The sequence below is a fragment of the Hordeum vulgare genome, chromosome 1H (genome assembly GCF_904849725.1).
Source record: "Hordeum vulgare subsp. vulgare chromosome 1H, MorexV3_pseudomolecules_assembly, whole genome shotgun sequence".
NCBI classification, from domain to species: Eukaryota; Viridiplantae; Streptophyta; class Magnoliopsida; order Poales; family Poaceae; genus Hordeum; species Hordeum vulgare.
This window is the reverse complement of record NC_058518.1, coordinates 479,203,077-479,275,165: the sequence shown is the minus strand read 5'-3', so window position 1 is coordinate 479,275,165 and position 72,089 is coordinate 479,203,077. Positions and strand designations below refer to the sequence as shown.

Here is a 72,089-nt window from a genome sequence, read left to right as displayed (position 1 = left end):
GGGAGACAGGCTCATGTGCCGGCTCAAGAACTGAGGATGATCCCCATTACTTGGCCTTTCGCGGTCTGGGGGCTGGACATGGTCGGTCCCTTTAAGATGTCCTCCAACAAGAAAACTCACTTATTGGTGGCGGTTGATAAATTCACTAAATGGATTGAGGCGGAACCTGTTGGGGCTTGCGATGCAGAGACTGCGGTCAAATTTCTGAAGAAGCTGATTTTCCGTTTTGGATATCCACACAGTATCATCACGGACAATGGTACTAACTTGTCCCAAGGAGCGATGCTGGATTTCTGTCGCCGTGAACATATCCGGCTTGATATATCTACAGTTGCTCACCCGCAGTCAAACGGGCAGGCCGAGCGGGCGAATCAGGAAGTCTTGCGAGGGATCAAACCTCGGCTCATAATTCCCCTGGAAAGAACTCCAGGATGTTGGGTGGAGGAGTTACCTTCGGTATTATGGAGCATCCGGACCACCCCGAATCGGTCCACGGGGTTCACCCCTTTCTTTTTGGTCTATGGAGCAGAAGCCGTCCTCCCTACCGACATAAGGCATGATTCTCTTAGAGTCGCCGCATATGTGGAGCAAGACAACGAGCTGGCGCGTCAGGATTCCTTGGATGCCTTGGAAGAGGCGCGTGACTTAGCGGCGGCTCGTTCAGCTATCTATCAGTAAGATCTGCGGCGTTATCATAGTCGCCGGGTTAAGAGTCGGGCTTTTCAGGAGGGCGACTTGGTACTTCGTCTGATACAAGATCGGGCAGGCATGCACAAGCTCTCGCCCCCTTGGGAAGGGCCTTTCGTCGTCAGCAAGAACCTCCGCAATGGCTCTTACTACCTGATGGATCTTCGGCCTGATCGACCGACTACGGAGGCTGAGTCAACTCGCCCTTGGAATATTGCCCATCTGCGGCCTTACTACAGTTGAGTTCTTAAAACTCCATGCTTTGTAAGTTTTTCAGTTTCATTATGAAATAATATAATGTTTTCCCTGACTTGGGGGCTTCTTCTTCAAAAAAAAGTGCAATTTCATGTCATCCTGTTGCGACCTTATGAGCCGACAGAACATGCATTAAGGGTGGGTGCACGAGCTTTCTGACTCGCCTCCCCCTGTCGCGGCCGTATGAGCCGACGAAACCTGCATTAAGGGTGGGTGCACGAGCTTTCTGACTCGCCTCCTCCTGTCGCGACCGTATGAGCCGACGAAACCTGCATTAAGGGTGGGTGCACGAGCTTTCTGACACGCCTCCTCCTGTCGCGACCGTATGAGCCGACGAAACCTGCATTAAGGGTGGGTGCACGAGCTTTCTGACTCGCCTCCTCCTGTCGCGACCGTATGAGCCGACGAAACCTGCATTAAGGGTGGGTGCACGAGCTTTCTGACTCGCCTCCTCCTGTCGCGACCTTATGAGCCGACGAAACCTGCATTAAGGGTGGGTGCACGAGCTTTCTGACTCGCCTCCTCCTGTCGCGACCGTATGAGCCGACGAAACCTGCATTAAGGGTGGGTGCACGAGCTTTCTGACTCGCCTCCTCCTGTCGCGACCGTATGAGCCGACGAAACCTGCATTAAGGGTGGGTGCACGAGCTTTCTGACTCGCCTCCTCCTGCCGCGACCGTATGAGCCAACGAAACCTGCATTAAGGGTGGGTGCACGAGCTTTCTGACTCGCCTCCTCCTGTCGCGACCTTATGAGCCGACGAAACCTGCATTAAGGGTGGGTGCACGAGCTTTCTGACTCGCCTCCTCCTGTCGCGACCTTATGAGCCGACGAAACCTGCATTAAGGGTGGGTGCACGAGCTTTCTGACTCGCCTCCTCCTGTCGCGACCGTATGAGCCGACGAAACCTGCATTAAGGGTGGGTGCACGAGCTTTCTGACTCGCCTCCCCCTGTCGCGACCGTATGAGCCGACGAAACCTGCATTAAGGGTGGGTGCACGAGCTTTCTGAGTCGCCTCCCCCTGTCGCGACCGTATGAGCCGATGAAACCTGCATTAAGGGTGGGTGCACGAGCTTTCTGACTCGCCTCCCCCTGTCACGGCCGTATGAGCCGACGAAACCTGCATTAAGGGTGGGTGCACGAGCTTTCTGACTCGCCTCCCCCTGTCGCAACCGTATGAGCCGACAAAATTACTCGTGTTATGATTTGACCTTGGAGATTTTTATCCTCACGGCATATTCGTTGAAACTATTTGTAGTTCTTTTGTTTTCACAGATAATGTGTTCAAGGTTTCGTCCTTGGCGGATTGAGCATTACAGGCGATTCTGATAAGGATTAACAAAATATTTTAAACCGCCTCAAAAGCGGTATAAGGGTTTTCTTTTGCAGAAGATGTTATCAAAAGATAGTACTGACTATTACATGGCTCTTGGGCCAAAATCAAGGAAAATCTACTCCGCTAAGTCCTGGCGTGAGCTCTGACCAGCTTCGATTTGTAAATCGCCCAAAACCCAATTGCATCTGGACAAAGAAGCAAAATCGTCTTCGTCGGTCAAGATTGATGCCAGGTCTATTTCCCAGTCGAAGGGATTCTTGGGTCTCCGAGGGATTAGGTTGGTCACCACGAAGGTTGGCGGGCTGATTTTCTTATTCTTATCATCGTAAGCCGCCTGGTATTTTGTCAAGTCAAGGCTGGCGGCGAGTTGAGTTGCGGCCAGCCGAGAATCTTTGACAACCTTCTGGTAGTCTTCTTCCACGAACTCCGAGCCGTCATCTTTAAGCTGAGGGAAGCCGGCAGCTACTTCTTCCAAATTGATTTCCGGAGCATACGCCAAGCAGCGACTCAGAGCCGTCAGGACACCCTTCCGGGCGGCTGACCGGGTTAACTCGCCGATCTGGGGAGGAAGTGTGGATAGGTATCCAAGCACCTTCTTGATGGAAGTTATGGGCTCTTTTGCACCTATCACGGCTTTGACGGTCAGCACACTGCCTGTGTACAGTTGTTCCGTCAGTGTGTAGATCGCCTTCAACATCAACACGCAGTCGTCTTGCAGATTGGCGACTCTCGAGCCTGGGATTGAATAACCGGTAAGTTAACATTAAGGATTTTGCCCAAGGAAGAGGATAAGATTGGAGAGTTAGGTAAAGCTTACCAAAGATGGCTCGTGTCATGTTGGAGATATGGCGCTTTAAGCCGGATAGCTCCTGCTGCACAGTTGCCAGCTTTGCTTCTGCTTTTTCGGCTCTCATCAAAGCCGCGCTGTGGTCAGCCTGAGTTCTTTCTAACTCGGCTTTGAGCTTTTCCAGTTCAACCAGAGCCAACTTATATTTGTCTTCCGACTGAGTTCGGGCATCTTGTTGGTCTGCCAAGTTTTTCCTTAAGTCGCCCAGGGCCAGTTCGGTCTGGGCAAGGCTTTCCTGTTCAAAATTTAAAAACGAAGACAAGTCTCAGAATTATTGCAAGGCAATACCCCTGACACTTGGGGGCTAATGTATAATTTCTCAAGGGAAATTATACAGAAATCGAGACCCGGCTCATCATTTTACTGATGACCCGGCCCTTGGGGGTTACTGGTCGCGAAGCTTTTTAAAAGACCCGGCTCATCATTTTACTGATGACCCGGCCCTTGGGGGTTACTGGTCGCGAAGCTTTTTAAAAGACCCGGCTCATCATTTTACTGATGACCCGGCCCTTGGGGGTTACTGGGAATAATAGAGTATAAAGTTTACCTCATGCTTGTTATTTAACATCTTTAGCAGATTCTTTTCCATCTCATAACTCGCTTCCAGGCGACTTGCGAAGCCAGAACAGAGTTCTTTAAACTCCAGACTTGCATAGTCAGAAAGTTTCGCCTTGGAAGGCCCAGACTCGGGAATTGATGGAGAAGGGGATGCTATATGTTTGGAGAGGATTGTCGCTGTCGGCTTGGAGAAACCAAAACCGGTAATGACTACAGCATCTGGGTCATCAGCTGTCGCCATTACGACCGGTGATCTAGGGACATCTGTTGATCCTTTGGGCGACTCAGGAGGGTTTGCTTGAATTGTCGGTTCGTCTTGACTCGGATCTTCTTGAGTCGGAGTAGCTTTCCTTGGAAGCTCAGAAGTGGCGTCAGGGATTGATCCACTGGTCTTCCTCTTTTTGGCTTGCGCCCTAATGGAAGAGATAGGTGTGTTAAAACATTGAAAAAAGTGCTATTCTCAAGGATCAGGGCAAGAAACTTACCCCGGGACGCGGATCATTGGTGGAAGGGTCGACATCACTGAGTCGCCAGAAGTAGGGGGAGAATCCTGCAGAATTTGTACATCGATAATACAAGCGGGTTATGACTGTGATCCAAAGCAGCACGAACAATGGTTGCTCAAATAAAAAAAGGGAGGTACCTCGCTTGGTTTTCTTTTGTTCGTTGTTGGCAGGCCAGGTGTTAGGTCGCCAGAATGACTTCGCGTTTTCCGTTTCGAGGCGTGCTGCGTTTTCTTCAGTAAGAAATTTGGGTCCAAATGGGCATTTGGATGTAAGAGAGGAACTTTCCCACATATTCGCTGGGCCGGCTTAGGTGGAGAAGGAGATGAATCGGAGGCGACGGAAATTACCTCGACAGAGTCTTCTTGTCTTTCGTTATCTTCATTCTATTATAAGAGGAGTGAGAGATAAATAAAAGTTAAAAGGTGATAGGTGGCGAGTGAAAATGAGGACGGATTGGTACCTCTGAGAGTGCGTCGCCAGCTTGAGATTCGTCGACTTCAGATGGCTCGCGCGCAACCGATTTACTTTTGCCCTTGTTTTTCTTGGAAGGCGGCTTAGCACTCTTCATGGCTTGTTTCTTAGGTCTCCTAGACCAGAACTTGTCGCCTTTCTGGAAAGATATATGGCATGAAGTCATGATGGCAATAAAACAGATGGAATAAAAATTGAGGGCGAGTTAGCCTTGGTTACCTTGGGCGCCGGGTTAATCTTGCAGAAGGGCTTAAGGCCGATTTGGCCGCACTTTGCTGTAGGCTCGCCGGTCAGCTTCTTGATGATAGCGACGATGTCTTTTTCTGTTAATGCTGTGTGAAAGTAGCATTGGGGATGATCCAGAGTACCGTCAAATTCGCACATCAAGCCTTCTCGGCGGCTCAGAGGAAGGATCCGCCATTCGACCCAGCAGCGGATCAGGTCAACCCCGGTGAGACCGTTGTTAGTCAAGGATCTCAGTTCGGACAGAATTGGGACGAATTCCGACTCTTCTTCCTCGGTGAGCTTGTCAGGGAGCTTGAAGTTGACCGGAAGGCGGCTTGGCCTGTAGCCCTGAAGTTTGTTCTCGCCGGCAGGGGATGTTTCTTTGCAGTAAAACCAAGATTCACCCCAGCCTTTGGGATGGCTAGGCATAGTGAGTGAAGGGAACGGACTGTCCCTGCGACGCTGGACGTTGACCCCGCCGAGTTCCAAACTGGGGCCATTGTGGAATTCCGTCTGGCGATTCAAGTGGAAAAAGTACCAAAACAGAGGGACGGAAGGCTCGATCCGCAAATAAGCTTCGCAAAGGACTTGGAATTGACTTAGGTTGCTTATGGAATTGGGTCCCAAATCCTGGAGTCGGACGTTCATAAAATTCAGGGCGTCTCTAAGGAATTTAGATCCGGGCGGCTTAAAACCCCGTTCTAAGTGTTCCACAAAAACTACTATCTCCCCTTCCTTGGGGTTGGGGAGGTCTTCTCCTAACCCGGTGCGCCATCCAATGACGTCTTGAGGATCCAAGCAGCCCGCTTTCACGTAATTCGCCAAAATAGCATCATCGACTTTGGTAGGAAGCCAATCGCTCTTGAAAACGGCACCCATGCTACAAATAGGCAAGAAAATGGTATTACATGTCTCGAACATTTACTATGTGAGTCGGGACTAGCTCCTGCTTAACCCGCCGGACTGGGAGGCCGGGTTGGGCTGATGCGGCGACCTATCGGAGCAGGGCTATTCTCAGAAGCGACGCTACTGTGGGTGGTAAAATTTATTCTTTCCGAAACACTAAGGGAAGGACGAGGTTTCTAAACAGCTTTTTACAAACAGTGAAAGAGGAATGGATCTGTTCAACAGATATAAAAGCTTACGGACGTGGCTAAAACATGAACGATGTGTGATCAGGGTAGTGCCTCATGTTTGAAAAGACTAGTCTATTTAGAAAATTCGCAAGGGCACAGATGGATAGGATTATTCGAAGCACTGGGTGCCCTAATGGCGCTCGGACTAATCAGGTCGACAGTTAAGGTGGTGACGAGCATAGGGCTTCGAAACTATGGCAATGGCGGCAGCATGAACAAGAAATAAATCTACCCTTAAAGAAGGGGAAACAGTGGCCTAACCTGAAGATCTTGGTCGAAGAAGATCGGCGATGATGGAGGCTGTTGGAGAATGAAGGGACCCTCGGCGGCGGCGGAGCCTGGCGACGGTGACGACTTGCGGGCGGCGCCGGAGCTCCTCGAACGGCGCCGGAGCTCTTCGAACGGCAACGGCTTGCGGGCGGCGCCGGAGCTCCTCGGGCAGCGACGGCTTGCGAGCGGCGCCGGAGTTCTTCGAACGGCGACGGCTTGCGGGCAGCACTGGAGTTTTTCGAACGAGGGCAGAGTTTGCAGCCGGCGGCGAAACCCTCGGGAAGCGGTGCGGTTCTCTGTTGCGATAATGGGGGGGCTGACGAGACTGGTAGGTGGCCAGCGTCAGCCCTGTCCCTTCCGCCTATTTATCAGGACAGACGCTGGAATCGAGGCGCCGTGAGCGGGAACCGGCGAGGAAGAAAAGATTCGCTATGATGACGTCCGAAAATTTCGGGATAATGATGCACTAAAAGATCCGTTGGGATTATGTTGGAGTTCCCGAAAATCGAGGGCTAAGGAAAGTGCTGACGGGAAATGCATTGGCGGCTCAAAAACTTTTTCCAGTACCAGTTGGCGAGTTAAAATTTTTGGCGTGTGGAGGAACACAAAGGAGTGAATCGCCTTCAACTAAAACGGAGGCATTGGCATGAAGATTCAAGTCAATTTGGGACCTAATGTTGGGGATATTGCTTATTAAGTGACCCGCCGAATATGGGTCGGGTTACTTGTAAGGCGATTCATCCTTTAGGGCTAGTTGGGCCTCAGCCTGGGCGGTTCAAAATCGCAGGATGGTTATGATTTGTGGAAGGTCTCCGGGTTTTGCAGGACGGCGACTTAGAGACCGCGGTGGTCATGATTTGTAAAGGGGAAGGGACTCTTGTAAACCCTAGGGCTTCGACCTATATATAAAGGCGAGTCTGGAGGGGGAGAGGTAGGTTAGAAATCATCGAGTGCTAGGTTTAGGCGAGTTACGCCTTCCTTGTAATCGAATCCATATCAATACACACAAAAGCAGGACGTAGGCTATTACCTCCTCTCGAGGGGCCGAACCTGGGTAAATCGCCGTGTCTCTCCCGCTTAACCCCTTTGAGTCGCCACCAAGGTGCGATGGCTCCAGTATCAAGTCCTTTCACGAGGACATCTGCCGTGACAAAACCACGACAATATGTGTACTGATTATTGGTACCGGCACTGCTCGTATTTATTGTCATCTGTTCCAGGTTAGTCATCTAGGGAAAGTAACACTTGATCATAGGATAATAAGTTAGTAGATGTATGTAAAGTTATGTAGCTTCATCAAAGATATGTCAGTTTTTAGATGTTCCTGCTCCCTGTAAGTTTCTCCTACTTGCCTATTTGTACAAGGAAATTACTTTAAAGGTATTTGTGTGCCTGTTCAACACACTGAATTTTTTATTGAGTGCGGCTAGGAGATTCCGACAACAGCTGCGGGTTTTGTGTCAGCACGCTGCGAGGAGCTGCTGACAGTGACCCATGGTGGTGGATCAGAGTTGGAATTCAAGAAGGTTGGTGTGGTTGGAGTTAACTCATGATTGAGCTAGAACGGAGCAACAAAGGAGGCCGGCCAAGGACATGGCCGCGGATAACACATCTTGCTCGGTTTCCCTGGCGACCCAAGGTTGGTTGCATCCTGCATGACCTCATATTTTTCAAGAGAAGTTCTGTGATGTTAATTCGTGAGACATTTGACATGATACTATGCGAATGTAAATGTAATCCGCGGTGTAGAGCAAACAGAGTGAACAAGCCAAGAATGGGTTGGTCAGTCTATCGGCGTCATACTTTTCTTTTTGTAATTCTACCATACTATATAGTTAGTACAAGATCATCAAATATTCAGGGTATGTTTTGGAAATATAATTTTGTAAAATCGAATGCACAATTTGTTGAGATGAGAGGAGACAAAGGCTTGCTGTCAATAACTTGAGTCGATTTGATGATCGCCCAGGCGGTCGTGTAGCCATCTCAGATGGAGTCGGATGAGAAGGACCAAAAGGAGGTGCCGGCAGGTACGATAAGATTCAGCTTAACGAATTTTTGAAGAGGCCCTTGGCGCACTGCAAAACTTTTATTTGTAAATGTTGCATGCTACTACCTCCTAATTAATATCGCATTGAAATGAAGTAGATGCAACTCTTAATAGATATTGTAACATGTTTTGGTTTGCAGGTTAAATATTTGACATCCTATGTTTGATAATGAGAGCAATGCAATATTTTGAAGGGGCACACATGTAAGGGAAACTGGTATATGTCTACCTGTCAGGCTGGAAACAACAATTTGCGTTATGAGCTACGAGCTCCGAATAAATTGCTTTTATGTTTCCTTCAGTTGTCATCTTATTTCAGGATTGGCATCACCGATAAAGTGGAGGTTTTTTTCATTCAATCAAATTATAAATTCCAAATTTGTTACCCGTGTCTATAAGTATTGTACTTTTTTGTTAGAATGTTGTTTGCCATTTATATTAATTGCAATTCTTATCCACTTCCTCTAATTGCAGCTCTTTGTGTGAATCATTTAGTTCATCATCAGTTAGATTTTTAAAATTAGTTGATGAATTGATAATTTGGTACAATATGAAGATTGACCTCATTGGTATATAATATTCTTTAGTTGGAATAAGGCGACCAAACTAGATCAAGTGATTGATAATTTGTGCGTTGTCTACAATCTCACATTTGCAGTTTTGAGCATTGTTCTCTCCTTCTTTTCTTGATAGAAAATGAATTCTTCAACTTTGTTTTCTCATGATCACATCTTAAATGGTAAGGATATTTTAATAATACATTGATATTTTAGTAATACATTGCCCCAAAAGGCAATTCACTTTTAGTTTATTTCAAAAGTTCACTCTTTCACCTCATTTTCTTTAAAGGTTGAATGTTTCATGTATAAATGATATGCATTATGATATTTCTTAACTTGAATATGGATAGACAGCCTTATACCCTCACAAGTAAGCGATGTGGACCTATGTGTAATGAAGATAGCGCATGCGATTTTTTCTCCCATTACAACGCACGGACACATTTATTAGTCCTAAAAAGAAGTTGAAAATCGCGGGCAAAGACCATCCACAGTTCCCCGGTGTACAGTAGCTGTCCTGGCGCCTCACCGCCGACCGTCTCCCCCAGCCGACCGCCCCCACGTCCGCGCCGACCCAAACCGCCCAACACGCCGAACGAATTGAATTCGCCAGCCGCCGTCACCCTCCCCTGCGTTCGCCGCGACCCGATGGAATAAAACTCCCGCCGACGCGGCGCACGCGCCGCCCAGGAAAGCTCCAGCCCGCCTGGCCGCACCGTAGCGTAGTAGACTTCACTTGGTCGCCACCGCCCTCGCCCGGCGCCACTGGCTGCGCACCACGTCGCCCGTGTCGGTCTCTTTTTCTTCGTTTCGAAGCTCCGCCGTGCCCATCACAGGCAGACAGACAGGCAGGCAGGATCCAGACGAGATTATTCCCGCCTTGTAGGAAATCATGTGCGTCGACGTGCAGCCAATAGCTGCGCCGCATGTTCCCTTTGCCGGCCGCCGGCTGCATGATCCCGACTTGTTGGCCGACACGCCCAACTTCGCGACGTACGAGGCTAAACTTCCCTAGGCGAATGACATTTTCCCGAGAATCAAATGGGTGAATGATTAGAATATATAAATAAATATATATATTGAGATGAGGTGCTCTCGAACTGCCCATGGAAATTGCCTACGCTTTTATGTTGCTTATCATGTCATCGTTTAGAGCAACGACAACACGGCAATCCAAACGGACGCGTGATTTGTCTGTTTTTCGTCCGTTTGGGTCGTTTGTTTGCTTATCATGTCATCGTTTAGAGCAACGACAACACGGCAATCCAAACGGACGCGTGATTTGTCTGTTTTTCGTCCGTTTGTACGTGTACATTTTTTAAGATGGGTCAACACATACGCCCAACGGAAAGCAAGTGACCAGCAGCATTGTAGTATTATAATAATACGAGAGAGTGGATGGAAGTGGGCGAGCGAATTAAATAAACAGACACAGATGGGTGGGTGTCTGTGTGACAAGTAGGCCAGGCCGGCCACATGCAACACACAGAGGGCGCCGCGCGTTCGCTTCCTGTCCGCGCGGACGCATTTCAGTTCCAAATTTAAGCCAGAAATGGATCGGTGCGGACGCAAAGCGGACGCGATTTGAAAATGGGTCCATGCGTTGGGTCATCACTTTTATCCACACGGATCCAAACGGACGGCGACGGACGAAATGGGTCGCCCCGTTGGGGTTGCTCTTACAACCATACGGGCCGACCCAAACAGACGGCGATTTTGTCCTTTTTTTATCAGTATGGGTCGGCCGAGCGGACACGGATGTCCGCTTCGGTGTTTGGGTCGGCGCATGCGCCAACGCTGGTCCGATCCATTTTTTGGCCGGCGTGCGAAAAAATATATAAGAATTTGCGAAAAATACTAAACATGCGCAATTAAACATGAAAAGCCGGTCACGAAGACCGGCGAGAGTCCACGCGTCCGCATTACATTAATTAAACATAGAAAAACGTAAAACTATGCGGCAGCCCTAGGCGTCGTCGGCGTCGTTGGGGCCGGTGAGGTCGATCGGTGTAGGCGCAGGGCCGGCCGAGGGGAATGCCTTCCAGAGCGCAGCTGCCTGCGCCTTCGTCGTGTGTCCCGTCGACGCGGGCTGTGCTGGTGGCGGTGGCACGCAGCAGCACGGGCGCACTCCTCCTTCTCCAGCTCCCGTCGTTCCTCCTCCACCTCCTTCTCCAGCTCCATCAGCCGAAGGCCTTCGGCGCGCTCCACCCGGACGTGCTCCGTCCTCCAGTGCTCGAGGTAGGCTTGCTCCTGCTGCGGTGCCGCGTCCAGCTAGATGGACGGTACAATGACAAACTCGTTGACGACGTTGTCCCACTGGTAGACCTCCCGCGGCCCCGTGGGCTCGGGCTTCGACGGAGGTGGCACGATGCAGTCGCCGGTGGCTGACAGCGCGATGGCCTCCGCGAGCTGCTGCTGGTACGCCGCCTCCTCGTCGGCCATGCGCCGCTCTTCCTCCTCGCTGTCACGGAGGACAACTGCCAGCGCCGCCTGGTAGGAGGCCTCAGCCTCCTGGTCCTCGTCGCTGACGATAGGCGGAGGCGGCGGAGGGCTTCCTGGCTGCACTTCGTGCACGCCACGACGACGCTGCTCCTCGTGCTCCACCGCGAACCACAACTCCCGACTTGGGGGAGTCGACCGCGTATGCAGGGTTCTGCCGCTGCCCCGGCGTCAGCAGGCGCCGACGGCAGCACACCTCCTGTGCGTGCACCCGCACCGACCGCGACACTGTTGAAAATATGCCCTAGAGGCAATAATAAATTAGTTATTATTGTATTTCTTTGTTCGTGATAATCGTTTATTATCCATGCTATAATTGTATTGATTGGAAAGTCAAATACATGTGTGGATACATAGACAAAACACTGTTTCTAGTAAGCCTCTAGTTGACTAGCTCGTTGATCAAAGATGTTTAATGTTTCCTAACCATATACAAGTGTTGTCACTTGATAACGGGATCACATCATTAGGAGAATCATGTGATGGACAGGACCCAAACTATGAACGTAGCATATTGATCGTGTCGTTTTATTGCTATTGTTTTCTGCGTGTCAAGTATTTGTTCCTATGACCATGAGATCATATAACTCATTGGCACCGGAGGAATACCTTGCGTGCATCAAACGTCACAACGTAACTGGGTGACTATAAAGGTGTTCTACAGGTATCTCCGAAGGTGTCCGTTGAGTTAGTATGGACCAAGCCTGGAATTTGTTACTCCGTGTAACGGAGAGGTATCTCGGGGCCCACTCGGTAATACAACATCACGCACGAGCCTTGCAAGCAATGTGACTAAGTGTAAGTCACGGGATCTTGTATTACGTAATGAGTAAACATACTTGCCGGTAACGAGATTGAAATAGGTACGCGGATACCGACGATCGAATCTCGGGCAAGTAACATACCGAAGGACAAAGGGAATGGCATACGGGATTATATGAATCCTTGACACGGAGGTTCAACCGATAAGATCTTCGGAGAATATGTAGGATCCAATATGGGCATCCAGGTCCCGCTATTGGATATTGACTGAGGAGTGCCTTGGGGCATGTCTACATAGTTCTCGAACCCGCAGGGTCCGCACACTTAAGGTTCGGCGATGTTTTAGTATAGTTGAGTTATATGTGTGGTTACCTAATGTTGTTCGGAGTCCCTGATGAGATCACGGACGTCACGAGGGTTTCCGGAATAGTCCGGAAACGAAGATTGATATATATGATGGTTTCATTTGGTTACCGGAAAGTTTTCAGGCATTACCGGCATTGTACCAGGAGCGACGAATGGGTTCCGGAAGTTCACCGGGAGGGGGGCAACCCACCCGGAGGAAGCCCAATGGCCCTAGGGCGGCGCACCAGACCTTAGTGGGCTGGTGGGACAGCCCAAGAGGGCCTTGGCGCCAAGAGAAGATAACCAAAAAAAGAAAAAAAACGAAGGTGGGAAGGAAGAAAAGGACTCCACGTTCCAATCCTAATTGGAGTAGGATTCCTCCTCTCCTACCTGGCCGGCGCACCCTTGGCAAGCCTCCTCCACCTCCCTCCTATATATAGTGGTGATTTAGGGCTGATTTGAGACAACTTTTTGCCACGTGCAACTCACATCTAGACACCATAGTTCTTCCTCTAGATCGTATTTTTGCGGAGCTCGGGCGGAGCCTTGCAGGAGTAGATCGTCACCACCACCGGAGCGCCATCACGCCGCCGGAGAACTCAATCTACTTCTCCGTCTTGCTTGCTGGATCAAGAAGGCAGAGATCATCGTCGAGCTGTACGTGTGCTGAATGCGGAGGTGTCGTTTGTTCGACACTAGATCGGAACGGATCGTGGGACGGATCGCGGGACGGTTCATGGGGCGGATCGATGGACGTGACGACGTTCCACTACATCAACCGCGTTTCTTAACGCTTCGTGCTGTGCGATCTACAAGGGTACGTAGATCCAAATCTCCTCTCGTAGATGGACATCACCATGATAGGTCTTCGTGTGCGTAGGAATTTTTTTGTTTCTCATGCAACGTTCCCCAACAGACACGGCCGGCACCGGGATCCTCTCCGGATCCAGATGCCGGTGGTGCGGCAGGGTGACGTCGGGGTAAGGGAGCGACACGCGATACTCCCAGTGTCCCCGTGCGCCGCTGGCGAGGCCGGCGGGGAGATAGCGCGGGGGTAGAGCGGGGCCTTGCCCTTGGACGGGAAGGAGCTGGCCATGGTGCTAGGGTTTTTGGTCGTCCAGGAGGTGGCGAGATGGGGACGGGTGGGTTCTGGAAGCACATGAGGCGGAACCCACCGCACGCTCAGATTAAAAAGATCGACCGCGGTCGCTGACACGTGGGCCCGAGGTGAATGGCCGTCATAAATAATGTTGATCGCGGTGGTTGGGGGCGGACACCAACAGGGCGCGCGCGCCCGCTTTGGTCGGCGCCGACGCATTTCAGTCCCAAGTTCAGACCGAAAATGAATCGGTGCGGACGCGGAGCGGACGTGCTTTAAAAATGAGTCGGCGCGGACGCGGAGCGGACGTGCTTTAAAAATGAGTCGGCTCGGACACGGAGCAGACGTGTTTTAAAAATGAGTCGGCGCGTTGGACCATCCATTTTATCCACGTCAATCCAAACGGACGACGACGGATGAAACGAGTCGTTTCATTGGAGTTGCTCTAGCTCGTTCTTATTTTGGCTACGTTGACATGCTCGAAATGTTGTAATTTGCAAGTTTTATACATACAACGATACAAGAAGATATAACGATGCTGCTTACACGAATGATGTTGTGGTCAAGATTTTTATGTTGTGATAGTCAGACGCTCCACATTTTACATTTGAATGAGACGGGATGCCCAAGGAGGCGACGGCCCGCCCGACCAATGCCGAACATGCACCTGTGAATAGTTGCCAATTCTCTTTCAATCCTTTTGACATTCCACACAAATTCAATTTTCTTTTGACGAAACACGAATATAAATTTTGAATGTGTGGCTCCCGTGATAATAGTTATGCATGTTGCAACCTATTATTGTGTTGCAAATATGTTGTTTTTCTCGTGTTACGAATGTGTTTATGCTGATTTTTTTTAAACGGAATTATGCTGATTTTTGGGAGTTGCTTATAATGATTTTTTGTTTTGGTACGTTTGTTGCGACCATTCTTGAAGTTTTTCTACCTATGAACAGTGATCCGTCTTATACATGATTTTTTTTCTATTTTCCAACATAAGGGCATGCTCATAATGCCTTAATATTTTTGCATATTTTTTTTACAAACTATGAGAGAAGTCTCTACATAAAAAGTTGTTTCTTTTAACAAAAGGCGCCTTTTATTGGTGCCGTCCGCCCCATCCGAGCAACCCCGATCGCGCACTTATGAATAAATGGTCAAATCTCTCATGATCCTTCTGACCTTAGAGGCAAATGTAAATTTTTCAATGACGCCTCCATAGATAATACTTATATTTTTTTCAAAAAAAGAAAGATGGAATACATAATGGCTAGACGACCAGAGTTCTCTTCCCCTACGTCAGCATGCTCCATGGCTGATGCTTAAGAAAAGCATTCTCACCAAGGAGAATCTAAGCACGATCCAGGTCTAGCTAGAAAGGACAAGGCTCATGTCAACCGCGTGACATGGTGGTAGCCAAGCCTACCAGCCAGAGAGTCACGCTCTCTCAGAGAACGACATGGCGGAGACTTCGGACCGCACAGCCGTACGCCGGCCGTGTCCGGTAGCTTAAGGTTTGATGATTTTTGGAACCGATCGAGCGGAATGCGCGCTGCCTTCAGCAGCAAAATACTCTACCTTTTAGATCTCCCTTGGCCACCTGACCTGATGTGGCTGGCGCATCCTCGTATACTAATCGAGTGAGGCAGCTGGTCACTGTGGTTGTTGCATGGGAAATCATTTTACTACACTGCTACTTGGACATGGGAGTAGCAGTCATCAGCTTGGTGAGCTCGCATTGCAACTTGGCCTTTCAAGCCTTTCTTTTTCTCGGCAGGCCTACCTCTGCTCGTCATTATTTGGACACTTGCACCCTAAGAAATAATTTCATTTGGACACTTGATTGGTCCGTGTATATGTATATATTATTATTATAGGAAAAAAAAAGAGTGAGACAGAAGGAGTGTGGTATTACGTGTGGGTGTGGGCCTACTAAAATAGCGCGACAAGTTGCGGCTCAACTGCCCACCGCTGCAACGAAGAAGGCGCGGCATGCAACGGTGGTGGCCGGAAGGATCTAGAATGTAGATTCGGGGAAAGAGACTCTGCAAATATAATGGCTGCAACTTGGGAGTGGTTGTTCTTCCGCAAAAAAAAAAAAAAAAAAAAACTTGGGAGTGGTTGTTTGCACTTGCACAACACTACAGCTCGGCTGTTGTTCTCATGGGCCAGATGCAGCAGTACCGTACGGTGCTGCCCTCGTGGCCTTGTTGCATGTCGTTGTACCGCCATATCGTACATTTCTCTATGATTGATTGTTTCCCCAAGTAGAAATTGGCACTTCACGTAAACGGGGAGATTGTCTCAAAAAAGAAAAAAACATAAACTGGAAGAGGGGAAAAGCAGGAGAGGAGTGCTGAAATTTCTTAGTATTAGCATTTGAACCAAAACAAAAACAACCATTCTCGTCCACCTTATATGTAGTAATTCCCAAAAAAGTGTTAAACCTTTAATTGATTCTTTGCAAAAGTATGTGAGCAATGCACCAAAAGAAGAGGTCACGCTCGTTAAATCATTATAATTGAGATGCGTCGACAAAATTGATTTTCTCTAAGTCAGAAAGGACTAACTTTTAAACTCGATAGAAAATGATGATCAAAGGGACAACCCTTGATTAAAATTTGCCTGTGTCCCCCAATGTGTTTCTAGGCCCGACAAACCTGAAACGACACATTGTTAACATCGACTTTGTCCGTGTATGCATGTCTGGTGCTGACAACATCGAAGCGTGCGTTCGTTCATGACGTGTCCCCGGGCTTGGTAATCCCGGCACGACGCTTCATCAACAACGTCTTCTTTCCGGTGCATCACTACTTCGACACCACTAGTCCCATGACTAACTCGACACCTCCTTGCGCCCGTGGCTCCATGACGACTTCCTTGACACCGGCCACCCCCGAATCGACATCGACCACGACATTCTTCGCACGACTACGTCGACCACAGCTACACCATCCAACGCTCTCGGCTACCTCAACAACAACACAAAGGGCTACCGCCTTGCTTGAGTAACCTTGTCTGTTTCCAATCTAGACACAACTCCCGTGATGCATCGGTCGTTACGGCTTGGGGGGGGGGGGGGTCCGTCGGCTTACCTTCGGATTTTTCTCTAGTCACATCGTCTGCGTCGCTACCGTTTTGATTGCGGGTGGATGTTGAGCATCGTGATTAGTTATGAAACATTAAGATAGATTAGGAATTATTCCGAAGTATTTCAAGTTGATCATGTACTTCTATATATATGCCCACGAGGCTCACGCGATAAACAATCGGTTTCATCGACTCCCTCTATCCCTTCTAACACCGACTGCTTTAGGCTTGACTCAAGACATAAACGAGCCGAGCTCGAGCTTCCGATAGAGCTTTTGTTGAACTTACCTTTTCTCATATGGTGCATACTTACTTGTCGAGTTGAACTTAGGACTTAAATAGTGCTTTTTTGAACTTAATAATTTTTTCATATAGTGCATACTCACTTGACCAAGCCGAGCTCTTGACCTCAATATTTTTTTTCATAAAGTGAGTATTCACTTGATCGAGCCGGGTTCGGGCCCAACCGGGTTCTGTTCACTTTATTATATTTTTTGTTGGATTCGATCTTCCTGTAAAATGTATATCTATACCACTATATAGTGTGATATTAACTACACGTATTAGATGTTGGACTTGCTTCATCCAATGGTTAAGAGATAGCAAATCCGAACATGATCATCCGCTGGATGAAGTTTTTAACTCATAGGATTCTGCCACGCCATCCTCTAGTTGAGCCCCCACTCTTATCATTTCATTTGTTCTAGAAGCATCTTTCATCATGTTTATATGGTTCGTTAAGAAAAAAGAGATAATAAACAAATGGATTCTATAGAGAGGTGAAAACGAAGCCGGGTTAGAGTTGGATCTTGTCCAAGAAGGCGGTGTTTGGCTGCTAGTAAATGTGAGAATGGTTATTGAAAAACCGGGTGTAACGGTTCGGTTCTTACTTTGGGTTTGATTGGTTCAGGTTTTATTGGGCTGATATTTTTTTAGTTTGGTTTTGGTTTGGGTATGTGGACAAACGAGTTTGGATATAGTTGGTTCTGGGTTTAAATGGTTTGGTTATTAGCGGTTATAAACTATGGGTCCAAACCGGTTTCTAGGCATTGGTTATATGCAATAATCAACTACGATCGAGAACGAGTATATATGATCCGCGTGCATGCCGTAATGCATTATGTAATTATGTATTATGGGGAAACAACAGATGAAAATCGGAAGTGTTTTCTTGTGCTTTCGCTAAGCAATTTGGTTTTAATACACTTGTTAGTGAGCTTATCAGCCATGGGCATGTTCTTTTTGCCTCTTACTGTGTGTTGACTGTATCTCAAGGATTACTTTGTTTCTAAATTGTTGTAGATGCACTTATGCCTTTTCTATCTTATTTGTTTCTTAACATGTCAATTTGTGCAATCATATGTACATTAAAGCAAACCCATGGTTATGTATTGGGTTTAAACCCATGATTATGTTTTGGGTTTAAATTGGTTTGGGTGGAAAATATAGTGGGTTTGGTTTTGGTTGGACTAAAAAAGACACTAAATAGGTATGGTTCAAGTATGGTTTTGAAAGATAAATGAATGGGTATGGTTCAAGTATGAAACCATTCTCGGGTTTAGCTGCTAGGGAGCATGTGCTTCCTAGGATGACCAGTAAAATAAAAAATACATAGTTAAATAATATTAGAAAAACTGAAATTTGTTGGCATCAAGGATGAACAAGTTTTCTAGGGGCGTGCAAACTTTCGTGGCGGTCGGCTATCGAAGGAGTTGCAGACAAAAAATATTCGCGTTTCAAAAAAGATGAAAAAAATTCCGATTGTGGACCAATGCCTTTATTTATTCTGTCCCGAGCTCCCCAATTCAAACCGCCATGAAATTTTACACGCCCTTATAAAATTCGCCCGTCTTTGATATGTTAAGAAAACAGTTTTTATTTTATTTTTGTACACCCCTTCCCCTCGTTTTTACAATTCGTTGAGAGCATCTCTGCTCACTATAGGATTGTCACTTGCCAAATGTGAGGAGTTTGATGCACCCGATCTGACGATGGAGAGTTAGAAAATGATACACTTATAATCGTTGGATTGCTCCTCTTTTGCACTATTGTGTCATGTGTACTTTAGCCTCCGCGTAGCCAATGATCACAACAATCCATACATTTATGTCTCGTCACTTTTAAAATCTTCCATCTCCATCCCGATTCCTACATGCTAACCCCTCAATGCCTCTCATCCGCTCAACCATAGCTGGGGCCTCCCCAAAATTGAGAACTTTATAGAGATGACAAAGGAAAGATTATAAGCATGGGAAGTAGCACAATGTGATGATCAATATATAACATTTTGTTGTTTGCAAATCTGTTTCCACTACACCTTGCAGTTTGTAGGCTACATCTAATAAACAAAATGCGAGTGTTTTTTACATGGGAAGCATGTTTCTTTTGCTAACGTGTAAACAATGCTTCTTAGTTATCAAGCTTTGTTAAGCCAAGCTCAAACCGAGCTCGAGCATACAAGCAAGATCAAAGTCTAACTCGAGTTTCTCGCGAGCTCGAGCTGACACTAACATGACTCGCTCTAGCTTGACCCATTTATAAGTTATAACCCTAACCGGCGAATTACATTTTTAGGGGGAGCATCCTACTTACCTTTTTTTTCCAACTTAAGCACATTCCTTTTGTGGCTGCCGTGTCGAAATTGTCATTTTTTGATTCATACGAGATCTGATCGCCCCCAAAACCATAGAAACTTTTGCGACTTCCATTGCTAACCTGATAGAAACACCGCACCTTTCCACTCGAAAGTCACATGATTCAACCAATACCGTCAAATTTATCGAAAATCGGTCTGTGCTGGAATCTGACTCGAATTTACGTGTCATCGAGTTTTCTTTTACCAAAACATAAGACTCCCGGGGAAGGCTTGAAAAATCCAGAAATTTCATGACAATCTGAGCCTGAAACGGAAGGCATTGAGGAGAAACACACTGGCATGTAGCTGTTGCCTCTCTAGAAAAAGAAGAAGTTTTTTTTTTTTTTTGAGAGTGAATGGAAAACGAAGAAGTTGGCATTGAGCTGTGACACACGGCAGAAACCATTTAAAAACCGGAAGAGAAAGGGGAGCCTGCCAGACAGACAGACGGACCCAACCCCAACCCCAACCAGCTAGCGCAACAAATAGAGCGAAACACCAGGAAAACTAAGCCAAGCTGTTCCCGTTCCGTTCCGCTCCTCCCTCTAAACGCCCACCGCCGCGCAATCCGCCTCCCTCCCCGCGCCTCCGCCCGTCCTCTTCCCAGCCGCATGGCGGCCACCCCGCCGTCGTCGCGGGACGCGTCGCCGCAGCCCCGCCGGCCGGCCTCCTCCGCGGGCCGTCCCGCCGCAGCCGCGGGCCGGCCCAGCGGCACCGGCGCCGTTGCCGGCAATGGCAAGCGCGGCGGCCTCCTGCTCGGCCGCTACGAGCTGGGACGCATCCTCGGCCACGGCACCTTCGCCAAGGTCTACCACGCGCGCCACGCCGACACGGGCGAGACGGTCGCCATCAAGGTGCTCGACAAGGAGAAGGCCCTGCGCGCGGGCCTCGTCCCGCACATCAAGCGCGAGATCACCATCCTCCGCCGCGTCCGCCACCCCAACATCGTGCGCCTCTTCGAGGTCATGGCCACCAAGTCCAAGATCTACTTCGTCATGGAGTTCGTCCGCGGCGGCGAGCTCTTTGCGCGAGTCGCCAAGGGCCGCCTCAAGGAGGACACGGCGCGCCGATACTTCCAGCAGCTCATCTCCGCCGTCGGCTTCTGCCACGCGCGCGGCGTCTTCCACCGCGACCTCAAGCCCGAGAACCTCCTCGTCGACGAGCACGGGGACCTCAAGGTCTCCGACTTCGGCCTCTCCGCCGTCGCCGACCAGTTCCACCCCGACGGCCTCCTCCACACCTTCTGCGGCACGCCCTCCTACGTCGCGCCGGAGATGCTCGCGCGACGCGGATACGACGGCGCCAAGGCCGACATATGGTCCTGCGGCGTCATTCTCTTCGTCCTCATGGCCGGCTACCTCCCTTTCCATGACCAGAACCTCATGGCCATGTACCGCAAGATTTACAGAGGGGAATTCCGCTGCCCGAGGTGGTTCTCCAAAGATCTCACCAGCCTATTGAATCGGCTTCTCGACACCAACCCGGAGACGAGGATCACCATGGCCGAAGTCATGCAAAGCAGGTGGTTTCAGAAGGGATTTCGGCCCGTCAGGTTCTATGTTGAAGACGATCAGCTGCACAGCTTAGCAGACGGTGAGAGTGAGGAGCTGGGGCTCGTCGAACCTGCCGAGCCGCCGCCTCCTCCTCCTCTTCCGCCGCCGCTGCCACCACCACCGCAGCAAGAGGATGATGACTCAGGGTGGGAGTCGGATTCCTCCGTCGCATCCTGCCCGGCCACACTGTCGTCCGAGGAGCGGCAGAGGCCTGCCGGGCGTCTCACACGGCCAGCAAGCCTCAACGCTTTCGATATCATATCCTTCTCCAAGGGATTTGATCTATCAGGGCTGTTCGAGGAGCGAGGGAGCGAAGTGAGATTCATCTCAGCAGAGCCCATGGAAACCATTGTTACAAAATTGGAGGAGATTGCCAAGATGAAGAGCTTCTCCATTCGGCGCAAGGACTGGCGTGTAAGCATAGAAGGCACCAGGGAAGGGGAGAAGGGGCCATTGACAATTGGGGCTGAGATATTCGAGCTTACACCAAGCCTCTTGGTGTTGGAGGTGAAGAAGAAGGCAGGGGATAAGGCAGAGTATGATGACTTCTGCAACAAGGAGTTGAAACCTGGGATGGAGCCTCTCGTGCACCACCAACCGGGCTCGGCTCGAAATGTACCTTCTGATACTGAGTAGTTCTAAAGGTAGTAGCTCTCTTGCTTGAAAGGAATATAAAGAAATTTTGGATTGAAAGGATGTGTCTGTTATATGTTTGAACATGGGACCTTGAGCAGGAAAATGGTATTCATATTCCTTATTACCTTTGTGTTGGTACCATCCATTTTCGCAATCCAGAATTTTTTATTCTAGCTTTTACTGTGTTTGTTGTAGCTATTACATAGACTTACAGTCTAAAGGGAGTTGCGGATTTTGCTTTCGCTAAATTATCAATGTTTATCCTAGCTCAAGTGCTCACGTTAAATTATGCTTCATTCATAATAATGTACAAATCTCATCTGTAATTAATTCATCTCTTAAAAAGCAATGTACGTGTACCATTGAACTTTTGTGAGTTCTAGACTTATGAGTATTATAGCTGTTGTGTAACTTGTGGATTATCTTAACTTTCATCAAAACAAGTATCACATTGTAAGCAGAATGGCCATTGGCTCACCTATGTCCAGCTTCAGCAAGATACTAATTGACAGTTTGACACCATTCTGTTTTAGATCAAAACAAAATAAGATTATGCTTACAGTCTAAAGGAGTTGCAGATTATGCTTTCACTACACTATCGATGTTTATCCTAGCTCAAGTGGTCTCGCTAAATTCTGTTATGTTCATAATATGCAGATTTCATCTGCAATTTACTAATTTCTTATAGAGAATTGTACCATTGGAACTTTTTTGAGTGATATAGACTTAAGAGTATAGCTTTTGTGTAACTTGTGGATTATTTTAACTTTCATCAAAACAAGTACTCACATTATAAGCAGAATGGCCATTGGCTCACCTGTGTCCAGCTTTAGCAAGACACTAATTGACACCATTCTTCTGTTAGATCAAAACAAAATAAGATCTGAGGAAGTGATGCTTTACTGAGGGGAAAAAAAGGTTCTTGTGATAGTTTCAATTGAACAAAAGTGTGAACTTGAATCCACTCTGTAAATCAACTCACTCTTTTTATCTTCTGAATTAGCATCAAATCGTGTTATTCTCTCTCTTTTTCTGAGTCAAGTTGGTCTTGACAGAAACCAAGCAGAAGCGAAGGGTTTCAAACAATTCAATTCCTGTTCTTGCGAGGTTAGAGACGTATCAGTATTCAGAAAGAGGTGCGGTAAGTTACTTGTGTATTATAGTAATCGTCTATTAGTTCCAATCTATTGATCCAGATAACGGAAAGACAAATTGAAGCATTTAGTGCTTATCCTTTTTGCTGCAAACATTGCAAATGCAGAGGACCAATGGCTCTGTGATCTTGTGTAGTCGTGTATGTGATTCGGGTAAGAGACACTTCTCATGTACCATGATTCTGGAGTTAGGATGGGCAGGGGAACGATAGAACAGGAGGTGCAGGAAGGATGGCCAGTCTAGGTTGGAGGATGGTCAATGCAAGTGCTGGGGTGTAAAGATTGGTCACTGATATGACGAATAAAGTTAGAGCAGGAGTCACACTGAATAAGGTGAAGTTGGCCAGGCTAGGGGTCAGTTTATAGACATTTAGTAGATGATTTAAGTTCCTAACCTATTCCATGTACGTCAAAGGTTGATATGTTGTTTCAGAGGTGGTGGAATTTAAGTACCTTCCAAGCAACTGGACGCTTGGCAAGTTTCTTATGTAGTCGTATGAAATTTGAGAACATAACTTAACTTATAATCTACTTCCTCTGTACCTAAATAATTGTAGTTGGGGAGAACTAGTCTAGTTCTTTCCAATTACAATTATTTAGGTACAGAGGGCGTAACTAACAAGAACAGCATGGTGTGATAGGTGAAGTGGTAATATCTCAATCAGGCCAGTAACCTCTGATGAAGATCCATTTTTAGCAGAATGCAGTGGAACAAGGATGGCATGCTTCATTTGTGATATCGTTAAAAAAAAGGATGGATGTGTTGTTATTCAGTTTTGAAGATGTAAATGCCGCCCAATTGATTGTGTGAATTCCTGCTATAGTACCGGTTCTTGTTTATAAATTCACTCCTTCGAATAAAAATTGCAAGTAGATTGAATCATTGAATGGAGAATTGCAATGTCGAAAAATACAGAAATGTGTATACAGTTATTCATAGTGACTGCCTTTTCATGTTCAAATAACAGAAACGTTGCCACTACATCGTTGAAGTCACTGCTTTGCTGAATCCTTTGATACACTTGTTTTCGGGGACCTTATTCTGCTTGGTTGTGCTCATAGTTACACCCTAGGCTAATGTTTCCTGTAAATCCTATCCTATTCTACACATATTCAGTTATCCTTTTCGATATATTCTATACGTATTCAGTTATCATTTTCGATGGTGATCGGTTGACGCGGATTGATTTGAAATGTCCGGGAGGCCCTTAATCCTGATCTGGATGCGAGGGGCCGATGTGGCAATAAGGCGTTGATTTGGTGGCCCTCATGCATAATCTGGACTGACATTTTTGTCATTGGTTGCAGGCTGACCGGTTCCAATCACGCAGAGAAGTTTCTCCATCTTGTTAAGCTACCACTGGCGAGATTTCTGGAATTTGGTTGAGCCTAGACTGACACGTACCCGCCAACGCCCAACGCTATTGGTAGGAAGGGATTTTGACTTAGGAGCACCACTGGACTAAACAGTCGGCTTGGACGGCACGTGCATTTTTTCCCCTGTTAGCTTGAGTAGGGTGTAGAACATAGTAGAGATGTCGTTCCGAAGCAAGATGGGGCTCCGATTCAAACGGGAGAAAAAGGGATGAGATTCTTTCTTGTATGTGAAAAATATTACTCATATTTTTTTTTCTGAAACTATGATAACTTAAAGCGCTTGGCAACTGTTGAGCTTGAGTGAGTGGTAGTGCTGCTCACTTTGCACGATGAAGTGAGCACGCAAGCGTGGCTCTGCACTGTTTGTTCGCTGTTGCACGACGATGGCGTTCCGTTTCACGGATTATTCTTCCCTGACTGAAAGCTGGGTTGCGTCGGCCGGTTGCTCTTCAGCCCGCTGTTGATGGGCCTGCCGTTTGCCGGGGCATCTGTCGGCCCGTGCAGCAGCGACCTGGCCCAGCGTTGGCGTCAGGAAGGAACAGGTAAACCACGCCATCGCCCGCCTAACCGAGGTGGCGACCGGCGAGACGATCGCACAGCCTAGAGATGCCTGGGCGGACGGCACTGGAGCACGCAGCACGCTGACGGCGATGTCTACTGCTAGGCCAGGACGCGGGGTGTGGTGCCTGGACCGCACCGGTGGAGGACGGCACGCACGTCCGACTCCAGCCAGTCGTGCGCGCATTCGGGAGCAGTGCGCGATGGATACTCGCCCGCGTGGACCGAGGGCGACATCGCTCGGCGCGGACACGAGGGGAGGGGGGCGTCGCCGTCGGCACGGTGGTTGGTTGGCCGGAGCGGAGGACGCGTCCGCCGGCGACACGGCGTCACGGCCACTCTACTCCACAGGCCGCGCCTTGTCCCTGCCGGGAGGAGTGGGCCGACGCCGACGTCGACGTCGACGTCCAGTCCACTCTCACGCACGGTCGCACCTCATCGCCTTTCTATCCCGCGGCCGACGGCGACGTCCACCCCGGACGGACCCAGCCTCCCGTGATTTTTCATCACCATTTCGGACCACCAACCAACACACGGAAAGAAGAAAGCTTCAAACAAAAACAAACCGTCAAATAGCGAGTGCACGGGCAGCATCGATGCGTGGGACCCACCTGCCATGGCACAGGAAGCGTGTGGTGAAAAGATCCGCGACCCCGCTTATTTATCCGTGACACCCCCCGACTTTCCGCTTTTATTCGCCTTTTTTCCCTGCTCGCTGCGCTGCGCTGCTGGTCGTCTCCCTCCCTCCGATCCCCTTTATCCGCCCCCGTGCCCCCCACCCCTCCCCATCTCTCGCCTCGGAAGCTTCCACGAGCTCTCGGGGAGAGAGATCACAGCCCCGCCCGCCCCTCCATCCACCATGGCCCTGTGGCGGCGCAGCTCGTCCTGGCTCACGTCCTGCTCGCGCGCGCCGGCCGGCATCGTCGGCGGGAACGAGGCCAAGGTCTCGCCCGAGGTCGCCCCGGAGGACGCCCCCGACCGCCGCCAGGAAGAGGAGGGGGAGGCCGACGAGGAGAGGTGGTCCCGCCTGCTGCCGGAGCTGCTCACCGACATCGTCCGCCGCGTCGACGCCGGCGCCGAGCGCTGGCCCCCGCGCCGCGACGTCGTCGCCTGCGCCTGCGCCTGCCGCCGCTGGCGCGACGCCGCCGTCTCCGTCGTCCGCCCGCCGCTCGAGTGCGGCAGGATCACCTTCCCTTCCTCGCTCAAGCAGGTGCGCCCGGATCCTGGCCTTCCCCCCGCTGCTAAGATCTGGTTAATTTGCGCGTTACTTGCTGCGTGGCTTGAGGATTTGGCGCGCGTTTGGTCCTTATGTTGAGTCAACCCGCTTCAGATTTGCAGCTGTTCATTGCGGAAATGGTCCTCTAGTTTCATTCCGTCCATTTCAGGCGATCTCCTCGCCCGTAGTGGTATCTACGCATATGCTAGATGCAACCGCGGGAATGATTTGCAGCAGGTTCGCAGCGTTTTATCAAAAAAAAATATGAAATTTGTCTTCAATACGAGTCCAGATGCGTTGAGCGATGCACGTCTGGTGGGTCAACAACCTTTGTTGCTCCTTTTTGGGATTATGTGTGATATCTTCAGATGCAAGGATTTACTACTAAGAAGCGAGGAGCATGTTGACCTTATCCTCTTTATTTTCTCCATTTGGTTGCACCATGAGTTCATGCCTTACTTTTTGGTGACCAGCTAAGGCAGTGAGATTGCAGGACCAACTTAGTAAAACCATACTAGGGTGTTTGGTATGTTCATATATGGGAGTTGCTTATTGTGACAATTGGAATCGATTCTTGCCTGCTTCTACTGTGGGTATAATGATACATAAAAGCTTTACTTCTATTTAGGGGTTCTACATGATGATTTAGTTGACCTCTATGTGTTCCACGCAGCCTGGACCGAGGGATGCGCCGATGCACTGCTTCATCAGGAGGAACAAAAGCACGTCCACCTTTTATCTTTATCTCAGCTTAACACAGGGTAAGTCACCACCGATAAAGTTTTGCTCCTTCGTGTTCATAACTCAATATTATTATGAAATTGGCGCCGCACCATGGGCTAAAATAGGGTTTCCACATCTTATTTTTTTTAATATCTAGCGCCAAACTGCCTAGTAATAAGCAACTAAAAGGGCACGTATCTGTCTTTTTCAACGTCCACTCCATGTTCTACCCATGATACGTGATGATGCAATCTTATAATCTTATAAAAAATGTTTAGAATATCGAAAATAATGTAGGTGCTGCCAAATAAGAAGTGCACACACGGGTAACAACGTTGCGTACTCTCCTGCTGCCTATGACTTTTGTCGTTTTGATCTTCTTACCGAAGTAGTCTTGTGAAGAAAACAGGGTGGTACTTCTTGTACTCATTCATAATTTTCTTATACATTCATGACGAGGACCCTTGAACCTACTCCGGTGCCCCACTTCCATTATTTAAAGAAGACTTCTTGAAGTCTAAATATAATCCTAGCAAGGGAACATGAGGATTTGTTAGTTGGGTGGTTGGCAAGTTTTTTTTAATTGAATACATTCTTTGTAGCGACGACGTCTTACCTACTTGATATGATCTCAAATTCTTGAGGTCAGTATGCAATTTCAAAGATTTCAAAGTGGCTGACATAACATCTAACTGGTCATATTATTTCTTGTTTGTGTGTGGTGGTTGAAGGGGGGGGGGGGGAGCTTGTCTTGTTTGGAGTTAGGTGGGGTCATCTCCGCATACGTGGTACATCTCCAATTACATTAGAATACATAGTAGGGATTGAAAAGAAAGGATGCTTAGACTGTGTTATTCTTAGTCATGGCAGCTCCCTCTGGTGTTATGTATTAAGGGCACATAATGGCATGACCAACTGGGTATGGACATAACAGCTTAGGAGATTAATCAAAATAGAGACAACCATATCATCGATTTATTTGACTTCCATGTTAGCTCTTATAAATATTAGTCACATAAGAGGATTAGCAAGTAGTCATTGTTACAGCTCACGGTACTGTTAAATTACATGTGTCTTTGATGGATGCCTCTGGGTATTCAAAGCTAAGGTATTCCTATGTTCGATGAAGTTCAAAACGTGGTTGAACCCAGCAAACAATCCAATTTTCCTCCTCCATATTTTGTTTCGCTCGATTGTCAACCTAGTGAAACACTTTATAGACTGTGCTAATGAAAACTGCAATATAATCTAATGTTGTTGCCTCCATGTACACTCATCTTTCCAGTATGCTTAGATAGATATATCACATATCAGAATGCAGATTCCTATGTTCTTCTAATTGTACTTGTACCGTTTTGATAGCCCTAACAGATAAAGGGAAGTTTTTACTGTCTGCTCGACGATTCAGACACGGGGCACACACTGAATATATCATCTCGTATGACTCCGATGATCTATATCCAGGAAGTAATTCAGGCGTTGGAAAGCTGAGGTGAGGTCTAAACATTCTGTAACTTAAATTTTGCTAGCTGATTGGTTGATTATTCATAACTACTGGATTACAGAGTAGACCTTTTACGATTAAGTTTCAAGTGAGGCCACTAGAACCATGATGTGGTCACATCAAGCATTGTAATCAGGCATCATGTTCATTCGTTTTAGCCTTGTTTTCATCGCTGACATGTTCTTCCAAACTATTTTATTACTGTTCTAATAGCATGCAGAATAAATTAATGAATATCCAGTCTTCCTGTTTCTGGTAGTTACCTTTTCTGTATGTACTCCCTCCGTTCCTAAATATAAGTCTTTTAAGGATTCAACTAGAAGACTACATACATAGCAAAATGAGTGAACCTATACTCTAAAGTGTGTCTATATACATCCGTATGCAGTCTTTTAGTGAAACATCTAAAAAGACTTATATTTAGGAACGGAGGGAGTACTATTTTGTGCATAGCTGCATGCCTGCATATACATAGTCATGTCCTTTGCATCATGTAATGAAGAAAGTGCTAGGAGATCCTCTTCATGATTTTTCTGCCTATCATGTTGGATTCAGCAGACAGTTTTCATAATATAGCCAATTTACACTTGACGTGGTTCATGCCATTGAACCTTTGCGTTGTTAGTTTATTCAGTGATACTTTGCCTTAGAACATCTGAGTCAAAATAGATTTCTGTCTTGGGCTCTTGGCGAAGTTGAATGCAGGGGTATGGATAAGCGCAGTCATCCCCATCTTGATCTTTCTTTAGCACCTCTTCCATGCGCTAGTAATTCCCCTCGCCATGCTGCTGCGGCCATGGTTGTTTCATTTTTTTTTCTGTAGCGGCTACCATTACCAACTGCTTGCCACAGTTAGCCACACCATTCACATCTCCATGCATTCTCCATTTAGTAGGATGTACTGCTTCCATAGATTTAATTTACCCAGCAAATTTTTAATCAGTAATGCCTTTCAAGGATATTTAGATGTTGGCTACTTGAGTTTAGACTGTCATCAACAAAAGTATGTTAAATTTTCAAGCCAACCAAAGCCACTCCTGGCCTGAGTATTATTGGCGGACCTCAGCCAAGTTTCGAGTGCATTTGATAGTGACTACTGAGAAGTACCCAAGTATTTTGGTGCTTGCTAAACTCAGTAGTTAGCAACTTTTATGGAAATTCATTTCCTGCATATTTATTTGTTGGCCTGAACGGCATTTGAACTTCACTCTTTTAGATCGGACTTCCTGGGGACAAAGTTCATCATGTACGACAATCAGAAACCATACGACGGTGCCAAGTCCTTGAAGAGCCGATCAAGTCGTCGCTTTGCAACTAAACAAATCAGCCCAAACGATTCAGGCAGTAATCTTGAAGTTGGACAAGTGTCATACAGGTTCAACTTCCTCAAATCAAGAGGGCCGAGAAGAATGCACTGCAGTATCCAGTGCCCTGTAGATCAGGGCAGTGCATCCGACCCATCCAAGGAGACGCCACAGAGCACCTCAAGTTCCTTGTCTTTAAAGAACAAAGCGCCTCGGTGGCATGATCATCTGCAGTGCTGGTGCTTGAATTTCCACGGCCGGGTGACCGTCGCCTCGGTGAAGAACTTCCAGCTCGTCGCCCCAGCTGGCACCAGTGATCCATGGGGCGTCGGTGACGAGGAGACGGTGATCCTCCAGTTTGGTAAGATCGAGGACGACGCGTTCACGATGGACTTCCGGTATCCCCTGTCGGCCTACCAGGCGTTCGCCATTTGCCTCACCAGCTTTGGCACGAAGCTGGCTTGTGAATAAGTGCAACTCTGTTGATGTATCATGCATTGTGTGTGTGGCGGATAGCCTCAACTCTCTTATGCTCTGTTAATCCGGGAGGAAGGGGTGAGCGCACTGATACATGGTCTGTACTCGCAGCAGTCTCTGATGCCCTCTTTCTTGTCTGATGATGGATGTGGATTTGACATTATGGTGATGATTGTTGTTTGTAAATGGCAGTCCATTTCTTTCTTTCACTGTTTGCCCATGGACATGGAGCATGCATGGTGTACCTTCCTCCAATGTCTTTTTATTTTGTGTCAAAATAATGTTTTTTTAGCGCGTTGGAGAAGCGTTTGCTTCAACACACTGCGTGGTCCCACCTGCAGCAGCCCTGGGACGCATCCAGAGTTTGCAGCGAGGGAGCGGACGCATCAAATAGGCCATGCCGTCTGCGCATGATTTTTACGCGGCTGCGCGCGCTAAAAGCAGTTTTTTTACTGCACGTCTATTAGAGTTGCTCTTAAGAGCATCAGCCGCTTCAACGAAGTTGCAAAAATCATGCGTACGACATAAATGGTTCAGCATGCAAGGCGAAAAATTCACGCGCCGCTATTTCGTGCGTCTGTTCCTGTGCGTTGCATATTCGAGCGTCAGTGCTGCATCCTCTTTGATCGCGTCGCTTTCGCCCCGCCTGCGACGAATTTATCAAATGGATAGCCGCTTCGGCATCCCCCTCACCTCTCCTTACACCCGCTACCCCTCGCCGCCGCCGTCGTTGGCGCAAACCCTAGCGCGGTAGCTTTGGCCTCGCCTCCGTCGATGCTCCTTCAACCAACGGTCTCGTGCGCGGCCTTTTCATGGCGCTACAGACGACCTCGACGGCGGGTGGCGTCGTGTCGGCACCCGTCGTGAAGCCACGTGCCCCCCTCTCGAAGCTCCCAAATGCGGCGGTGGCGAAGTCAGACAAGATGTCTGAGAAAAAGAACAAGGCGGCGGACGGCTCCTCTAGACGGCTGAAGCGCCGACGAGCTCGTTTGCTGCGCTGGCGGCCGATGCGCACAAGGTGATCTTGCCAACACCTTGCGAGCTCCTCATGATGATGCGGCGCACGACAATGAAGAGGAGGAAGAAACGTATTCGGATGATGAAGAAGAATCGAAGGAAGAGGAGGACGAAGATAAGGATGTTGCATGATTGTTGATGTGTCATTTGTTTGTGTGAATTTTTATGTCATGAACTTGGTTGGGTGATTTTGAGCTTGGTTGGACGATGATGTGATGTTGCATGATTTTGAACTTTTATATCAGGATGAACTTGGTTGGGTGATTTTAAACTATGTTATGTCTTATTTTAATGTTTAAAATATCATTATATTATAAAAAATGAATATATTGCAAGCGTGCTCGCGCGTGTTGTAGTTAAGCCCGTCTGCTAGAGTGGCTTGCGCTCGCTTTTTTTTATGGCTTCGATGATGGAGCGAGAGCTCTCCGACGTGCTAAAAATCGTTATTTCGATACGCCAAATTGTTTTTAGTGTTCGGGGCGGTTGCGGGACCGTTGGAGATGCTTTTACGGGGACATTTAGTTTCAGAAAAGTAAACGAGGAAACATAATCTAGACATGGTTAGGGGCTGTGATTCTGGGCGACGGCAAATCATAACGAAAGACATCGTTTACTAGTCGTTGCTGTGCCGCCAGAGCATCTTCCCAAACAGATCGATTTGCATGATGGATCGTTGAAGATTACCTACAAACTTGAGAGCTTTACATCTGATATCAGGAACAATGTCGCCTTGCCATTGATTAACAAGGTGAAAGCTCTGGCGCATAGATCAAAACGATCGACATACAGAGGAACACATAGGCAGAGAAGGACAGCTCCAGTACCAGTAGAAGGCTGGTGCAGGAAACTAGCTAGACTGTCACTTGTGCAGATCATATATTCGTATCTGTTGTTGCCTGGCCCTAGCGCCATGATCGACAATCTTGGCCTGATCGCTGGAGCACCAGCGAGACGGAGCGTGCTGCTTCCTAAGCTGCTGCACGTGGATCCCCATGAACGACGTGGTCGGACGCCTGTTCGGCACGGCCGGCAGCGTCCGCGAGAGCCAGGACTCCGACGGCATCTTCGGCGACGGCAATGCGAGCAACATGTTGTCACGGCGAGCCGGGGTCTTCGCCTGCGGAAGCGGCGGCGGGAAGCCGTGGCCGACGGCGGCGTCCCGCCTCTGGGGTGCCTTCCTGATGCCTGCCGTCGGTGGTCGGCCGCACTTGGGAGGCGGTACCGCGTCGCCGTCGGTTCTGTCGAGGACCAGCAGCATGCCGAGATGGGTGGCTTTGGGATGCACCGCGGCTCCTGCTTTCCCCGTGTAGAGCCCGCGCACCGTCCTGTCCAGCTCCGAGGCCATGGTGGCCTGCCGTCTCAGGCTGCACGCGCGATCCGATCGCAGCATCGAGCTAATGTACACCTCCTCCCAGGTTCGCTGCAGTGCAACACACACCAGACATCAACACAAGGATCACCTCGAAGCTGAAAACGTACTTATGTCAGGACGTGCGCTCACCATGTCGGCGTCGTGTTCTGGGCGCGGCTTCAACGGTTGCGGCAGCAGCGGGCTCGTCTCCCGCCGGCATCTGCCGCAGTCGGACATGAAGCGCCGCGCGCCGCGCCGGCGCCTCGCCATTGATTGTGATGGGTGGAGGAGCAGCAGGGCGCTCTTGGCGCACCGAGTGGGGAGCAGCCCGCACTTCCTCTTGGACGCGAAGCCCGCCGTGCTGTGCACCTCCCACTCATCGCCGCCGTCGCCGTGGCTGGCTTTGTTCGTGTCTTCTCTTGCGGAGTTAGATCGCGCGTGATCTGCGGGTAGGTGCTGGACAGGGAGCCGCCGCGGCAACCTCTCGCCGGTGGGGGCGCGCGTGTTGGCAGCAGCGGCGGCCTTCCGGAAGACGCACTGCTCCTTGGCCGCCAGTAAGAAGCGGTCCATCATGACGCTGCCACGGGGGCTCGGGGCCGCCGACGCCGACGCCGACGCCGTCGCGCCGGCCGCATCGCTGCAGTTCACGGTGTAGCAGCTGTCGGGCCGGGAGAGCGCGTCCGAGAACCGCTCCGCGGCCTGCTGATCCGGCTCCGACAGCGGTGGCGCGCTCTGGGTCGTGCACACGCCCTTGGGGTGGCCGGGCCGGCGCTCCCACCCGAACGGCACGGCTCCGGGCGCGGCATCGTCACATCGTTCGCGGTACCGCAACACGCCGCCCATCCCCAACCCGCCATGCCGCCGCACGGAGAGCAGCGGCGCGGCGAGGTCGATGCGCTTGCTCGCGTCGGCCATGACCACCGCTCCACTCGCCGAGTAACAACAGTGTGAGTGAGTGACCTCGATCGATCGCCGATCCAACCACCGATCAGGCCCTTAAAATAAAACGCACCCCCTTGGACCGACATGCTCAATCAAGGAGATTGCTCATAATTCTTATAATGCCATGGCATTCAGTGACGGGACGTGTCCGGACACGACCAGGACCAGCTAGCTAACGGAACCGGCATGTTGAGCCATAGCCCACATGATCGATCACGCAGGGGTAGCACTATTCACCTTGTACGCCGTCGATTTGGTTTGCTCCTCGTCGGCTGCTGCTGGATGCATTTGCATGCTAAAAGGAGAAAGTGCTTGGACGATCCGGCGTCCTCCTCAGCTGGTAAATTCTCTCGGAACTTGCATCCCAATCTCGATGCTATGGTAGTATATATGATGTGAGGAGATCGTAACAACTGGTAGGTGCCATTGTCCCTTTTGTCGGCCGGACAGTACCGTCGGTAGTACTTAGTAGACGCACGGTCATGGTCATGGCCATGGTCGTGACTCGTGAGAGGATACCATGCAGATTGCACCGGTGCACGTCGTTTTCGTCGTCGCCGGGAGGCGAGAGCGAGGGGTGGATCGCTGGCACCGTCGATCGGGAGGACTGTCCATTCTACTCTCATGCCTCCTGGTGTGATATTTGAATGAGCTAGGGTAGCTGGTGTAATCCAACGCCACTAGACCTGTACATCAGTGGTGCTTTAAAATTAGGTGGTCTTGGTTTTTTGCATTTAAGCTGTAAATGCTGTGTGCATCTATGCGGCCAACGACCCTGATCTGTCGGGTGTCTCGTTCACTACTAGTTGTTGTTTTGCATTCAAGTGCCCATTTACACCTCCTGGCCAACTCAAAATTTATACCAAGTTCAGTGTTGTATTTTGTTGTTGTTGGCAGAAACCATATCTCCCACTAGCATATACGGGCAGCGATATGCGCCGGCGCGTCGGCCTAAGTTTGGACCGGTCGATCTACAGCCGTGCGATCCACGCAGCAGAAGCCGTACGATCCATCCCTCCCCTCACGCCAGCATCTTCTTCTCTTTCCCTTGCTTTTGTTCATATCTCGTTCGCGCGCGACATGTTCTTGTCCCAGCCATCGTGTGTGTGTGCTCCGGCGAGACAGAAGCACCCACGTCCTCTTCATGGCCGTCGTACCACCGAGCCGCTCGTCGCTGGCCGTTTTCCTTTTGCCCCTCACAGCTCTCTCCCTCAATGGCCATGATGCCATTGCTTGCGCTCACATCACTAGTGGTTAACGTTCACTGGGGTCCTCTCGGGTCATCGCCGTCACGGTCGTTGGCAGCGTCAGTTGCAGCCCGCCGTCTTGTGGAGTCGAAACCTCGTTGTGGTCACCATCGTACATGGTGGAAACTCCTGCGGACGCTGGTTGCAACTTTGCCATAGCCGGCTGCAGCTTTCAGCGTCCATCCATAGCTTTTGTCACCTCCAGTTGAAGTTTTTTCCTCATCGGTGGTAGATTTCTCATATGTCGGTTGTAGCAATTTGAGGAGCTTGTTGTAGCATTGGCGTGACACCGATTGTAGCAAAAATTCCTTATATCGGCTTGTGCAATGTATCAAAATGAGGCACTAGTTGTATCAAAAATTGACATCGGTTGTAGAAAAAAAATCGCTAGATGACCGTGGTTACATCTCCAACGAACTCGGTTTGCAACTCTGACGAACGTGCATGTAGCTTTTTTGATGGATGGTTGTAGCATTTGTTGACACACCTTGCCGGTTGTAGCTTCGATGAGCGCGCGTTGTAGCATCTTTGCAAGCTGGTTGTACCTTTTGTTGGGGAACGTCGTATGGGAAACAAAAAATTTCCTACGTGCACGAAGACCTATCATGGTGATGTCCATCTACGAGAGGGGATTTCCGATCTACGTACCCTTGTAGATCGCACAGCAGAAGCGTTAATAAACGCGGTTGATGTAGTGGAACGTCCTCACGCCCCGCGATCCGCCCCGCGAACCATCCCGCGATCCGTCCCACGATCCGCTCCGATCTAGTGCCGAACGGACGGCACCTCCGCGTTCACCACACGTACAGCTCGACGATGATCTCGGCCTTCTTGATCCAGCAAGAGAGACGAAGAGGTAGATGAGTTCTCCGACAGCGTGACGGTGCTCCGGAGGTTGGTGGTGATCTAATCTCAGCAGGGCTCCACCCGAGCTCTTCAGAAACGCGATCTAGAGGAAAAACCGTGGAGGTATGTGGTCGGGTTGCCGTGACAAAGTTGTCTCAAATCAGCCATAATACCTCAGTATATATAGGAGGGAGTGGAGGGGCCTTGCCTTGAGGCTCAAGGAGCCCCAAGGGGTTCGGCCGAAGGGGGGGAGGAGGAGTCCTCCTCCAATCCTAGTCCAACTAGGATTGGAAGGTGGAGTCCTTCTCTATTTTCCCACTTCCCTTTTTTTTCTTTTTCTCTTTGATTTTCTTTTATCCTGCGCAGGGGCCTTCTTCGGCTTGCCCACCAGCCCACTAAGGGCTGGTGTGGCACCCCTAAGACCTATGGGCTTCCCCGGGGTGGGCTGCCCCCCGGTGAACATCCGGAACCCATTCGTCACTCCCGGTACATTCCCGGTAATGCCGAAAACTTTCCGGTAATCAAATGAGGTCATCATATATATCAATCTTCGTCTCCGGACCATTCCGGAAACCCTCATGACGTCCGTGATCTCATCTGGGACTCCGAACAATATTCGGTAACCAACCATATAACTCAAATACACATAAAACAACGCCGAACCTTAAGTGTGCAGACCCTGCAGGTTCGAGAACTATGTAGACATGACCCAAGGGATTCCTCGGTCAATATCCAATAGCGGGACCTGGATGCCCATATTGGATCCTACATATTCTACGAATATCTTATCGTTTGAACCTCAGTGCCAAGGATTCATATAATCCCGTATGTCATTCCCTTTGTCCTTCGATATGTTACTTGCCCGAGATTCGATCGTCAGTATCCGCATACCTATTTCAATCTCGTTTACCGGCAAGTATCTTTTCTCGTTCCGTAATACAATATCGCGTGACTTACAATAAGTCACATTGCTTGCAAGGCTTGTGTGTGATGTTGTATTACCAAGTGGGCCCCGAGATACCTCTCCATCACACGGAGTGACAAATCCCAGTCTTGATCCATACTAACTCAACAGACACCTTCGGAGATACCTGTAGAGCATCTTTATAGACACCCAATTACGTTGCGACGTTTGATACACACAAAGCATTCCTCCGGTGTCAGTGAGTTATATGATCTCATGGTCATAGGAATAAATACTTGACACACAGAAAACAGTAGCAACAAAAAGACACGATCAACATGCTACGTCTATTAGTTTGGGTCTAGTCCATCACATGATTCACCTAATGATGTGATCCAGTTATCAAGCAACAACACCTTGTACATAGTCAGAAGACCCTGACTATCCTTGATCAACTGGCTAGCCAACTAGAGGCTTGCTAGGGAAAATGTTTTGTGTATGTATCCACACATGTATCTAAGTCTTCATTCAATACAATTATAGCATGGATAATAAACGATTATGTTGATACAGGAATTATAATAATAACTTATTTATCATTGACTCTAGGGCATAATTCCAACAGTCTCCCACTTGCACTAGAGTCAATAATCTAGTCCTCACATCGCCATGCGAATTACATTGTAATAAATCTAACACCAATACAGTTCTGGTGTTGATCATGCTTTGCCCGTGGAAGAGGTTTAGTCAGCGGGTCTGCCACATTCAGATCCGTGTGCACTTTGCATATATTCACGTCCTCCTCCTCGACGTAGTCTCGGATGAGGTTGAAGCGTCGTTTGATGTGTTTGGTCTTCTTGTGAAACCGTGGTTCCTTTGCTAAGGCAATGGCACCCGTGTTGTCACAAAAAAGGGTTATTGGATTCAGAGCACTCGGCACCACTACAAGATCCGTCATGAACTGCTTCATCCAGACACCCTCCTTAGCCGCCTCCGAGGCAGCCATGTACTCCGCTTCACATGTAGAATCAGCTACGACACTTTGCTTGGAACTGCACCAGCTTACCGCACCCCCATTAAGAATAAATACGTATCTGGTCTGCGACTTAGAGTCGTCTGGATCTGTGTCAAAGCTTGCATCGACGTAACCTTTTACGGCGAGCTCTTTGTCACCTCCATATACGAGAAACATCTCCTTAGTCCTTTTCAGGTACTTCAGGATATTCTTGACCGCCGTCCAGTGATCCACTCCTGGATTACTCTGGAACCTGCCTGCCATACTTATGGCCAGGCTAACGTCAGGTCTAGTGCACAACATTGCATACATGATAGAACCTATGGCTGAAGCATAGGGGACGGTGCTCATATGCTCTCTATCTTTATCAGTTGCTGGGCACTGAGTCTAACTCAATCTCGTACCTTGTAAATCTGGCAAGAACCCCTTCTTGGACTATTCCATTTTGAACCTCTTCAAAACTTTATCAAGGTATGTGCTTTGTGAAAGTCCTATCAGGCGTTTGGATATATCCCTATAGATCTTTGTGTCTAGAATGTAAGCAGCTTCTCCTAGGTCCTTCATAGAGAAACTTTTATTCAAGTAATCCTTTATGCTCTCCAAAAACTCCACGTTGTTTCCAATCAGCAATATGACATCCACATATAATATTAGAAACGCCACAAAGCTCCCACTCACTTTCTTGTAAATACAAGATTCTCCAACCACTTGTATAAACCCAAATGCTTTGATCACCTCATCAAAGCGTTTATTCCAACTCCGAGATGCTTGCACCAGTCCTCAAATAGATCCCTGGAGCTTGCACACTTTGTTAGCATTTTTAGGATCGACAAAACCTTCGGGTTGCATCATATACAACTCTTCCTTAAGGAAACCGTTATGGAACGCCGTTTTGACATCCATCTGCCAGATTTCATAATCGAAAAATGCAGCTATTGCTAACATGATTCGGACGGATTTAAGCATCGCTACGGGTGAGAAAGTCTCATCGTAGTCAATTCCTTGAACTTGTGAAATACCCTTTGTCACAAGTCGAGCTTTATAAACGGTCACATTACCGTCAGCGTCCGTCTTCTTCTTAAAGATCCATTTGTTCTGAATAGCCTTGCGGCCTTCAGGTAATACTCCCAAAGTCCACACTTTGTTTTCATACATAGATCCTATCTCAGATTTCCTGGCCTCCTGCCATTTGTTGGAATCCGGGCCCACCATTGGTTCTTCATAATTCGCAGGCTCATTGTTGTCTAACAACATAATTGATAATACGGGATTACCGTACCACTCTGGAGCAGTACGCGATCTCGTCGACCTGCGAGGTCCGATAGAAACTTGATCCGGAGTTTCATGATCATCATCATTAACTTCCTCCTCAACCGACGTCGCAACGACAGGGGTTTCCCCTTGCACTGCGCCACCATCCAGAGGGATGAGAGGTTCGACAACCTCATTAAGTTCTATCTTCCTCGCACTCAATTCTCTCGAGAGAAACTCCTCGAGAAAAGCTCCGTTCTTAGCAAAAAACACTTTGCCCTCGGATTTGAGATAGAAGGTATACCCAACTGTCTCTTTCAGGTAACCTATGAAGATGCACTTTTCCGCTTTGGGTTCCAGCTTTTCAGGCTGAAGCTTTTTGACCTAAGCATCACATCCCCAAACTTTAAGAAACAACAACTTTGGTCTTTTGCCATACCACAGTTCGTATGGTGTCATCTCAACAGATTTTGATGGTGCCCCATTTAAAGTGAATGCAGCTATTTCTAATGCATTACCCCAAAACGATAACGAAAAATCGGTAAGAGACATCATAGATCGTACCATCTCTAATAAAGTATGATTACGACGTTCGGACACACCATTACGCTGTGGTGTTCCAGGCGGTGTCAACTGTGAAACAATTCCACATTGTCTTAAGTGAGCACCAAACTCGAAACTGAGATATTCACCCCCACGATCAGACCGTAGGAACTTGATCTTCTTGTTACGATGATTTTGAACTTCACTCTGAAATTGCTTGAACTTTTCAAATGTTTCAGACTTGAGCTTCATCAAGTAGACATAACCATATCTACTCAAATCATCATGAAGGTGAGAAAATAACGATATTCGCCGCGTGCCTCCACACTCTTCGGACCACACACATCGGTATGTATGATTTCCAACAAGTCACTTGCACGCTCCATTGTTCCGGAGAACGGAGTTTTAGTCATCTTGCCCATGAGGCATGGTTCGCACGTGTCAAGCGAATCAAAGTCAAGTGACTCCAAAAGTTCATCGATATGGAGTTTCTTCATGCGCTTTACACCAATATGACCTAAGCGGCAGTGCCATAAAAACATGGCACTATCATTGTTATCTCTAACTCTTTTGGTGTCAATATTATGTATATGTGTATTATCACTATCAAGATTCAATATGAACAATCCTCTCACATTGGGTGCATGACCATAAAAGATATTACTCATAGAAATAGAACAACCATTATTCTCTGACTTAAACGAGTAACCGTCTCCAGATATAATGTTCATGCTTAACGCAGGCACTAAATAACAATTATTTAAGTTCATAACTAATCCTGATGGTAACTGAAGTGAAACTGTGCCGACGGCGATTGCATCAACCTTGGAACCATTTCCTACGCGCATCGTCACTTCATCATTTGCCAGCCTTCGCTTATTCCGCAGTTCCTGTTTCGAGTTGCAAATATGAGCAACAGAACCGGTGTCGAATACCCAGACACTACTACGAGAGCTGGTTAAGTACACATCAATAACATGTATATCGAATATACCTGATTTTTCTTTGGCCGCCTTCTTATCAGCCAGATACTTGGGGCAGTTGCGCTGCTAGTGACCCATACCCTTGCAATAATAGCACTCCGTTTCAGGCTTAGGTCCAGCTTTGGGTTTCTTCGTCGGATTGTCAACAGGCTTGCCGCTCTTCTTCGAATTACCCTTCTTTCCTTTGCCGTTTCTCTTGAAACTAGTGGCCTTATTCACCATCAACACTTGATGCTCTTTACGGAGTCCCGACTCTGCGACTTTAAGCATCGCGAATAACTCGCCGGGTGACTTGTTCATCCCTTGCATGTTATATTTCAACACGAAGCCCTTATAGCTTGGTGGAAGTGATTGAAGAATTTTGTCAGTGATAGCCTCTTGCAGGAGTTCAATCCCCAGCTCAGCTAGACGGTTTGAGTACCCATACATTTTGAGCACATGTTCACTAACAGACGAATTCTCCTCCATCTTGCAAGCATAGAATTTATCGGAGGTCTCATACCTCTCGATCCGGGCGTTCTGTTGAAAGATAAACTTCAACTCCTGGAACATCTCATATGCTCCATGACGCTCAAAGCGACGTTGAAGTCCCGGCTCTAAGCCATACAAGACTGCACATTGAACTACTGAGTAGTCCTCCTTATGTGTTAACCAAGCGTTCTTAACATCTTGGTCAGCCGTAGCGGGTGGTTCATCTCCTAGCGCAACATTAAGGACATAATCCTTCTTCCTAGCTTGCAGGAGCAACTTAAGATTACGAGCCCAGTCTACAAAGTTGCTTCCATCATCTTTCAACTTAGCTTTCTCTAGGAACGTATTAAAATTCAGGGTGACTGTCGCGTGAGCCATTGATCTACAACACAAATATATTCAAAGTGGACTTAGACTATGTTCAAAATAATTAGAGTTTAACTTAATCAAATTACTTGCTAAACTCCCACTCAAAAAGTACATCTCTCTAGTCATTTGAGTGGTTCATGATCCAATTCCACTAGCTCAAGTCCGATCATCACGTGAGTTGAGGATAGTTTCAGTGGTAAGCATCCCTATGCTAATCATGTCAACTATATGATTCATGATCGACCTTTGGGTCTCATGTGTTCCGAGGCCATGTCTACACATGCTAGGCTCGTCAAGCTTAACCCGAGTGTTCCGCGTGTGCAACTGTTTTGCACCCGTTGTATGTGAAGGTTGAGTCTATCACACCCGATCATCACGTCGTGTCTCAAAACGACGAACTGTAGCAACGGTGCACAGTCGGGGAGAACACAATTTCGTCTTGAAATTTTAGTGAGAGATCTCCTCATAATGCTACCGTCGTTCTAAGCAAAATAAGGTGCATAAAAGGATTAACATCACATGCAATTCATAAGTGACATGATATGGCCATCATCGCGTGCTTCTTGATCTGCATCACCAAAGCACTGACACGATCTTCTTGTCACCGACGCCACACCATGATCTCCATCAACGTGTCGCCATGGGGGTTGTCGTGCTACTCATGCTATTACTACTAAAGCTACATCCTAGCAATATAGTAAACGCATCTACAAGCACAAACATTAGTTTAAAGACAACCCTATGGCTCCTGACGGTTGCCGTACCATCGACGTGCAAGTCGATATTAACTATTACAACATGATCATCTCATACATCCAATATATCACATCACATCGTCGGCCATATCACATCACAAGCATACCCTGCAAAAACAAGTTAGACGTCCTCTAATTGTTGTTGCATGTTTTACGTGGTGACCATGGGTATCTAGTAGGATCACATCTTACTTACGCAAACACCACAACGAAGATGTATGAATTGCGATTTAACCTCATCCAAGGACCTCCTCGGTCAAATCCGATTCAAGTAAAGTTGGAGAAACCGACACTCACCAGTCATCTTTGAGCAACGGGGTTGCTCATAGCGATGAAACTAGTCTCTTGTAAGCGTACGAGTAATGTTGGTCTGAGCCGCTTCGATCCAACAATACCGCGGAATCAAGAAAAGACTAAGGAGGGCAACAAATCGCACATCACCGCCCACAAAAACTTTTGTGTTCTACTCGAGATGATATCTACGCATGAACCTAGCTCTGATACCACTATTGGGGAACGTCGCATGGGAAACAAAAAATTTCCTACGCGCACGAAGACCTATCATGGTGATGTCCATCTACGAGAGGGGATTTCCTGTCACGCCCAAGATGCGACCCTATCCTCAATTTGGCACGAAGGCCTCGTCACGGATAGAAGCACATCTCGTCGTGTCGCAAGAATGGATATCGTTACAAGTACATGTACTGAAAAGAAGAGATATATATACAGAGTTGGCTTACACTCGCCACAAGCTACATCAGAGTCACATCAGTACATTACATAATCATCAAGAGTAAGAGCAGGGTCTGACTACGGATGAAAACAAACGACAAAAGAAGAACGACGTCCATCCTTGCTATCCCAGGCTGCCGGCCTGGAACCCATCCTAGATCGATGAAGAAGACGAAGAAGAAGCAACTCCAAATGAACAATCAACGCGCTCGCGTCAAGTGACCTTTACCTGCAACTGGTGTTGTAGTAATCTGTGAGCCACAGCGAACTCAACAATCTCATTTCCAAAGGTATCAAGACTAGCAAAGCTTATTGGGTGAGGTATGGTTAAGTGGTGAGGTTGAAGCAACGGCTAAGCATATATTTGGTGGCTAACTTACGAGTACAAGAAATAAGAGGGGGAAGATCTACGCATAACGGACGTGAACTACTGACGATCAAATGAATGATCCTGTACACCTACCTACGTCAGAAATAACCCCACCGTGTCCTCGATCGGAGAAAGAACTCATGAAAGAGACAGTCACGGTTACACACACAGTTGGCATGTTTTAATTAAGTTAACTTCAAGTTATCTAGAACTAGTGTTAAACAAAGTTTCCACGTTGCCACATAACCGCGGGCACGGCTTTCCGAAAAGATTTAACCCTGCAGGGGTGCTCCAACTAGTCCATCACAAATTACCACAAGCCGCATAGAAATCCTCAATCACGAAGCTCGCGATCTCGTCGGATTCCCTAGTGGAAAACCTCAACTCTGAGATTACCCAAAGCATTACCGGAATCCCGATGCACAAGATATCTCGTCAAAGGTAAAACTAATCCAGCAAGGCCGCCCAACGTGTCGACGATCCCGATAGGAGTCGCATACCTCGTTCTCAGGACACGGCGGATGAGTTAGACGTCGGGATCGCTAAACCTCCGGGTGACCAGAGGGGCGCCAGACATCGCTCAGGTGGGACCAACACTCATGAGGAGCACTGGCCCGGGGGTTGATTAAATTATCCTCGGGGTCTGGAAAGTCCCTATGCAATTTTATTAGGTCTTTAGGCAAATGTAGTACCAAAGTTGGGCCTTGCCAGACCAGCTTTAATCTAAAACGAATTATCAAGGGGGTCCTCATAACAACCCCGATCGTGTTAGGAGTGCTCAATTATGGAACATAACACCGGTAGCCGGAAACTAAGGGGGCAAAGGTGGAACAAAACACCAGGCTAGAAAAGGGCCGAGCCTTCCACCTTTTACCAAGTATATAGGTGCATTAAATTAAATAGCATTTAAATATGGTGATATAACAAGGAACCCATGTATTCACATGGAAGCAACTGCACCTGCAACTAGCAACGCTAACAACAGGGTTAAGCAAGCAGTAGCATAGCCAATCAGTGGTTTGCTAGGTTGAACAGGTTGAAGGTTTTCATGGCATTGTTGAGAGGCTGATATTTAACAGGTGGTAGGCAACGAGACATAATCGATAGAAGCGATAAAACTAGCATGGCAATGATAGTAATGGTATCTGGGGAAATGGTCATCTTGCCTGAGATCCCGCTTGGAAGAAGAATGCCTCCGTGAAGCAGACGAACCGACGTAGTCGAACGGGTCCTCACAATCCGGCACACGTGCGGAGCTCTATCGAGACGAAGCAAACCGGAAACACAAAACATCACACGGAATTCACCACACGATGCACAACACAAATGATGCATGAGCAGCTGAATACATGCAAGACACGGCATGACAATTCTCACAATCAAACACTACACATTAAGTGAAGTTCAATATGCAACGTATTGCATATTGACGAAACTCCACATACGGATTATTTAGTTCTATCTCGATTAGGTACACGTCAATATTAAATGTTGTTAAACATGGCAAGAGGTGAAGCGCAATTAATCTACCTATCTAGGCATTTTAAATGAAGTCGGAAATGACATATAGCACCTCCGAGACGACCTCACATGTTAATTTACAATTCTGTCCAGATCTAAACTAATGCATTTAATTAGTTGTTAAACAGCAAAACAACTAGATTCACGTGATTCTACGCGTCGAGACAAGCAATTTACACATAGAAATCATCTCCAACGGAGCTACGGTTCAAAAGATACAAGCACCGCAAGATATGATGGCATGAATGCAATATGTGTGCAACGACGGCTACGAGCACTGCAAAACATACAACCCGCGAGAGAAAATGAAACTACACGAGATTCTAAGCAAGTTTCATATAGGACACGATCAAATCGGAGCTACGGATCAAAAGCTACGAGCAAAACAAGAAATCACTACAATCTATCAAAATGAGTCACATAGCATTTTCTACGCCCCACAACTACGAGCTACACAACTCAAATATAATCAACCAAGGCATGGCACGAAAGAGGGTAAGAAGCACTACTACAAACAACTAACAACAACTAGCATGGCATCATGGATCACTAGGGATAGAAGACACAAAATGGCATCTCACACACTATTTCAGACTTAGTGAAAATTACACCTCATGAAAGTGCAGTTTTTGATGTGAAGCAATATTGACAGCAGCAAAACCTATAGCTACAGGACTCCAAATGGCATGAAAATTCACAGCATGCTAGAGAAACATAAGGGCTACAACTAACTTCATTGGGCCAACCTCAAAAGAGCTACAGATCAATAGATACAAGCAAGACAAGACAACAACAAAATATAACAGATTTCAGACTTAGAAATATTTCAGCTCCTCCAAATCAACACTATTTCTAGCAACTTGATAGCAAGCAAACTACACCTAAACATGCATTTCTATTGCAACCAAAAATACCAGGGGCTAGTCTAAACACCCAAGAACAACTCCCTAGTTGACAACTCCGTCAAACGACGCACGTAATAAATCCTACGAAATAAACAAAAGGGCATCACGGCAAAATATCACATGAACTAACTTGCTCTAATGCTAAAACTTATTGCACAGAAAAATCCCATACCCCGAAAACATATAAAATATGTGGGGTTGCGCAACACAAATAATGCCACACGTAAATGCGAGATAATAACCTATACACGGGAAAATAAACTAGCGACAATCCCTACACGCAAACATACGGATGACTACTCTAAAATACATGGCAAGAGGGTTCCTAAATCATGGACATTTCTACTACGACATTTGGGTAACCCGGACACGCGCGAAAAATAATACGGGACGCAAACATAATAGGACATCATGTGTTCCTAGGCATACGACATGCTAAACGATGTCAAACAATTATGCTAGTTGCAAAAACGGATTCTTCGCGAGAAACTACATGAAAACCATATACTACACGTTCCGATCCGACTAACGGAATAAAAGTTATGGGCGTTTTAATATACGGTTATTAAGTGGAATTTAATAATTCCTAAAATTCCTACAATCTAAATGGGCCGAACTATAATGATGCTACACAAGGGGGGAAGGAGGCTCACCTCGGTTGGGCCTCTTGGCCAGCTCGTGATGGGCCTGGAAGGAGGCTGGTGGGGGAGCCTCCCTGGCCTGGGCCGGCTTGGCCTCGTGGCCAGCTGGGCCGGTTGCGGGGCGCTGGAGAAGCAGCTCGGCCAGCGGCTCGGGGCGCTCGAGGGGCGTCTCCCTCCCATCGCTGATCGAGCGAGGCCACGGCCATGCCTCTGCTGCCCAGCAAGGCAGCACAGATCGATGGAGGGGGAGGACCAGGGGCTAGAAGGCGGCGGATCCAGGCCGCGTGGCGCAGATCCGGGAAGAGTCCGACGGCTGGCAGCAGGCGCCCATGGCGGCGCGACGAACGGCGGCGGCGTGAGCTGGGAACCGAGGCAACGCAGATCGGCATCGGCGGCGACTCGGGGAGGCGGCCGCCTCAGCTCTCCGGCGAGCGGCGGCCGGAGGAGCGGCCATGGCGGCGGGCGGCGGTGCTCGCGGCGAGGCACGACAGCTCGGGCTGCTGCCTCGGGCTCAGGAGGAGCTGCGGGAGTCTGCGGGCATGAGAGTGTTGGGGAACGTCGCATGGGAAACAAAAATTTTCCTACGCGCACGAAGACCTGTCATGGTGATGTCCATCTACGAGAGGGGATGAGTGATCTACGTACCCCTGTAGATCGTACAGCAGAAGCGTTAGGGAACGCGATTGATGTAGTGGAACGTCCTCACGTCCCTCGATCCGCCCCGCGAACAATCCCGCGATCAGTCCCACAATCCAGTACCGAACGGACGGCACCTCCGCGTTCAGCACACGTACAGCTCGACGATGATCTCGGCCTTCTTGATCCAGCAAGAGAGACGGAGAGGTAGAAGAGTTCTCCGGCAGCGTGACGGCGCTCCGGAGGTTGGTGATGACCTTGTCTCAGCAGGGCTCCACCCGAGCTCCGCAGAAACGCGATCTAGAGGAAAAACTATAGAGGTATGTGGTCGGGCAGCCGTGAGAAAGTCATCTCAAATCTGCCCTAAAAGCTCCATATATATAGGAGCAGGGAGGGGGACCTTGCCTTGGGGTCCAAGGGACCCTCAAGGGGTCGGCCGAGCCAAGGGGGGGAGGACTCCCCCCCCAAACCGAGTTGGACTTGGTTTGGTGGGAGGAGTCCCACTCCCTTCCCACTTCCTCCCTCTTTTTTTTTCTTTCCTTTGATTTACTTCTCTTGGCGCATAGGCCCCCTTGGGGCTGTCCCACCAGCCCACTAAGGGCTGGTGTGTCTCCCCAAAGCCTATGGGCTTCCCCGGGGTGGGTTGCCCCCCCGGTGAACTCCCGGAACCCATTCGTCATTCCCGGTACATTCCCGGTAACTCCGAAAACCTTCCGGTAATCAAATGAGGTCATCCTATATATCAATCTTCGTTTCCGGACCATTCCGGAAACCCTTGTGACGTCCGTGATCTCATCCGGGACTCCGAACAACATTCGGTAACCAACCATATAACTCAAATACGCATAAAACAACGTCGAACCTTAAGTGTGCAGACCCTGCGGGTTCGAGAACTATGTAGACATGACCCGAGAGACTCCTCGGTCAATATCCAATAGCGGGACCTGGATGCCCATATTGGATCCTACATATTCTACGAAGATCTTATCGTTTGAACCTCAGTGCCAAGGATTCGTATAATCCCGTATGTCATTCCCTTTGTCCTTCGGTATGTTACTTGCCCGAGATTCGATCGTCAGTATCCGTATACCTATTTCAATCTCGTTTACCGGCAAGTCTCTTTACTCGTTCCGTAATACAAGATCCCGCAACTTACACTAAGTTACATTGCTTGCAAGGCTTGTGTGTGATGTTGTATTACCGAGTGGGCCCCGAGATACCTCTCCGTCACACGGAGTGACAAATCCCAGTCTTGATCCATACTAACTCAACTAACACCTTCGGAGATACCTGTAGAGCATCTTTATAGTCACCCAGTTACGTTGCGACGTTTGATACACACAAAGCATTCCTCCGGTGTGAGTGAGTTATATGATCTCATGGTCATAGGAATAAATACTTGACACGCAGAAAACAGTAGCAACAAAATGACACGATCAAACATGCTACGTCTATTAGTTTGGGTCTAGTCCATCACGTGATTCTCCCAATGACGTGATCCAGTTATCAAGAAACAACACCTTGTTCACAATCAGAAGACACTGACTATCATCGATCAACTGGCTAGCCAACTAGAGGCATGCTAGGGACGGTGTTTTGTCTATGTATCCACACATGTAAATGAGTCTTCATTCAATACAATTATAGCATGGATAATAAACTATTATCTTGATACAGGAATTATAATAATAACTATACATTTATTATTGCCTCTAGGGCATAATTCCAACAGTCTCCCACTTGCACTAGAGTCAATAATCTAGCCCTCACATCACCATGTGAATTACATTGTAATAAATCTAACACCCATACAGTTCTGGTGTCGATCATGTTTTGGCCGTGGAAGAGGTTTAGTCAGCGGGTCTGCTACATTCAGATCCGTGTGCACCTTGCATATATTTACGTCCTCTTCCTCGACGTAGTTGCGGATGAGGTTGAAGCATCGTTTGATGTGTCTGGTCTTCTTGTGAAACCGTGGTTCCTTTGCTAAGGCAATGGCACCAGTGTTGTCACAGAACAAGGTTATTGGATCCAGTGCACTTGGCACCACTCCAAGATCCGTCATGAACTGCTTCATCCAGACACCCTCCTTAGCCGCCTCCGAGGCAGCCATGTACTCTGCTTCACATGTAGAATCTGCTACGACGCTTTGCTTGGAACTGCACCAGCTTACTGCACCCCCATTAAGAATAAATACGTATCCGGTTTGCGACTTAGAGTCGTCCGGATCTGTGTCAAAGCTTGCATCGATGTAACCTTTTACGGCGAGCTCTTCGTCACCTCCATACACGAGAAACATCTCCTTAGTCCTTTTCAGGTACTTCAGGATATTCTTGACCGCTGTCCAGTGATCCACTCCTGGATTACTCTGGAACCTACCTGCCATACTTATGGCCAGGCTAACATCCGGTCTAGTGCACAACATTGCATACATGATAGAACCTATGGCTGAAGCATAGGGGACGGAGCGCATATGCTCTCTATCTTCATCAGTTGCTGGGCACTGAGTCTTACTCAATCTCGTACCTTGTAACACTGGCAAGAACCCTTTCTTGGACTATTCCATTTTGAACCTCTTCAAAACTTTATCAAGGTATGTGCTTTGTGAAAGTCCTATGAGGCGTTTTGATCTATCCCTATAGATCTTAATGCCTAGAATGTAAGCAGCTTCTCCTAGGTCCTTCATAGAGAAACTTTTATTCAAGTAACCTTTTATGCTCTCCAAAAGCTCTACGTTGTATCCAATCAGTAATATGTCATCCACATATAATATTAGAAACGCTACAGAGCTCCCACTCACTTTCTTGTAAATACAAGATTCTCCAACCACTTGTATAAACCCAAATGCCTTGATCACCTCATCAAAGCGTTTGTTCCAACTCCGAGATGCTTGCACCAGTCCATAAATGGATCGCTGGAGCTTGCACACCTTGTCAGCATTTTTAGGATCGACAAAACCTTCGGGTTGCACCATATACAACTCTTCCTTAAGAAAACCGTTAAGGAAAGCCGTTTTGACATCCATCTGCCAGATTTCATAATCGAAAAATGCAGCTATTGCCAACATGATTCTGACGGACTTAAGCATCGCTACGGGTGAGAAGGTCTCATCGTAGTCAACTCCTGGAACTTGTGAAAAACCCTTTGCCACAAGTCGAGCTTTATAAACGGTCACATTACCGTCAGCGTCCGTCTTCTTCTTAAAGATCCATTTGTTCTGAATAGCCTTGCGGCCCTCAGGCAGTATCTCCAAAGTCCACACTTTGTTCTCATACATGGATCCTATCTCGGATTTCATGGCTTCTTCATAAATTGCAGGTTCATTGTTGTCTAACAACATGATTGATAAGACGGGATTACCGTACCACTCTGGAGCAGCGCGTGATCTCGTCGACCTGCGTGGTTCAACAGAAACTTGAACTGGAGTTTCATGATCATCATCATTAACTTCCTCCTCAACCGGCGTCGCAATGACAGAGGTTTCCCCTTGCCCTGCGCCACCATCCAGAGGGATGAGAGGTTCGACAACCTCGTCAAGTTCTATCTTCCTCCCACTCAATTCTCTCGAGAGAAACTCCTTCTCGAGAAAAGTTCCGTTCTTAGCAACAAACACTTTGCCCTCGGATTTGAGATAGAAGGTGTACCCAACTGTCTCTTTTGGGTAACCTATGAAGACGCACCTTTCCGCTTTGGGTTCCAGCTTTTCAGGCTGAAGCTTTTTGACATAAGCATCACATCCCCAAACTTTAAGAAACGACAACTTTGGCCTTTTGCCATACCACAGTTCGTATGGTGTCGTCTCAACGGATTTCGATGGTGCCCTATTTAAAGTGAATGCAGCTGTTTCTAATGCATAACCCCAAAATGATAACGGCAAATCAGTAAGAGACATCATAGATCGCACCATCTCTAACAAAGTACGATTTCGATGTTCGGACACACCATTACGCTGTGGTGTTCCAGGCGGTGTTAACTGCGAAACAATTCCACATTGTCTTAAGTGAGTACCAAACTCGAAACTCAGATATTCACCCCCACGATCAGACCGTAGGAACTTGATCTTCTTGTTACGATGATTTTCCACTTCACTCTGAAATTGCTTGAACTTTTCAAATGTCTCAGACTTGTGCTTCATCAAGTAGACATAACCATATCTACTTAAATCGTCAGTGAAGGTGAGGAAATAACGATATCCGCCGCGTGCCTCCACGCTCATTGGACCACACACATCGGTATGTATGATTTCCAACAAGTCACTTGCACGCTCCATTGTTCCGGAGAACGGAGTCTTAGTCATCTTGCCCATGAGGCATGGTTCGCACGTGTCAAGTGAATCAAAGTCAAGTGACTCTAAAAGTCCATCAGCATGGAGTTTCTTCATGCGCTTTACACCAATATGACCCAAGCGGCAGTGCCACAAAAATATGGCGCTATCATTGTTCACTCTAACTCTTTTGGCCTCCATGTTATGTATATGCGTATCGCTATCAAGATTCAATATGAACAATCCTCTCACATTCGGTGCATGACCATAAAAGATGTTACTCATAGAAATAGAACAACCATTATTCTCAGACTTAAAAGAGTAACCGTCTCGCAATAAACATGATCCAGATATAATGTTCATGCTCAACGCAGGCACTAAATAACAATGATTTAAGTTCATCACTAATCCCGATGGTAGCAGAAGTGACACTGTGCCGACGGCGATTGCATCAACCTTGGAACCGTTTCCTACGCGCATCGTCACTTCGTCTTTCGCTAGCCTTCGTCTATTCCGCAGTTCCTGCTTCGAGTTGCAAATGTGAGCAACAGAACCGGTATCGAATACCCAGGCACTACTACGAGAGCCGGTTAAGTACACATCAATAACATGTATATCAAATATACCTGATTTTTCTTTGCCCGCCTTCTTATCTGCCAGATACTTGGGGCAATTGCGCTTCCAGTGACCCATACCTTGCAATAGAAGCACTCTGTTTCAGGCTTAGGTCCAGCCTTGGGTTTCTTCGACGGATTGGCAACAGGCTTGCTGCTCTTCTTCAAATTGCCCTTCTTGCCTTTGCCGTTTCTCTTGAAACTAGTGGTCTTGCTCACCATCAACACTTGATGCTCTTTACGGAGTTCAGACTCTGCGACTTTCAGCATCGCAAACAACTTGCCGGGAGACTTGTTCATCCCTTGCATGTTGTAGTTCAACACAAAGCCTTTATAGCTTGGCGGCAGTGATTGAAGGATTCTTTCAGTGATAGCTTCTTGCGGGAGTTCAATCCCCAGTTCAGCCAGACGGTTTGAGTACCCAGACATTTTGAGCACATGTTCACTGACAGACGAGTTTTCCTCCATCTTGCAAGCATAGAATTTATCGGAGGTCTCATACCTCTCGATCCGGGCGTTCTTCTGAAAGATAAACTTCAACTCCTGGAACATCTCAAATGCTCCATGACGCTCAAAGCGACGTTGAAGTCCCGGTTCTAAGCCATACAATACTGCACATTGAACTATTGAGTAGTCCTCCTTACGCGCTAACCAAGCGTTCTTAACATCCTGATCAGCCGTAGCGGGTGGTTCATCTCCTAGCGCAGCATTAAGGACATAATTCTTCTTCCCAGCTTGTAAGATTAGCTTAAGATTACGAGCCCAGTCTACAAAGTTGCTTCCATCATCTTTCAACTTAGCTTTCTCTAGGAACGTATTAAAATCCAGGATGACACTTGCGTGAGCCATGATCTACAACACAAATATATTCAAAGTGGACTTAGACTATGTTCAAGATAATTAGAGTTCAACTTAACCAAATTATATGCTAAACTCCCACTCAAAAAGTACATCTCTCTAGTCATTTGAGTGGTTCATGATCCACTTACACTATCCCAAGTCCGATCATCACGTGAGTTGAGTATAGTTTCAGTGGTAAGCATCCCTATGCTAATCATATCAACTATATGATTCATGATCGACCTTTCGGTCTCATGTGTTCCGAGGCCATGTCTGCACATGCTAGGCTCGTCAAGCTTAACCCGAGTGTTCCGCGTGCGCAACTGTTTTGCACCCGTTGTATGTGAACGTTGAGTCTATCACACCCGATCATCACGTGGTGTCTCGAAACGACGAACTGTAGCAACGGTGCACAGTCGGGGAGAACACAATTTCGTCTTGAAATTTTAGTGAGAGATCACCTCATAATGCTACCGTCGTTCTAAGCAAAATAAGGTGCATAAAAGGATTAACATCACATGCAATTCATAAGTGACATGATATGGCTATCATCTCGTGCTTCTTGATCTCCATCACCAAAGCACCGGCACGATCTTCTTGTCACCGGCGCCTCACCATGATCATCCATCAACGTGTTGCCATCGGGGTTGTCGTGCTGCTTATGCTATTACTACTAAAGCTACATCCTAGCAAAATAGTAAACGCATCTGCAAGCACATATGTTAGTATAAAGACAACCCTATGGCTCCTGCCGGTTGCCGTACCATCGACGTGCAAGTCGATATTTCTATTACAACATGATCATCTCATACATCCAGTATATCACATCACATCGTTGGCCATATCACATCACAATCATACCCTGCAAAAACAAGTTAGACGTCCTCTAATTTTGTTGTTGCATGTTTTACGTGGTGACCAAGGGTATCTAGTAGGATCGCATCTTACTTACGCAAACACCACAGCGGAGATATATGAGTTGCTATTTAACCTCATCCAAGGACCTCCTCGGTCAAATCCGATTCAACTAAAATTGGAGAAACTGTCACTTGCCAGTCATCTTTGAGCAAAGGGGGTTACTCGTAACGATGAAACCAGTCTCTCGTAAGCGTACGAGTAATGTCGGTCCAAGCCGCTTCAATCCAACAATACCGCGGAATCAAGAGAAGACTAAGGAGGGCAGCAAAACGCACATCACCGCCCACAAAAACTTTTGTGTTCTACTCGAGAATACATCTACGCATGAACCTAGCTCATGATGCCACTGTTGGGGAACGTCGCATGGGAAACAAAAATTTTCCTACGCGCACGAAGACCTATCATGGTGATGTCCATCTACGAGAGGGGATGAGTGATCTACGTACCCTTGTAGATCGTACAGCAGAAGCATTAGAGAACGCGGTTGATGTAGTGGAACGTCCTCACGTCCCTCGATCCGCCCCGCGAACAATCCCGCGATCAGTCCCACGATCCAGTACCGAACGGACGGCACCTCCGCGTTCAGCACACGTACAGCTCGACGATGATCCCGGCCTTCTTGATCCAGCAAGAGAGACGGAGAGGTAGAAGAGTTCTCCGGCAGCGTGACGGCGCTCCGGAGGTTGGTGATGACCTTGTCTCAGCAGGGCTCCGCCCGAGCTCCGCAGAAACGCGATCTAGAGGAAAAACTATGGAGGTATGTGGTCGGGCAGCCGTGAGAAAGTCGTCTCAAATCTGCCCTAAAAGCTCCATATATATAGGAGGAGGGAGGGGGACCTTGCCTTGGGGTCCAAGGGACCCTCAAGGGGTCGGCCGAGCCAAGGGGGGGAGGACTCCCCCCCAAACCAAGTTGGACTTGGTTTGGTGGGAGGAGTCCCCCTCCCTTCCCACTTCCTCCCTCTTTTTTTTTCTTTTCCTTTGATTTACTTCTCTTGGCGCATAGGCCCCCTTGGGGATGTCCCACCAGCCCACTAAGGGCTGGTGTGTCTCCCCAAAGCCTATGGGCTTCCCCGGGGTGGGTTGCCCCCCCGGTGAACTCCCGGAACCCATTCGTCATTCCCGGTAACTCCGAAAACCTTCCGGTAATCAAATGAGGTCATCCTATATATCAATCTTCGTTTTCGGACCATTCCGGAAACCCTCGTGACGTCCGTGATCTCATCCGGGACTCCGAACAACATTCGGTAACCAACCATATAACTCAAATACGCATAAAACAACGTCGAACCTTAAGTGTGCAGACCCTGCGGGTTCGAGAACTATGTAGACATGACCCGAGAGACTCCTCGGTCAATATCCAATAGCGGGACCTGGATGCCCATATTGGATCCTACATATTCTACAAAGATCTTATCGTTTGAACCTCAGTGCCAAGGATTCGTATAATCCCGTATGTCATTCCCTTTGTCCTTCGGTATGTTACTTGCCCGAGATTCGATCGTCAGTATCCGTATACCTATTTCAATCTCGTTTACCGGCAAGTCTCTTTACTCGTTCCTTAATACAAGATCCCGCAACTTACACTAAGTTACATTGCTTGCAAGGCTTGTGTGTGATGATGTATTACCGAGTGGGCCCCGAGATACCTCTCCGTCACACGGAGTGACAAATCCCAGTCTTGATCCATACTAACTCAACTAACACCTTCGGAGATACCTGTAGAGCATCTTTATAGTCACCCAGTTACGTTGCAACGTTTGATACACACAAAGCATTCCTCCGGTGTCAGTGAGTTATATGATCTCATGGTCATAGGAATAAATACTTGACACGCAGAAAACAGTAGCAACAAAATGACACGATCAACATGCTACGTCTATTAGTTTGGGTCTAGTCCATCACGTGATTCTCCCAATGACGTGATCCAGTTATCAAGCAACAACACCTTGTTCATAATCAGAAGACACTGACTATCATCGATCAACTGGCTAGCCAACTAGAGGCATGCTAGGGACGGTGTTTTGTCTATGTATCCACACATGTAAATGAGTCTTCATTCAATACAATTATAGCATGGATAATAAACTATTATCTTGATACAAGAATTATAATAATAACTATACATTTATTATTGCCTCTAGGGCATAATTCCAACAGAGAGGGCTCCTGTGGTCGCCCGGACAATGTCCGGCGGCCATGGACAATGTCCGGTAGGGCTAGGAGACGAAAATTTAGGCCTCTAATTGTGGATCTGAGGGCTGAAAATGAAGGGGAGGAGTGGATTTCGGGATTGGAAGAGGTGGGGCTTGAAGTTGGAGTTTTGCTAGGGGGGGTGGCTGCAATTTTACATGGGGCAAAACCTAGAGAGTGAGAGAGGTCTCTCTAGGGGGGGTGGAGCTTATATAGGGTTGGCCTCTGGTGGGGCGGACCTCGTCCGTCTGATCGCGATCCGATGACCACGAACGGAGGAAGTGGCTAGGTGGAACTAGTGGGCTGTGTAGAGCGGTTATCCGGAGACGAGAGGGAGAACGGGCGGCGCGGCAATGAATTTTTAAAAACACCGACAGACGTCCGACGGTAGACCGAATACGGTGGCGCTACGGTCGACCGTTCGGGTACCAGACGGACTCCGATCGCGACGAAATTCGACAGGCGGCCTAGCTATATCTAATCACGACCGCGTGCCAAGTTTCACCTCGATCAGAGAAAGTTTTACGCACACTTTAAAAACAGGGTTACGACGGTGACGCGGGCGCGTGCGTGTGCGGTCGGGCTTAGAACGGACAACGACGCGAACTGGCAACTAACAACGGATGCGAGTTTTGAAAACTGCCGGCAATGGAGATGCCGATGCAATGCTGATGATGCGCATGATGCGATGATGATGCGACAAAATAAAATAGACACACGATGAAAACGGAAAGGAAAAGGGAATCTTCTGGAACGTCGGTCTCGGGCTGTCACAACTCTCCTACACTACAAGAGGATCTCGCCCCGAGATCAAAGAATGAAAGGGGAAGAGGATGAGAAAGAACAAGAGGTAAAAACTTAGTCGCTTCTTTGACAAACGAGTGAAACCAACGACCCTTGAAGATTGCAAAGAGATGAGGAATGATATGAGAAAGAAGCAAGAATTCACGGAAAATTTCGGCAGCACTTCGGTAGGAAAATGGGACCAAAAATTCGATAAGAAGAGAGAATTGGACAATATTCATAACAAACAAGTAAATAGAACGAGGGAACACCATGATCTTGATAGAACAACATAATAGACCCAAATGAGCAACATCACAATGCCTCCGGAACAAGAGAATATGAACTAGCTCATACGGAAGAAGAGAATGAAGACAAAATGCCAACTATCATCATAATAGAATTGAAGAGCCTTCTGAGAGAGAATTGACTTAGTAGTTGGAAAACCAACAACGAAGAACAAGACAGAAGTGGTCTTATGAATATCATCTCAACCAATATGAGGTGACAACCAACCACTAAAAGAAACAAGGATAGATTGGGAGAAACAAGATATGAACAATTTCTTACACCAAGAGGATACATTGAGAACCTGGATTAATGACAAGCACCATGATAGCAACAATCCATAGGAAAAGCTTTAGGTGAAACCCAAACCAAGATAGCTCAATTAAGAAATCATGGGTTGAAAATATCTCATGATCAAAGAATTGGTAGGTTTAATTATCTCATTCTTGAAAGGAAATCTCTTTGAAACTCCTACACTAACAAGAATGCTATAATACCACCTCACAGGATAACGGAAGAACAATTGCATATATAAATGCAAGAGAAATGATACTTGAGGTTCTCCAACAAGAATCTTGAAGAACACTTAAGAAAGAATGAAATCTTGATGAACCACCATGAAGGACCACCGTATACAAATGAATGATGCAAAAATATGAAGGTAGAAAAGAATAAGATTATGACCTTGCCAAGATTTAGATGAAACCTCACAAAAGATACTTAAAAGAACTTGAAACTCCAGAAAAGAAAAGATAAGCACATGGGGAAGAATTGATATCATGAGCCACTCCGGAAGAAGAATTCAGATTACTATGAACAAGAATAAGAATTATGTTATGCTTAACCTTCATCAAGTTTAATTGATGACAAGCAACGGATTTAGCATACCCCTTATTCTTCTTGAAAGAAACTTGAAGAGAGAGATAGATATGCACCACTAGAAGAAGTCTTGAAGGAGACACCGGTGAGAATTCACAGTTGAATGGGAATACCAAGAAAGCATGGAGACACATGAGAATGAAGAGATCATGATCCACCTGAGAGAAAAATTTAAACAAGACACCAGAATAATTGAGAGATGAACGAAGAGACAACAATTGAGAAGAATTGAGGATGAAAGCTGAAAGCTGAGAACGAAGAATCTTCTGAAATGATGTCCTTCGGAGGAACGAGAATGAGAACAACTCAGAAATGCACCGGATAGCAAGAAATTAATCACTCATGATTGGAAACAATTCCAGATGATAACACAAGGCTGAAATGATGAATATCCAAGAGAATGAACCAAGATTTGAGAGAAACGCTCCTCCAAATTGCAAGCTGAGAACAATGACGAGGAACAACACCAAGAATAGCTGAGACACTCCGGAATAAGAAGAATGCAAGGTTGAGCCAAAATTATGAGAATTAACTCAAATAGATCTTGAAGAAGGGATATGACTGATGAATTCATACTTATGTCATAGTTGAAAAGAATTAAAGACCTTTGGAAAAATAGAAGAGACATGTAAGATCCTGGGAAAAATCTGTGGGTTATGGGCCCACTCAAAGAAACCACCGTTGAAAAGATTGCTCAGAGGGAGAGAAATTGCACCGGTATAAGAGAACTAGATGAGGTTAGCACCTTGAAATAACTGAAGGATCGAGAATCAGGACTTCTGAAATATCTTCAACACTCCGAATAGAAAGAGAGAGGAACGAATAACAAGATAGGCTCATAAGAATTCCCAACATAGGAAAGAGTTTAATGTTTGAAAAGGATATGATCACCCTGGATAACTGAATTAAATCATCGGGTAAGAGAGAAAAGAACAGACAGCGGAAGCACAAAGAAGAGGAAACTCTTGGATGAAAATTGAATCATTGAAGAAAAGGGTGGGAGGGCGGGAAAAACAAAGACAACATGGGACAGATGAGATGAACTCCGGAATAAAATGAGAGAATGATCTGCAACAACTGGAGAAGATTGAATTCAGTTGCAGAGAAGCACACCGGTAAAATGGAATTGATACGATGACTCCGGTTGACAAGAATTAATAAGACAACTGATTGAGCAAAAGAATTAGTATTCACATAAAAATATGAGAACAACTCTTGGGAAGATCTGAAATCACCACTTGACATCGAAGCAACTTGAATTACCATAATCAACAAAACAAAGGGTGAGGCTTATGAAACAAGCAAGAACAAACTCATGAGAAAGATTTCGTCCGATATTTTCGTGGACAGCAATCCACTAGATGTCGAACCCCAACCTAACATCATGCATTTGTTGGAAGATTGTCCTATAAGCAACTACTTGAATTCCCACCTATGAATTCCCGAAATATCTGGTCATGCAATCTGGTACACGGATACAAGGAGTATTTCACACAACTCCTAAACTAACCCGTCACCTGTATCACATCCGTCAACACACAACCAGAATCTCGGACCTTCATCTACAACAGACCCTCGTGATCACAACGATACAAGTATGGCAGTACTCCCGAACAATCTGCATCAGTACTAGGGACATCGGGGTTATCTCGCCACTACTAGTATTGAAGCAATTACGAACATCCTTCGTCCTAAGATACTAAGAAATCTGAATGATAATGATGTGCTCGAGAATCCCCTGGAGCTCAACTCCCCTGAGACTTAGAGCAGATAGGAGGCACCAAGACAGAACTCCGTCACATCGGCATCATATAGATCTCAAGAATATCCGCGTGATCCTAACAAAAATTTGAGTGGGAAAAGGAGTAGAGTAAATTATTACGTCAAGATTCCTCACCAGAGCATAGAAGAGGAGAAAAAAGAATCCTACTCTCCGATATATATAACTAGACTCAATGTATTTTTACTAGACTCGACTCGGCCAAGTACGATCAATCAAGGGGGCTCCTAGGTCGGTACTGCTCTGATACCAACTTGTCACGCCCAAGATGCGACCCTATCCTCAATTTGACATGAAGGCCTCGTCAGGGATAGAAGCGCATCTCGTCGTGTCGCAAGAATGGATATCGTTACAAGTGCATGTACTGAAAAGAAGAGATATATATACAGAGTTGGCTTACACTCGCCACAAGCTACATCAGAGTCACATCAGTACATTACATAATCATCAAGAGTAAGAGCAGGGTCCGACTACGGACGAAAACAAACGACAAAAGAAGAACGACGTCCATCCTTGCTATCCCAGGCTGCCGGCCTGGAACCCATCCTAGATCGATGATGAAGAAGAAGAAGCAACTCCAAATGAACAATCAACGCGCTCGCGTCAAGTGACCTTTACCTGTACCTGCAACTGGTGTTGTAGTAATCTGTGAACCACAACGGACTCAGCAATCTCATTTCCAAAGGTATCAAGACTAGCAAAGCTTAATGGGTGAGGTATGGTTAAGTGGTGAGGTTGCAGCAGCGGCTAAGCATATATTTGGTGGCTAACTTACGAGTACAAGAAATAAGAGGGGGAAGATCTACGCATAACGGACGTGAACTACTGACGATCAAATGAATGATCCTGAACACCTACCTACGTCAGACATAACCCCACCGTGTCCTCGATCGGAGAAAGAACTCACGAAAGAGACAGTCATGGTTACGCACACAGTTGGCATGTTTTAATTAAGTTAACTTCAAGTTATCTAGAACCAGTGTTAAACAAAGTTTCCACGTTGCCACATAACCGCGGGCACGGCTTTCCGAAAAGATTTGACCCTGCAGGGGGTGCTCCAACTAGTCCATCACAAATTACCACAAGCCGCATAGAAATCCTCAATCACGAAGCTCGCGATCTCGTCGGATTCCCTAGTGGAAAACCTCAACTCTGAGATTACCCAAAGCATCACCGGAATCCCGATGCACAAGATATCTTGTCAAAGGTAAAACTAATACAGCAAGGCCGCCCGACGTGTCGACGATCCCGATAGGAGTCGCGTACCTCGTTCTCAGGACACAGCGGATGAGCTAGACGCCGGGATCGCTAAACCTCCGGGTGACCAGAGGGGCGCCGGACATCGCTCAGGTGGGACCAACACTCATGAGGAGCACTGGCCCGGGGGTTGATTAAATTATCCTCGGGGTCCGGAAAGTCCCTATGCAATTTTATTAGGTCTTTAGGAAAATGTAGTACCAAAGTTGGGCCTTGCCAGACCAGCTTTAATCTAAAACGAATTATCAAGGGGGTCCCCATAACAACCCCGATCGTGTTAGGAGCGCTCAGTTATGGAACATAACACCGGTAGCCGGAAACTAAGGGGGCAAAGGTGGAACAAAACACCAGGCTAGAAAAGGGCCAAGCCTTCCACCTTTTACCAAGTATATAGGTGCATTAAATTAAATAACATTTAAATATGGTGATATAACAAGGAACCCATGTTTTCACATGGAAGCAACTGCACCTACAAGTAGCAACGCTAACAACAGGGTTAAGCAAGCAGTAGCATAGCCAATCAGTGGTTTGCTAGGTTGAACAGGTTGAAGGTTTTCATGGCATTGTTGAGAGGCTGATATTTAACAGGTGGTAGGCAACGAGACATAATCGATAGAAGCGATAAAACTAGCATGGCAATGATAGTAATGGTATCTGGGGAAATGGTCATCTTGCCTGAGATCCCGCTTGGAAGAAGAATGCCTCCGTGAAGCAGACGAACCGACGTAGTCGAACGGGTCCTCACAATCCGGCACACGTGCGGAGCTCTATCGAGACGAAGCAAACCGGAAACACAAAACATCACACATAATTCACCACACGATGCACAACACAAATGATGCATGAGCAGCTGAATACATGCAAGACACGGCATGACAATTCACACAATCAAACACTACACATTAAGTGAAGTTCAATATGCAACGTATTGCATATTGACGAAACTCCACATACGGATTATTTAGTTCTATCTCGATTAGGTACACGTCAATATTAAATGTTGTTAAACATGGCAAGAGGTGAAGCGCAATTAATCTACCTATCTAGGCATTTTAAATGAGGTCGGAAATGACATATAGCACCTCCGAGACGACCTCACATGTTAATTTACAATTCTGTCCAGATCTGAACTAAAGCATTTAATTAGTTGTTAAACAGCAAAACAACTAGATTCACGTGATTCTACGCGTCGAGACAAGCAATTTACACATAGAAATCATCTCCAACGGAGCTACGGTTCAAAAGATACAAGCACCGCAAGATATAATGACATGAATGCAATATGTGTGCAACGACGGCTACGAGCATTTCAAAACATACAACCCGCGAGAGAAAATGAAACTACACGAGATTCTAAGCAAGATTCATATAGGACACGATCAAATCGGAGCTACGGATAAAAAGCTACGAGCAAAACAAGAAATCACTACAATCTACCAAAATCAGCCACATAACATTTTCTACGCCCCACAACTACGAGCTACACAACTCAAATATAATCAACCAAGGCATGGCACGCAAGAGGGCAAGAAGCACTACTACAAACAACTAACAACAACTAGCATGGCATCATGGATCACTAGGGATAGAAGACACAAAATGGCATCTCACACACTATTTCAGACTTAGTGAAAATTACACCTCATGAAAGTGCAGTTTTCGATCTGAAGCAATATTGACAGCAGAAAAACCTATAGCTACAGGACTCCAAATGGCATGAAAATTCAGATCATGCTAGAAAAACATAAGGGCTACAACTAACTCCATTGGGCCAACCCCAAAAAAGCTACAGATCAATAGATACAAGCAAGACAAGACAACAACAAAATATAACAGATTTCAGACTTAGAAATATTTCAGCTCCTCCAAATCAGCACTATTTCTAGCAACTTGAGAGCAAGCAAACTACACCTAAACATGCATTTCTATTGCAACCAAAAATACCAGGGGCTAGTCTAAACACCCAAGAACAACTCCCTAGTTGACAACTCCGTCAAACGACGCACGGAATAAATCCTACGAAATAAACAAAAGGGCATCACGGCACAATATCGTGCGAACTAACTTGCTCTAATGCTAAAACGTATTGCACAGAAAAAAAACATATAAAATATGTGGGGTTGCGCAACAAAAATAATGCCACACGTAAATGCGAGATAATGACCTATACACGGGAAAATAAACTAGCGACAATCCCTACACGCAAAAATACGGATGACTACTCTAAAATACATGGCAAGAGGGTTCCTAAATCATGGACATTTCTACTACGACATTCGGGCAACCCGGACACGCGCGAAAAATAATACGGGACGCAAACATAATAGGACAGCATGTGTTCCTAGGCATATGGCACACTAAACGATGTCAAACAATTATGCAAGTTGCAAAAACGGATTCTTCGCGAGAAACTACACGAAAACCATATACTACACGTTCCGATCCGACTAACGGAATAAAAGTTACGGGCGTTTTAATATACGGTTATTAACTGGAATTTAATAATTCCTAAAATTCCTAAAATATAAATGGGCCGAACTATAATGATGCTACAAGGGGGGGGGGGGGAAGGAGGCTCACCTCGGTTGGGCCTCTTGGCCAGCTCGTGATGGGCCTGTAAGGAGGCTGGTGGGGGAGCCTCCTTGGCCTGGGCCGGCTCGGCCTCGTGGCCAGCTAGGCCGGTTGCGAGGCGCTGGAGAAGCAGCTGGGCCAGCGGCTCGGGGCGCTCGAGGGGCGTCTCCCTCCCGTCGCTGATCGAGCGAGGCCACGGCCATGCCTCTGCTTCCCAGCGAGGCAGCACAGATCAATGGAGGGGGAGGACCAGGGGCTCGAAGGCGGCGGATCCAGGCCGCGTGGCGCAGATCCGGGAAGAGTCCGGCGGCTGGCAGCAGGCGCCCATGGCGGCGCGATGAACGGCGGCAGCGCGAGCTGGAGACCGAGGCAACACAGATCGGCATCGGCGGCGACTCGGGAAGGCAGCCGCCTCAGCTCTCCGGCGAGCGGCGGCCGGAGGAGCGGCCATGGCGGCGGTCGGCGGTGCTGGCGGCGAGGCACGACAGCTCGGGCTGCTGCCTCGGGCTCGGGAGGAGCTGCGGGAGTCTACGGGCATGGGAGGGCTCCTGTGGTTGCCCGGGCAATGTCCGGCGGCCATGGACAATGTCCGGTAGGGCTAGGAGACGAAAATTTAGGCCTCTAATTGTGGATCTGAGGGCTGAAAATGAAGGGGAGGAGTGGATTTCGGGATTGGAAGAGGTGGGGCTTGAAGTTGGAGTTTTGCTAGGGGGGGTGGCTGCAATTTTACATGGGGGAAAACCTAGAGAGTGAGAGAGGTCTCTCTAGGGGGGGTGGAGCTTATATAGGGTTGGCCTATGGTGGGGCGGACCTCGTCCGTCCGATCGCGATCCGATGACCACAAACGGAGGAAGTGGCTAGGTGGAACTATTGGGCTGTGTAGAGCGGTTATCCGGAGACGAGAGGGAGAACGGGCGGCGCGGGAATGAATTTTTAAAAACACCGACAGACGTCCGACGGTAGACCGAATACGGTGCCGCTACGGTCGACCGTTCGGGTACCAGACGGACTCCGATCGCGACGAAATTTGACAGGCGGCCTAGCTATATCTAATCATGACCGCGTGCCAAGTTTCACCTCGATCAGAGATAGTTTTACGCACACTTTAAAAACAGGGTTAAGACGGTGCCGTGGGCGCGTGCGTGTGCGGTCGAGCTTAGAACGGACAACGACGCGAACCGGCAACTAACAACGGATGCAAGTTTTGAAAACTGGCGGCAACGGAGATGCCGATGCAATGCTGATGATGCGCATGATGCGATGATGATGCGACAAAAGAAAATAGACACACGACGAAAACGGAAAGGAAAAGGGAATCTTCTGGAACGTCGGTCTCGGGCTGTCACATTTCCGATCTACGTACCCTTGTAGATCGCACAGCAGAAGTGTTAATAAATGCTGTTGATGTAGTGGAACGTACTCACGTCCCTCGATCCGCCCCGTGAACCATCCCACGAACCGTCATGCGTTCCGTCCCACGATCTGCTCCGACCTAGTGCCGAACGAACGACACCTCCGCGTTCAGCACACGTAAAGGTCGACGATGATCTCGGCCTTCTTGATCCAGCAAGAGAGACGGAGAGGTAGATGAGTTCGCCGGCAGCGTGACGGTGCTCCGGAGGTTGGTGGTGATCTAATCTCAGCAGGGCTTCGCCCGAGCTCCGCAGAAACGCGATCTAGAGGAAAAACCGTGGAGGTATGTGGTCGGGCTGCCGTGGCAATGTTGTCTCAAATCAGCCCTAATACCTCAGTATATAGGAGGGAGGGGAGGGGCCTTGCCTTGGGGCTCAAGGAGCCCCAAGGGGTTCGGCCGAAGGGGGGGAGGAGGAGTCCTCCTCCAATCCTAGTCGAACTAGGATTGGAAGGTGGAGTCCTTCTCTATTTTCCCACTTCCCTTTTTATTTTTCTTTTTCTCTTTGATTTTCTTTTATCCTGCACAAGGGACTTCTTGGGCTTGCCCACCAGACCACTAAGGGCTGGTACGGCACCCCTAAGGCCTATGGGCTTCCCCGGGGTGGGCTGCCCCCCCGGTGAACATCCGGAACCCATTCGTCACTCCCGGTACATTCCCGGTAATGCCGAAAACTTTCCGGTAATCAAATGAGGTCATCCTACATATCAATCTTCGTATCCGGACCATTCCGGAAAACCTCGTGACGTCCGTGATCTCATCCGGGACTCCAAACAACATTCGGTAACCAACCATATAACTCAAATACACATAAAACAACGCCGAACCTTAAGTGTGCAGACCCTGCGGGTTCGAGAACTATGTAGACATGACCCGAGGGATTCCTTGGTCAATATCCAATAGCGGGACCTGGGTGCCCATATTGGATCCTACATATTCTACGAAGATCTTATCGTTTGAACCTCAGTGCCAAGGATTTATATAATCCCGTATGTCATTCCCTTTGTCCTTCGGTATGTTACTTGCCCGAGATTCGATCGTCAGTATCCGCATACCTATTTCAATCTCGTTTACCGGCAAGTCTCTTTTCTCGTTCCGTAATACAAGATCCCGTGACTTACAATAAGTCACATTGCTTGCAAGGCTTGTGTGTGATGTTGTATTACCGAGTGGGCCCCGAGATACCTCTCCGTCACACGGAGTGACAAATCCCAATCTTGATCCATACTAACTCAACGGACACCTTCGAAGATACCTATAGAGCATCTTTATAGTCACCCAGTTACATTGCGACGTTTGATACACACAAATCATTCCTCCGGTGTCAGTGAGTTATTGTTGGGGAACGTCGCATGGGAAACAAAATTTTTCCTACACGCACGAAGACCTATCATGGTGATGTCCATCTACGAGAGGGGATGTGTGATCTACGTACCCTTGTAGACCATACAACAGAAGCGTTAGTGAACGTGGTTGACGTAGTGGAACGTCCTCACGTCCCTCGATCCGCCCCGCGAACCGTCCCGCGATCAGTCCCACGATCTAGTGCCGAACGGACGGCACCTCCGCGTTCAGCACACGTACAGCTCGACGATGATCTCGGCCTTCTTGAACCAGCAAGAGAGACGGAGAGGTAGAAGAGTTCTCCGGCAGCATGACGGTGCTCCGGAGGTTGGTGGTGATCTTATCTCAGCAGGGCTCCGCCCGAGCTCCGCAGAAACGCGATCTAGAGGAAAAACCGTGGAGGTATGTGGTCGGGCTGCCATGGAAAAGTCATCTCAAATCAGCCCTAAAACCTCCGTATATATTGGGGGAAGAGGGGGAGCCTTGCCTTGGGGTCCAAGGACCCCTAAGGGCTTTGGCCGAGCCAAGGGGGGCAGCCCTCCCCTTCCAAACCGAGTCCAACTAGGTTTGGAAGGAGGAGTCCTTCCCCCTTTTCCCACCTCCTCTTTTTTTTCTTTTCTCTTTGATTTTCTTCCTATGGCGCATAGGGCCTTCTTGGGCTGTCCCACCAGCCCACTAAGGGCTGGTGCGCCACCCCCAAGTCCTATGGGCTTCCCCGGGGTGGGTTGCCCCCCCGGTGAACTCCCGGAACCCATTCGTCATTCCCGGTACATTCCCGGTAACTCCGAAAACCTTCCGGTAATCAAATGAGGTCATCCTATATATCAATCTTCGTTTCCGGACCATTCCGGAAACCCTCGTGACGTCCGTGATCTCATCAGGGACTCCGAACAACATTCGGTAACCAACCATATAACTCAAATACGCATAAAACAACGTCGAACCTTAAGTGTGCAGACCCTGCGGGTTCGAGAACTATGTAGACATGACCCGAGAGACTCCTCGGTCAATATCCAATAGCGGGACCTGGATGCCCATATTGGATCCTACATATTCTACGAAGATCTTATCGTTTGAACCTCAGTGCCAAGGATTCATATAATCCCGTATGTCATTCCCTTTGTCCTTCGGTATGTTACTTGCCCGAGATTCGATCGTCAGTATCCGCATACCTATTTCAATCTCGTTTACCGGCAAGTCTCTTTACTCGTTCCGTAATACAAGATCCCGCAACTTACACTAAGTCACATTGCTTGCAAGGCTTGTCTGTGATGTTGTATTACCGAGTGGGCCCCGAGATACCTCTCCGTCACACGGAGTGACAAATCCCAGTCTTGATCCATACTAACTCAACGAACACGTTCAGAGATACCTGTAGAGCATCTTTATAGTCACCCAGTTACGTTGCGACGTTTGATACACACAAAGTATTCCTCCCGTGTCAGTGAGTTATATGATCTCATGGTCATAGGAACAAATACTTGACACGCAGAAAACAGTATCAACAAAATGACACGATCAACATGCTACGTCTATTAGTTTGGGTCTAGTCCATCACATGATTCTCCTAATGACATGATCGAGTTAGCAAGCAACAACACCTTGTTTATAATCAGAAGACACTGACTATCTTTGATCAACTGCCTAGCCAACTAGAGGCTTGCTAGGGACAGTGTTCTGTCTATGTATCCACACATGTATATAAGTTTCATTCAATACAATTATAACATGGATAATAAACGTTTATCTTGATACAGGAATTATAATAATAACTATATTTATTATTGCCTCTAGGGCATAATTCCAACAGTCTCCCACTTGCACTAGAGTCAATAATCTAGCCCTCACATCATCATGCGAATTACATTGTAATAAATCTAAAACCCATACAGTTCTGGCATTGATCATGCTTTGCCCGTGGAAGAGGTTTAGTCAACGGGTCTGCTACATTCAGATGCGTGTGCACTTTGCATATATTTACGTCCTCCCCTTCGACGTAGTCGCGGATGAGGTTGAAGCGTCGTTTGATGTGTCTGGACTTCTTGTGAAACCGTGGTTCCTTTGCTAGGGCAATGGCACCCGTGTTGTCACAGAACAAGGTTATTGGATTCAGTGCACTTGGCACTACTCCAAGATCCGTCATGAACTGTTTCATCCACACACCCTCCTAAGCCGCCTCCGATGCAGCCATGTACTCCGCTTCACATGTAGAATCTGCTACGACACTTTGCTTGGAATTGCACCAGCTTACCGCACCCCCATTAAGAATAAATACGTATCCGGTCTGCGACTTAGAGTAGTCCGGATCTGTGTCAAAGCTTGCATCGACGTAACCCTTTACGGCGAGCTCTTCGTCACCTCCATACATGAGAAAAATCTCCTTAGTCCTTTTGAGGTACTTCAGGATATTCTTGACCGCCGTCCAGTGATCCACTCCTGGATTACTCTAGAACCTGCCTGCCATACTTATGGCTAGGCTAACATCCGGTCTAGTGCACACCATTGCATACATGATAGAACCTATGGCCAAAGCATAGGGGACGGTGCTCATATTTTCTCTATCCTCATCAGTTGCTGGGTACTGAGTCTTATTCAATCTCGTTCCTTGTAAAACTGGCAAGAACCCTTTCTTGGACTGTTCCATTTTGAAGCTCTTCAAAACTTTATCAAGGTATGTGCTTTGTGAAAGTCCTATCAGGCGTTTTGATCTATCCCTGTAGATCTTAATGCCTAGAATGTAAGCAGCTTCTCCTAGGTCCTTCATAGAGAAACTTTTATTCAAGTAATCCTTTATGCTCTCCAAAAACTCAACGTTGTTTCCAATCAGCAATATGTCATCCACATATAATATTAGAAACGCCATAGAGCTCCCACTCACTTTCTTGTAAATACAAGATTCTCCAACTACTTGTATAAACCCAAATGCTTTGATCACCTCATCAAAGCGTTTGTTCCAACTCCGAGATGCTTGCACCAGTCCATAAATGGATCGCTGGAGCTTGCACACTTTGTTAGCATTCTTAGGATCAACAAAACCTTCGGGTTGCATCATATACAACTCTTCCTTAAGGAAACCGTTAAGGAACGCCGTTTTGACATCCATCTGCCAGATTTCATAATCGAAAAATGCAGCTATTGCTAACTTGATTCTGACGGACTTAAGCATCGCTACGGGTGAGAATGTCTCATCGTAGTCAACTCCTTGAACTTGTGAAAAACCCTTTGCCACAAGTCGAGCTTTATAAACGGTCACATTACCGTCAGCGTCCGTCTTCCTCTTAAAGATCCATTTGTTCTGAATAGCCTTGCGGCCCTCAGGCAGTACTTCCAAAGTCCACACTTTGTTCTCATACATGGATCCTATCTCGGACTTCATGGCTTCTAGCCATTTGTTGGAATCTGGGCCCACCATTGCTTCTTCATAATTTGCAGGTTCATTGTTGTCTAACAACATGATTGACAAGACGGGATTACCGTACCACTCTGGAGCAGCACGTGGTCTCGTCGACCTGCGTGGTTCGACAGAAACTTGAACCGGAGTTTCATGATCATCATCATTAACTTCCTCCTCAACCGGCGTCGCAACGACAGAGGTTTCCCCTTGCCCTGCGCCACCATCTAGAGGGATGAGAGGTTCGACAACCTCATCAAGTTCTATCTTCCTCCCACTCAATTCTCTCGAGAGAAACTCCTTCTCGAGAAAAGCTCCGTTTTTAGCAACAAACACTTTGCACTCGGATTTGAGATAGAAGGTGTACCCAACTGTCTCTTTTGGGTAACCTATGAAGATGCACTTTTCCGCTTTGGGTTCCAGCTTTTCAGGCTGAAGCTTTTTGACATAAGCATCACATCCCCAAACTTTAAGAAACGACAACTTTGGCCTTTTGCCATACCACAGTTCGTATGGTGTCGTCTCAACGGATTTTGATGGTGCCCTATTTAAAGTGAATGCAGCTGTTTCTAATGCATAACCCCAAAACGATAACGGCAAATCGGTAAGAGACATCATAGATCGCACCATCTCTAATAAAGTACGATTACGACGTTCGGACACACCATTACGCTGTGGTGTTCCAGGAGGTGTCAACTGTGAAACAATTCCACATTGTCTTAAGTGAGCACCAAACTCGAAACTCAGATATTCACTCCCACGATCAGACCGTAGGAACTTGATCTTCTTGTTACGATGATTTTCAACTTCACTCTGAAATTGCTTGAACTTTTCAAATGTTTCAGACTTGTGCTTCATTAAGTAGACATAACCATATCTACTCAAATCGTCAGTGAAGGTGAGAAAATAACGATATCCGCCGCGTGCCTCTACGCTCATCGAACCACATACATCGGTATGTATGATTTCCAACAAGTCACTTGCACGCTCCATTGTTCCGGAGAACGGAGTTTTAGTCATCTTGCCCATGAGGCATGGTTCGCACGTGTCAAGTGAATCAAAGTCAAGTGACTCCAAAAGTCCATCGGCATGGAGTATCTTCATGCGCTTTACACCAATATGACCCAAGCGGCAGTGCCACAAAAATATGGCGCTATCATTGTTCACTCTAACTCTTTTGGTCTCAATGTTATGTATGTGTGTATCACTATCAAGATTCCATATGAACAATCCTCTCAGATTGGGTGCATGACCATAAAAGATGTTACTATAGAAATAGAACAACCATTATTCTCTGACTTAAAAGAGTAACCGTCTCGCAATAAACAAGATCCAAATATAATGTTCATGCTCAACGCAGGCACTAAATAACAATGATTCAAGTTCATAACTAATGCTGATGGTAACTGAAGTGAAACTGTGCCGACGGCGATTGCATCAACCTTGGAACCATTTCCTACGCGCATCGTCAGTTCATCTTTCGCCAGCCTTCGTCTATTCCGCAGTTCCTGTTTCGAGTTGCAAATATGAGCAACAGAACCGGTATCGAATACCCATACACTACTACGAGAGCCGGTTAAGTACACATCTATAACATGTATATCAAATATACCTGATTTTTCTTTGGCCGCCTTCTTATCAGCCAGATACTTGGGGCAATTGCGCTTCCAGTGACCCATACCCTTGCAATAGTAACACTCTGTTTCAGGCTTAGGTCCAGCTTTGGGTTTCTTCGTCGGATTGGCAACAGGCTTGCCGCTCTTCTTTGAATTACCCTTCTTGCCTTTGCCGTTTCTCTTGAAACTAGTGGTCTTATTCACCATCAACACTTGATGCTCTTTACGGAGTTCAGACTCTGCGACTTTCAGCATCGCAAACAACTCGCCGGGAGACTTGTTCATCCCTTGCATGTTGTAGTTCAACACAAAGCATTTATAGCTTCGCGGCAGTGATTGAAGGATTCTGTCAGTGATAGCTTCTTGCGGGAGTTCAATCCCCAGCTCAGCTAGACGGTTTGAGTACCCAGACATTTTGAGCACATGTTCACTGACAGATGAGTTCTCCTCCATCTTGCAAGCATAGAATTTATCGGGGGTCTCATACCTCTCGATCCGGGCGTTCTTCTGAAAGATAAACTTCAACTCCTGGGACATCTCAAATGCTCCATGACGCTCAAAGCGACGTTGAAGTCCCGGTTCTAAGCCATACAAGACTGCACATTGAACTACTGAGTAGTCCTCCTTACGTGCTAACCAAGCGTTCTTAACATCCTGATCAGCCGTAGCGGGTGGTTCATCTCCTAGCGCAGCATTAAGGACATAATCCTTCTTCCCAGCTTGTAAGGTTAGCTTAAGATTACGAGCCCAGTCTACAAAGTTGCTTCCATCATCTTTCAACTTAGCTTTCTCTAGGAACGTATTGAAATTCAGGGTGACTGTCGCGTGAGCCATGATCTACAACACAAATATATTCAAAGTGGACTTAGACTATGTTCAAGATAATTAGAGTTTAACTTAATCAAATTACTTGCTAAACTCCCACTCAAAAAGTACATCTCTCTAGTCATTTGAGTGGTTCATGATCCACTTACACTAGCTCAAGTCCGATCATCACGTGAGTTGAGCATAGTTTCAGTGGTAAGCATCCCCATGCTAATCATATCATCTATATGATTCATGATCGACCTTTCGGTCTCATGTGTTCCGAAGCCATGTCTGCACATGCTAGGCTCGTCAAGCTTAACCCGAGTGTTCCGCGTGCGCAACTGTTTTGCACCCGTTGTATGTGAACGTTGAGTCTATCACACCCGATCATCATGTGGTGTCTCGAAACGACAAACTGTATCAACGGTGCACAGTCGGGGAGAACACAATTTCATCTTGAAATTTTAGTGAGAGATCACCTCATAATGCTACCGTCGTTCTAAGCAAAATAAGGTGCATAAAAGGATTAACATCACATGCAATTCATAAGTGACATGATATGGCCATCATCACGTGCTCCTTGATCTCCATCACCAAAGCACCGTCACGATCTTCTTGTCACCGGCGCCACACCTTGATCTCCATCAACTTGTCGCCATCGGGGTTGTCGTGCTACTCATGCTATTACTACTAAAGCTACATCCTAGAAAAATAGTAAACGCATCTGCAAGCACAAACATTAGTATAAAGACAACCCTATGGCTCCTGCCGGTTGCCGTACCATCGACGTGCAAGTCGATA

The 72,089-nt window shown here is 47.4% G+C and overlaps 2 protein-coding genes and 1 long non-coding RNA gene across 3 annotated transcripts; 2 read left to right on the top strand and 1 right to left on the bottom strand.

The window, feature by feature from the left end:
- The first annotated feature begins 19,775 nt into the window (after positions 1–19,775).
- Positions 19,776–30,045, top strand: LOC123401246. The gene is made up of 8 exons (XM_045094998.1): positions 19,776–21,519; positions 21,622–21,628; positions 24,479–24,596; positions 24,719–25,107; positions 25,154–25,822; positions 26,502–26,589; positions 27,914–28,043; positions 29,272–30,045. Exons 1-8 carry the CDS (start codon positions 19,946–19,948, stop codon positions 29,828–29,830), a joined length of 3,534 nt encoding a protein of 1,177 aa, XP_044950933.1. The 5' UTR covers positions 19,776–19,945; the 3' UTR covers positions 29,831–30,045.
- On the top strand, positions 22,554–24,315 carry LOC123447202. The gene is made up of 2 exons (XR_006631480.1): positions 22,554–22,659; positions 23,986–24,315. It is a non-coding gene; the product is annotated as an uncharacterized LOC123447202 (long non-coding RNA).
- Positions 30,046–31,510: 1,465 nt separating the features above from the next.
- Positions 31,511–33,518, bottom strand: LOC123416393. Its single transcript, XM_045106795.1, has 2 exons — positions 32,355–33,518; positions 31,511–32,273 (listed from the first exon to the last, which is right to left on the bottom strand). Exons 1-2 carry the CDS (start codon positions 33,117–33,119, stop codon positions 31,713–31,715), a joined length of 1,326 nt encoding a protein of 441 aa, XP_044962730.1. The 5' UTR covers positions 33,120–33,518; the 3' UTR covers positions 31,511–31,712.
- Positions 33,519–72,089: the final 38,571 nt, after the last annotated feature.

Bases quoted from the DNA above. Each gene is read 5' to 3' on its own strand.
- LOC123416393 (XM_045106795.1), bottom strand. From the start codon at position 33,119: ATGGCCGACGCGAGCAAGCGCATCGACCTCGCCGCGCCGCTGCTCTCC. The intron at 32,274-32,354 runs GTGAGCGCACGT...GTTGCACTGCAG, and splicing joins CAGAACACGACGCCGACATG to CGAACCTGGGAGGAGGTGTA.
- LOC123401246 (XM_045094998.1), top strand. From the start codon at position 19,946: ATGGCGGCCACCCCGCCGTCGTCGCGGGACGCGTCGCCGCAGCCCCGC. The intron at 25,823-26,501 runs GTGCGCCCGGAT...TGTTCCACGCAG, and splicing joins TCCCTTCCTCGCTCAAGCAG to CCTGGACCGAGGGATGCGCC. The intron at 26,590-27,913 runs GTAAGTCACCAC...CCGTTTTGATAG, and splicing joins TTATCTCAGCTTAACACAGG to CCCTAACAGATAAAGGGAAG.